The sequence below is a fragment of the Trachurus japonicus genome, chromosome 22, assembly GCF_045865225.1.
Source record: "Trachurus japonicus isolate A0001 chromosome 22, Traja_1.0".
Classification (NCBI taxonomy): Eukaryota; Metazoa; Chordata; class Actinopteri; order Carangiformes; family Carangidae; genus Trachurus; species Trachurus japonicus.
The window spans coordinates 25028528-25089475 of NC_140928.1; the positions used below are offsets into that span (position 1 = coordinate 25028528).

The 60948-nt window shown below is 41.9% G+C and overlaps 3 protein-coding genes and 1 pseudogene across 5 annotated transcripts; all 4 read left to right on the forward strand.

Moving 5' to 3' along the window:
- Positions 1-32233: 32233 nt before the first annotated feature.
- Positions 32234-35001, forward strand: LOC146964122 (GTPase IMAP family member 7-like). 2 transcript variants are annotated; one of them, XM_085767799.1, is made up of 2 exons: positions 32234-32300; positions 33797-35001. In XM_085767799.1, the coding sequence occupies exons 1-2, from the start codon at positions 32273-32275 to the stop codon at positions 34762-34764; spliced, it is 996 nt and encodes a 331-aa protein (XP_085623925.1). In that variant the 5' UTR covers positions 32234-32272; the 3' UTR covers positions 34765-35001. The 2 variants fall into 2 exon arrangements, with proteins under 2 accessions (XP_085623925.1, XP_085623926.1); XM_085767800.1 differs by having other exon boundaries at positions 32238-32292; positions 33795-35001.
- Positions 35002-36007: 1006 nt separating this feature from the next.
- Positions 36008-37125, forward strand: LOC146964123 (GTPase IMAP family member 9 pseudogene; annotated as a pseudogene).
- Positions 37126-38514: 1389 nt separating this feature from the next.
- Positions 38515-50845, forward strand: galcb (galactosylceramidase b). 2 transcript variants are annotated; one of them, XM_085766888.1, is made up of 17 exons: positions 38515-38700; positions 38812-38880; positions 38957-39020; positions 40148-40261; positions 41059-41198; positions 41640-41678; positions 41881-42008; positions 44645-44800; positions 45043-45167; positions 46909-47036; positions 47620-47709; positions 47826-47915; positions 48034-48178; positions 49313-49493; positions 49587-49747; positions 49890-49966; positions 50463-50845. In XM_085766888.1, exons 1-17 carry the CDS (start codon positions 38560-38562, stop codon positions 50604-50606), a joined length of 1992 nt encoding a protein of 663 aa, XP_085623014.1. In that variant the 5' UTR covers positions 38515-38559; the 3' UTR covers positions 50607-50845. The 2 variants fall into 2 exon arrangements, with proteins under 2 accessions (XP_085623014.1, XP_085623013.1); XM_085766887.1 differs by lacking the exon at positions 41881-42008 and adding an exon at positions 43622-43752.
- Positions 50846-51236: 391 nt separating this feature from the next.
- ak7b (adenylate kinase 7b) lies at positions 51237-59842 on the forward strand. Its single transcript, XM_085767798.1, has 18 exons — positions 51237-51378; positions 51526-51681; positions 51771-51879; positions 52369-52463; positions 52765-52875; positions 52970-53053; positions 53283-53371; positions 53537-53627; positions 53718-53795; positions 55111-55260; positions 55373-55501; positions 55606-55711; positions 56560-56688; positions 56793-56846; positions 57648-57845; positions 58452-58672; positions 59476-59634; positions 59727-59842. The coding sequence occupies exons 1-18, from the start codon at positions 51301-51303 to the stop codon at positions 59763-59765; spliced, it is 2076 nt and encodes a 691-aa protein (XP_085623924.1). The 5' UTR covers positions 51237-51300; the 3' UTR covers positions 59766-59842.
- The last annotated feature ends 1106 nt before the right edge of the window (positions 59843-60948 follow it).

Here is a 60948-nt window from a genome sequence, read left to right on the forward strand (position 1 = left end):
TCCCGCACTCTTCATCATCCAGCTGTATATGTGTATAATCATACCTCTGTCAGTAAATTTAAGTACAGCTCTCGCAAAAACCACCGCGCCTCATTTCCATCCATCATCTCGGTTGGCCAGCGAGACATGCAATCCTTAAACATCATTTTCATTTTTATGCGTCCCATCTCCCCCCCTGTTCCCCCCCGGCAGCTGGGTTGTTGCATCCACGCCGTGGCGGTCATATTGTCATATTTATCTCCACGCCAGAAAGGCAAGCGAGACAGTGAGCGTAATGAGAACAATCATTGGGATGATGTATGCTGGCCTTTTCCCCGTGCGCCGGAGGCACCAGCCTTTGACCTCGAAAGCAATTGAGATCTCTGGAGTCTCTCAGCTTGTACCCTTTCTCATCCTCTTTATACGCAGGCTCATCCCTGCCCTCCTGCCTCCACTTTTCTGCTTCATATCTCACCAGTTATAGAAAATTGCATCCTCAAGGATGACTGAGCTCTTAACTGTTTGACCACCTGCAGAGTCTTCTCACCACCTACTTTGAAGCACTTATGCAAAGTGCCCACAATTTAGGTCACAACTCACAAACAGGATGTGCCTATTTTTAGATTAAGCGAGGGTTAATGAAGTCCATTTTACACATATTCCTATTATAAAAATATGAGTGAACATGCATATTGATTTACATATTTCATGGCTGTCTCTAACTTTCTGGAACTTCACTAACGTTAAAAATAGTAACATCATCACTAACGTCGGGTATTTTTATATAGATATAATATACCCATAAAAAAATATTGCTCATCAAAGTATATTAAAATACAACAATACATGGCAAATTGAAGTACACTTCCTTAATTTTCCACTATACAATGTTTCACAAAATGAAAAAAAGGTATCATGGAGGACCCTATAAAAAAATGTCCAAAATTTGTGATTTTTTTTGTTTTTTTAACAAAAACTTCCTTAAAAAAAAAACTAATGGAGCTGGGACTTTGTCCTTCAGACCACCCATTTGTGGGATATTTGAGCCTTATTTGGTGGAGTTAAAAGAAAAAAGAAAAATTTTCAGCATCACGAAAACGGTCGCCAGATTTAGATACATAAACACTAACGTCGGGTGAAATCCACCCGAACATGTGCCTGCTGAAAAATCTAGGGATGGCAGCAGGGTAACATGCCTACCTTCAATGACGTCAGTGAGCAGTATGAAGCTACCCAGGGACCCATGAAACTCAGACAACAGCAACATAATGAAATTTATGAAACAATAATTTCATGGGTGAAAATCACCCGACGTTAGTGTTCTAGGGTTAAAAGACGTACTGTACTAATCTCTTTGAGGGAGAAGATGACTCCAGGGAGCCATGATCTGCTCAGCTCAGTACAATTTTAGCTAGCCAATTTAAAACAGCAAGTTTACCGCTGAACTTTTTTTTTTCTTTTTTCCCCAAGAGTGGGTGATGGATGTGACTTGATGAGAGCTTCAGCCATCATTATAAATTGGACAACACATGCTCAGGAAATAATCACAACATAAGGGTTACATCATGCTGTTTTTCTGACATCCCACCATTCCAACATACCGCGCTTCCGACATGCCATCGTCCCACCATTCCGACAAGGCTTTCAATATAAGGAGATGTGCGTAAATCAACAAGTGACTCTCTCCAACTTATCTGGACTCTCTCTATCTATCTGGCCTGTCTAGCCTCTACCTGGTCTTTTTACTAAACATAACCAACTCCTTTCATCATTGCCTTAGCCTAACCAGTGCAAAGTCTTGTGGGGAAAAAATATGCTATTAAAGGAATTGTTGGAAAGGCAGGATGTTTTAAAAAAGAAAAAAAATACTGTCATTCCGACCATTGGAGGCAAGAATTGTCGGAACGATGGGACATTTAATAGAAAATTAAGTGTTGCCATTTAGACAATTAGCGGCCTTCAGTATGTCAGACTGGTGGGATGTCGGAATGGCGGTTGCCCCCCAACACAAGATTAGTGTTAGAACAGATATTAACGCCTATAGCTCACTTGGTAGAGTGTATGTCATGAAGGTATCATTTTAACCACAACAGCCTGGGCTGGAGTCCAACCCAGTGCTTATCACCTACCCACCCCTTCCACACCCTCTCTCCCTCTCTCTCTGACTGTCACAAAAACACAGATTACCTGAGCGGGACTGTCTGAAACTTTTAGTTTGCTCTCATCCAGAGGAGATCAATGTTGATGTAAAGTTTCCATTCCGCCAAAAGTTTTGTCTTCTTCAAACTCCATAAGTCAAACTTGGGTTTTCATTCATTCATCTTCTGTTGTGCTTATCCTCACTAGGGAGGCGGGGGAGATGGAGTCTGTGTATCTCAGCTGACCTAGGGCGAGAGGTGGGGTACACCCTGGGCAGGTTGCCAGTCAATCACACAGCTAACAGACAACCATTCACACTCTCATTCACAACTGCGGGCAATTTAGGCTTACTTTGGACTTAAAGCCCCAGTATGTGACTTATTTGGCTTTTTATTAGCAAAAATCAAATATTGCTTTCATAAATACGTATTTCACTGAAGTCGAATCACACCCGCATACAAATGAAAGCTTTCTCGTACCTTAGAATGAGTTGTTACAAGTCATTACAAAATACATAAGTGGGCGACGCACCGAACCGAGGCGGCCATGTTGCATCGCCATTTTTTACGTTCAGTGGCAGCATGACTGTAGGTAACCACAGAAACTCACTGGAGCTGTCGGTTTTCGAGGTAGCGCCTGTTAAAACTGTCATCATTGTGTAGTGTGAGGAAGGACGGAGGCACTGATGTTGCATTCAGGTGCATTCAGGCACTAGGTTACATAGACGCTTGTTTATCCTGTTACATGCAGCGTCTGTTGTCTGTCTGACGTCCGCCCGATTTCACGTGAATGCAACGTCAAGAATATGTTCCGATATGCAACCTTATTATACCTTTAAAGGTTCAAGTGGCCCAATTCCAACACATGCGGGTTGTTTCGCGCAAAGAAAAGCAGGTTTAAATGCAGATATCACACGAATATAGGCAACAAATGGGCATCAAGGCCTGTAGTGTAGACAGCCTTTGAGTCACCAATTAACCTAACCTGCATGTATTTGGTCTGTGGGTAAAAGTGGGGTCTATAATTTCATATTCCATATTCCATTCTCCTGGAAACATTTCTGTTGTGAGTACCTAGTTGTGGCATGTGACGTTAAATGTTCAAAAGTCAAACACAGAAACGTTAGAAGGCACACTGCATGAAAGAAGCTAACACAACAACACCATGTGCTTTTTACTGTATTGACATACAGTATGCCCAACTGTCCCTCCAAGAAGTGCCAGTCAGCTCAGTCACCTAACAACACATGTGGACATCTGGTGTGTGATGGTGTCAGTAATAAGGATGAAAGAAAAGAAGGAAGTCCGGTGACATTCTTATAGAGCGACAAATTGTTCTCAGACAAATGGATTTTGGTTTCATCCGACCACAGAATGAGCTGCCAGCATTCATCAGGCCTCTTTCCAAAGATTAATCTACACTTTAGTGCAGCTCTGTGAGCAATGCTTTTCTCCCTGGACGCTGTCTGTGGAGGTTGACTTCATGCACGGCTGTGTGAATGGTGGACTGTGTGTGGCATCATTAGAAGTCCACTGATGCCCGTGTTCCCTCTGCACCTTTAACCAGTCTCACAGTTTTACAGTTATTCACTATGCTTCAACAGGGTTGAATAAGACATGTCCCAGGAAAGAATTTATTAGATGTTTTCAATTTTCCAACTTTCTTTTGGAAATCACTTTTGCTGCATTGAGTTGGTTCTGTGGGAGCTGTATTTTCAGTTTCATTGATCTAACCTGGTAGCCTTTAATTATACATGTACAGAATATCATACCCTACATCATGTATCAACATGGAGTGTCACGATATATGAAAACCTGAAATACTTTTTAAAGTATAAAGCAGATTTAACAGTCTGGGTGATAGATGTTCACAGGAATAGAGACAGAATTATAACCATATGGAAATTCCAACTTATATTCAGAACTTGGAAAAAAGTGTTTTATATGTACAGAACCGTGTAACAAGGGAATACAATATCAGTTTGACAAAAGAATTTCAAAATGTTGACACTCAGGGTTTCCACAATAAAAAATGATTTGGCAGTGGAGGAGGGAGGGGAAAACAGATGAGATGCAGAAACAAAATGAAGCTGAAGACAGCTGTGCTGTCATGGCAGCAGAGGAGGGAGAACCTACAAAGACAGACAATAATAGTGGCTTTAAATGCAGCCGCCACTCTATGATGTTTCTGATCCAGCAGGAGAAACACTACAGCCTAAAGTCCCTCCACTCTGATCAAGATCAATATCCCTAATTGTTTTCTGAGCTCCTGACCTGTCCTCTCACACTGAGGTCTGCTCTGTCCACTCTGAGCAGAACAACATGTCCAACCATGAGGTGGATGAACTACAACAGCAGAAGACCACATCAGGTCACCTATATATTGCTGACGTGGCTCCAGACCTCTACCCTGATGCAAAATACCTTGCTCCAGGAGAACTGGCCTCCAGAGAGTCAATAAGGCACAAACTAACTAAACTAACTTTAAGACATAATTATAATAAACAAGAGAGAACAAGAAATGTGAAGTGGCTGATTTAACTGCAATCATGATTATTTTGTAAACCTAAAAAAATGGTGTTTGCTTTGTTATATCTCACACAGGCTTCGCCCTCTACTGGACTCTATGGGTATATCTCTCCTCCAATCGCGTACGCGCGATGGCCCACTGAAATTTGCATGTACGTAGCCGGCCAGTATGGCGTGCCTACCTTTCCCGCCCTTAGTGGGCTATATAAGCAGATGCACCGCCAGCTGCCCTCATTCCTTTTTACTAGGAGCGTCGGCGAGTGCCCACTGTCACACTAGCTCCAAGGATGGAGTCGCCGCTTCAGGAACAACGCCTCTGCCGGCCTGCCCTAACGGCATCATCGCCCCGGCAGACCTACATCTTCTTTGCTTCGAGCGTCTCGGGAGGAAGCGCGCCACCGCCGGGCTGGAGCAGCGACGGCAGGAGGAGGACGCCGCTCCAGCGTACACCACCTCCACGCCGCCTGATGAAGCTTCGCCGCCCAGACCCGCCTCAGCCTCTGCTGCAGACTCGCTGCCGCTACGAGACGAGGAGGATGAACTCTCCCTCTCCGACGGCTCGACGGTGTTTGGCGCCGCTTCTATCAAGCTCAACTTCCCGTAAGTCATGACGACTGCAGCGGAGTGTGTCGGGCTTCCCCTGCCCCCCCCGCTGCCCCCGAAGCCGGTGAGCCGCCTCCGCCAGGGGTTCTACGGCCGGCTCAACCACCCCAGCCCGTGTTCGTCTCCCCAGCGCTTCCCGACATCTGGCTATGCGTGAAGGCGTCTTGGCAGGAGCCGCTGAGGACCAAGGCGACAGTCACGGGGATGGCGCCTTTCCTGCGTGTGCAGGGCGAGACGGAGACTGTTCCCCGGTGTGCCCCCGCTCGAAGACGCTCTGGCTGTGCTCATTATCCCACACTCAGCCGGCTGGTCAGGACACAGAAAGCCACTACCACCGCTGCTGCAGGATAAGGACACGCTGGAATATTTTGACAAGATATTCCAGCTGGGCGCGCAACTAGCAGCAGCAGCAGCAACAACCTCGGTGTGCTGGGTGTAGCAGCGGCGGCTTCACTCCCGCGCGACGCCCCCCCCCCCTTCCCCTGACACTATGGAGTATCTCGGCCGGACCATCGGTCAGATGAACAGGACAGGGAGTTGCTACTGCTGCCGGACGAGTGATGTCACTGTCGGGCGTCGGCTCTCGCCACGTCTGGCTAGGTCTCACCGCCCTCCCCAGAAGGGACCGAGAGGATCTTCTGGCTGCACCGGTCTGGTCTCTTTGGCTCCTCACTACGGTGACGCAGCGGCTAAAGAGGCTGGAGGAGGAAAAGGCGCAGCTGAGCCGTCATCTACCGCTCGCTGTCGCCGCCAAGCAGAAGGGAAAGGTCAAGCTGCCCGCCGCTACGCTACGGCGAGGCGGAGGGATCGCCGCCAGCGAAGAGGCTTCTCCGCGGCGGATCCCCCAGCTGACCCACAGCCGGCCCCAGCGGGCCCGCCGCAGCAGCGTCCCGTCCCGCGGCGGCTCGCAGCACGCCCAGGCCGAAGCTGTCCTGGGGCACACAGCGACCAAAGTTACAGTTAACGGGAGGGACGGCGCCGGCAGGCTGCCTCGCCGCCCTCCCTCATTGTTCATATGGTTCTGTATGTTCTGCTTGTGTTCACTGTTCTGTGGATGTGAAAAATGTTTTTATTAAAACATGTTACTCCACTAACAGAGCAAAATTTCCCCCTCCCACCTCCACCATGCTCCCCGCTTGCCGCGCAGCCCCGGCCGGTGTAGTCACCGCTACACCGTCGGTCAGGCTACCGGTGGCTTGTGTTACACCGTCACATCCCCGCAGCGGGCCCGGCAAGCAAGGCCCCCGGTCACGGTTTCACAAGCACACTCACACAACACACCCTCTACCGTCCCCGTTGTGGGAGACGCGGTAGAGCGGAGCACCGTTGTCAACCGAGTAAAAGCTACCGTTGTCCCTCTATATGAGCGCTACAACCGGCGAGGCTGCACAAGAAAACATCGCTCCCCACTGGTTGTAGCGACCACACAGTTAGCCCCGCGCGCTGCTAGCCGACACCGTGTCACTTCCACGGTGCGTCCGGCTCAGCGTGTTGACTGGCTGACGAGCGATGATTGTCACCGCCGAGCTAATGGCTACGGCGGTGACAATCATCATTCGCAGCAGCACGGCAGGGCTGTGTTTCCGGACAATGAGACGGCTGCCTCACGCTCGTTTAACCCGCCCCGCTCCAGTGAAGCGGCCGGGCTAACACGAACTGTCTCCCCGGTAAACAGCAGTGGAGCGGCCAACGTGTCTGACCGCTCTGGTCCTGTGGCTGTTATTTCCACGGGCGGATCTAACAGCAGCAGGGACGTCATGACGGCGAGGTGCCGGGCGGCGGTGGTGCGTTCAGGTGACACCACGCCGGCTCGGACAACAGAGATGCGTTCACGGACGGCCCCGCGAGCTCGGACAACGGGCCTGGTGCGTTCAGGGACGACTCAGCCCTTTCACAGAGGGCCCCCCATGGGCCAAACTCCCGTTTATGGCGGGTTTGGCGGCGGAGAGGGCCGAACTTGTGTACCACAGCTTTCTAGAAGCTGCTCCACAGCTGTCTGCGCGTCCTCTCACGTGTTTTTACAAAGCATGGCAGAGCAGCTGCGTACTGACAGACTGGCTGGACAGGACCCTCAGACTAGGATATTCTCTCCAGTTCTGCGGGCTCCCCCCAGCGTTCAGGGGAATACAAGAGATGAATCTATCCTCTCAACAAGAGATAGAGTTCCTCGAAGGGGAAATTCAGGACCTGCTATCAAAACAGGCCGTGTCAATTGTCCCTCTTCACGACAAGGAACGAGGTTTTTACTCCCCATACTTTTTGGTTCCCAAAAAGACAGGGGGCTACAGACCCATCCTGGACCTCCGTGCCCTGAACACACGTATCGATCGCAAAACGTTCCGCATGCTAACCACAAGGAGGCTGCTGGAACTCGTCCAACCAGGCGATTGGTTCTCAACCATCGACTTGAAGGACGCTTATTTTCACGTCGAGGTGGCACCAAAACACAGGAAGCTCCTGCGTTTTGCATTTCAGGGAACAGCCTACGAATACAACAGGCTGCCATTTGGCTATTCCCTGGCCCCTCGTACGTTCAGCAAATGTGTGGACGCAGCGCTACAACCGCTGCGCAGCCAGGGGATGAGGGTCTTCTTTTATCTGGACGACCTCATCGTGATGGCCAGGTCCAAACAATGGGCCATTTTTCACACAGTTCAGTTGATACTTCACCTGACCAAGTTGGGTTTTGCCATCAACTGGAAGAAGAGCAACCCCCAACCAAACCAGCGGGCCGAATACTTGGGGATTGTGCTCGAGTCTGTCAGCCTGAGAGCCACTCTGTCGGAGTCCAGACGGACAGCCCTACAGCAGGAGGTTCTCAAGCTGCAACAGGGTCCACGTGTCACAGCCTTGACCGTCATGCAAGCACTGGGGCACATGGCAGCAGCTCACCCGGTGGTTCCACTAGGACTGCTGCACATGCGTCGCCTGCAGAGATGGTTCGCCAGCCTACGCTTGGACCTCAAGAGGCAGAAGTTTCGGCTGCTGACGGTCCCCCCAACAGTGCGGGGCAACCTGCAGTACTGGGGGTCCCCACGACATTTGTTGACCGGGACACCACTAGGACGAGTGACCTCGTACACGTCGGTGTTCACGGACGCCTCCCTGATGGGGTGGGGAGGCACCTGCCTGGGGAGGGCGATAGGTGGTGTGTGGCCTCCGGGGGAGGACCGCCACATCAACCTCCTCGAGTTACAGGCAGTGTTCCTGGTTCTCCAACACTTCAGTCACCTGTTAAGGGGGAGACACGTGTTGGTGAGGACCGACAATCGCACCACAGTCGCTTACATCAACAGACAGGGCGGTGTACATTCCGCTGCCCTGTTAGCGATGGCGGAGAACCTGTGGTCATGGGCTTCAGAGCACCTACAATCTCTGAGAGCCCTCCACGTTCCAGGAATCGAGAACAGGGGGGCCGACCTCATGTCAAGGGGCGGCCCCCTGGAAGACGAGTGGAGACTGCAACCAGAAGTGGTACAGCAGATCTGGACACGATTCGGGAGGGCAACGGTGGACCTGTTTGCCAACAGGTCGAACACCCACTGCCCCCATTGGTTCTCCCTGAGCCCGCAAGACCATCCACCCTTGGGAGTGGACGCGTTTGCACACGCTCCATGGCCAAGAGGGCTACTTTATGCCTTCCCCCCCCTCCGTCTCATCCCCCAGCTACTGGAGAGAGTGAGAGTGGAGCGGCTGAGGGTCATTCTGGTGGCTCCCGACCGGCGGTCGGCTCCGTGGTACGCAGAGCTGACCACAATGATGGCGGCCCCACCATGGCCCATTCCCCAAATCCGGGGGGCGCTGTCACAGGAGGCAGGCGCGATACAGGCGCTGCCGATCCTGGGCCAGTCGCTTCAAGCCTGGGCCCTGAAAGGGACAGGTTAATGCGGACTGGGCTGACTGCGCAGGTGGTGAAAACCATCCAAGCGGCTAGGGCTGGATCCACCATTGCCTGTTACAGGGCTAAGTGGTTAGGTTTCCAGCATTGGTGCGAAGAGAGGGAAGTGGACCCACTGACATGCTCAGTGGGAGACACTCTTTCCTTTCTACAGCTTTTGGTTGATAGAGGGCTGTCTCACGCGACTGTTAAGGTTTACGCTGCAGCCATCTCATCATGCCATGAAGGGTTGGGCGGAGGTCCAGTCTTCGCCCACCCTCTGGTAAAACGGTTCCTGCAGGGGGTCAGAAGGCTACGACCAGTGGTACACACTTCTGTACCACAGAGGGAATTGCCACTGGTACTCGAGGCCCTCACAAGGGACCCCTATGAGCCTTTGGAACGCTCCTCCTTAAAGGTGTTGTCGTTCAAGACAGCGTTGCTTCTTGCTTTGACGTCAGCCAAGAGAGTGAGCGAATTGTGTGCCCTGTCAGTCCACCCGAGTTGTTTACTTCTTCACGGGGACCGCAGTGGTGCCATCCTTAAACCGAACCCCTCCTTTCTTCCTAAGAACATAAGGAGCTCATTTCGGTCCAGAATCATCCAGTTGGAGGCTTTTCACCCTCCCCCTCATGAGGATTCGAGGGAGGCGAAACTGCATCTCCTATGCCCTGTGCACGCGTTGACATACTATGTCGACCGAACAGCCACTGTCAGGAACACCGACCAGTTGTTTGTGTGTTATGGTGACGGGACGGCTGGCAGAGCCCTGTCCAAGAAACGCTTGGCGAGGTGGCTGTGTGAATGCATCCTCTCAGCCTACAGTCAAGCGGGTCGAGAACCGCCCACTGTGGTCCGGGCGCACTCCACAAGAAGTGTGGCGACGTCTACGGCCCTGTTCAGTGGTGCGAGTGTTGAGGACATATGTACGGTGGCATCGTGGTCTTCACCCTGCCCGTTCATAAGGTTCTATCTCTTGGATGTATCAGGCTCCTTCTCCAGGTCTGTGCTCACTGTAGGGTCACAGGACATGTGAGAGGAAGGATGTGTCAAGTGTTTTTTAATACTTGATCCCCACAGGGTGTCATGCACCTGCATTGGACTGTGCTCTGCTAGGACACTGTCAATGAGGTGCGCAGGAGGTCTAGGGTTGAGACCCCTGCGAGGTTAGACCACAACTTCACCCAGCCTAGTCAGGTGCTGCTAACTGGGATGAAGTTGGACCCGTTATCACTCCATACGGTGGTTAAGATTAATAAAGTGGTGACTGGGTCTTGGTACCTAACCGGTAGCTGGTGTGGTCAGTGGGCGGAGCCTCTCCCGCGGCAGGGAGTACATAAATCGGGGCTTCGCCTACTGTACCCATAGAGTCCAGTAGAGGGCGAAGCCTGTGTGAGATATAACGAAGGTTACGATATTGTAACCCTAGTTATATTAACACAGGCGGAGCCCTCTACTTAGGGCCCTGCCGCTCTTTCGCCTTACGCTGAAGTTTGGTGGAATGAGGGCAGCTGGCGGTGCATCTGCTTATATAGCCCGCTAAGGGCGGGAAAGGTAGGCACGCCATACTGGCCGGCTACGTACATGCAAATTTCAGTGGGCCATCGCGCGTACGCGATTGGAGGAGAGATATACCCATAGAGTCCAGTAGAGGGCTCCGCCTGTGTTAATATAACTAGGGTTACAATATCGTAACCTTCGTTTTTGTCCCTAAACCTAATCAAGCCAATCATAGTAACGTGTTTATTAACCGTAATCATAACAACCATGGTTTGGTATCATCCTCAACTCTGATCCAGGTCTTCTGTCATCCAGGACAGACTCTGGCAACTGCTGCTCACCCACTCCCACTCCTGTGACCACACATCATCCCATCTTCCACAAACTCCACTTCTAAAGATGTCGTGACGACACGCTCACTCTGTACAATGAATAAACATCTGGCATCCCAGGTGATCACAATAAGACAAATACATACAGATTACCAAAGACCACTTTGTGGGAAACTGAGTTAAAACCAGATTAACATGCAGCTACTACCGGCCCTGGAGAACCACACTGGGGATTTCACAGGCCTCCAGCAGCAGGAGGCTGTGACCGCTGGTTCACCTCCACAACTCTCTTTAAACCTACACGCTACTTCGCTCAGATGAAAGGAATATCCTCCAAGTCCCACATCACTGTTGTAGAGACGTAATCCAGGAGACAACTGTCATGTGTGCCTGAACACACATCCACTCACTGCTGCTGTAAAACAGTCCTCTCCTCTTTTTCCCACAACTCTTCAGATATACGTCATAATTCAGTAATAAACTGATGTGTTTCGATGTGCTTATTTATGTTATTACATGCAATACACCATTTACAATTGTCTGTAATGGAGTCATATAAGAGTTCATTTGCAAAAGCAGATAACTCTTTTTTTTTTAAATCTAGAATCTTCATTTTTTATTTTTTATTTTTTATTTACATAAGGTGATATCAGTCAAACCAAAGTTGAGTGACTTTGAGATGTAACAAAACAGACATAGCCTATCTCCTTATCTAAAATAAAGTTTTCTTGAAAACAACACTATGCAAAGAATAATTACAAACCTCTGCTATTTTTTTTTCAAAATGGCACTTATCTGCTTTTGCAAATGAACTCTTACACTACTCACAAAAAGCTAGGGACATTCAGCTTTTGGATGACATTTCTTAATACACCAAAAAAGCACTATTACCATTTGAACTTAGTTTGACCTAAAAAGGACATGTCCTTACTGTCCAATGCGTCAGTCCTTATGCTGTTCTCTAACAAGGTGATTAACAGCAAAAATTACAACAGGTGTCTGATCCATTAGTCCACCACTAAATCTTCTGATTCAATGACAGTTTGTATTGAAACAGTCATCTTCATGTTGACATCATGAGATCAAGACGACACCGAACAGTCCATCAACAGCAACTGGACATGTTGAGGCTTCAGACGATGGGATGTTGTCAAGTGTCGACTGAGCTCAGAGTGTCATCAGCAGGTTGAACAGAGAGACAGGAAGAGTCACAGGCAAGTGGACGTCCTTTGACCACATGACAACTTTTTGAGACATTTTTTTGTGGTGGTATACCCACCACTGTTGTTAACTTTTGTTTCAGTAAATTGTTTGAGATGAAGAAATCTCCATTTCATACTTCTACCTAAAGGGAAACTATGTCCAGTCACTTTTTTTTCTGTGTGTGTGTGTTTTCACTGTTGTAAAAACTCACACTCAAACTTTTTAACAAAGCCGGCGAGAAGGCAATCTGTGGAGTGATGGGAGGTGGGTAACGTTAAAAAGAGATTATGGATTAGTGGGTGTGTTTGTATCGTAGTGCTGTAAAGTAGTTCATGTTTCTTGCAAGACGAGAGCTGGGACACCGGGTGGGAGGCACTGATCTTTCAAGGTTGGTTATCGTCCAGGAGAGGCAGAGAGCCTCCATTCTCCCCATAATAAGTCATTTAACCATCACAATTACACAGAAGCTGTTTAATTAAGGTTCAAATGTTGCATAATAATTTTGAACTGTCCTTCGTTCATGATATAATATCAGTGTTGCATGAACCTTTTACATTTCCCCCTATATTTCACCTGAAAGTCGAACATCCGCAACTTTTTTGTGAGTAGTCTATATATCAACAGAACAGCAGCTGCCATTGGCCTCATGGTGAATTTACAACTTCCTGAAAGAGCCAACTCCTCCGGGCCTCCCACAGTCTGACCTTACCCTTTGTCTGGGCACCGCCATTACTTCAATGTATTACTTAAGATTAGCTGCAAACTAAATAAATTTAATTTTTAATTACAGAAGTTCAGGCAATTTCCACAAACCAAGGCTCTGACATTATAAATAATGAACATTAAGGGCTCAATAAAAACAATTTATGTTATATCCGAAAGAAGCCCTTAGCTAATTAGTGAAGAGAACACACAATGACCTCTGATACAAATCTAATCATCTACCACACTGTTATTAAAGATTAAGCAGCCACACAACACAATTCCTTTACACTATGGGACTTGTGAGGTATGAGAAGTGATAAAGAGGTGAAATCATTCACACATTGACTGATGATGTGTTGAAAAATTATAAAATCATTCTGGTGGCTTTAACAGTGAGAAGTCTGATGTACTTTAAAAGAGCTGTACATGAATTTTGAAGTGTTTCAGACCTGTATAGACTGACTTTCCAAGGCTGCTGTATGTGACCCTGCGGTGGAGCAGAATAACTGCACTGTTCACTGACATGTCGTGTCAGTTCACACTGTGAGAGGCAGCACTGAGCCCAGTCTGTGTGGTGACATCTACAACACACAACCTGGAGCTACTCTACAGATTCTTCATGGTTATGAATTGATGGATAATTTTAAAAATGGAGCCAATGAGGCTGAAGTATTTGCAGTTACTGTAGATGCTAAATTTAACTGATTGAAGGAACGACTCCAGCTCAGTTTCATGTTGTTTCTGTGAAGCGCTGCTCCTCTCAGCAGCAGTCTGATGTGCTCTTACACTCTTCATCTGTGCTGAATCTGCAGGTGCTGCACTCTCTTTCTCTCACGCAGCAAAGCAGCTATTTAGTTTGCATTTCAAATGAGGAAAGGGGTAAGTGTTATAAATAGCTTGTGCCAAAAGTCCACAAACCTCTGGCAAAATGATTAGTTCTTAAATCTGGAGGATTTGATTAGGGCTGAGTAGCCGACACTAACAGGCCAAACCAAGAAGAAATGAGTTCCTGATAAACGATAGATGATAGATGGTCTCTGAATTGTTAATGAGGAAATAGACAAATGCCTTGTATCATGCATTAGCCGGTTCGCTCATCATATTTTTCATTACTTACTCATCATTGAATTAAATATTCGGTAACCCTTTCTTTTACAGTCCCCTAATTACTGTGTATTTACTGTGTAATTACAAGGTAATAGAAAGAAATTACAAGGTAACTAACACTGGTAAAATGATGTAACTACAGAGTAAATACTAAGTAATTGCCTTGAAATATCTCAACTATTACTAAAGAACAACACTGCATTAATGGGTAATTACTACCGTCATTATGAAGGTAACTACAGTAAAATAATAACGCAATTACAATGTAAAAGGAGAGAAATTACATCCCATTTACCTGGTAGTATAATCCAATATCTCACCTGTCCATCGTGTTACTAAGTTATTGAGCTGTTTTGGCTGGTAATAACTTTGCTCATTCATTTATCATGCCTGATTTTATTTAGTACTTACCTGGCAAATATGCCATCAGAGTCGTCTTGTTAATTAAACCTTCTGTAGTGTTACCAGGTAAAACCTGTATATTTACCAAGCAAATAAGATGAAAGTGTGCTGTAAAAGAAAGCGTGGCTTCTTTCCACAGTATTACCAGTTTATTACTATGTAATTAAGCCAAGACTGTTCAGTTTTACACATTTTCGTTTCTCAACATTACCATGTATTTTCTGTAGCATTACTAGGTAAAACACATCTATTTACCAAGTAAATAAGATGAAAGTGTGCTGTAAAAGAAAGCGTGGCTTCTTACCAGTTTATTACTATGTAATTAAACCAAGATTGTGCAGTTTTACACATTTTCGTTTCACAACATTACCATGTATTTTCTATAGTGTTACCAGGTAAAACACATCTATTTACCAAGCAAATAAGATGAAAGTGTGCTGTAAAAGAAAGCGTGGCTTCTTTCCACAGTATTACCAGTTTATTACTATGTAATTAAACCAAGACTGTTCAGTTTTACATATTTTTGTTTCTCAACTTTACCATGCATTTTCTGTAGCATTACTAGGTAAAACACATCTATTTACAAGTAAATAAGATGAAACTGTGCTGTAAAAGAAAGTGTGGCCTCTTTCCACAGTATTACCAGTTTCTTACTATGTAATTAAACCAGTACTGTTCAGTTTTACATATTTTCCATTCTCAACATTACCATGTATTTTCTGTAGTGTTACCAGGTAAAACATGACTATTTTCCAAGTAAATAAGATGAAACTGTGCTGTAAAAGAAAGCGTGGCTTCTTTCCACAGTATTACCAGTTTATTACTATGTAATTAAACCAAGACTGTTCAGTTTTACATATTTTCGTTTCTCAACATTACCATTTATTTTCTGTAGTGATACCAGGTAAAACATGTCTATTTACCAAGTAAGTAAGATGAAAGTGTGCTGTAAAAGAAAGTGTGGCCTCTTTCCACAGTATTACCAGTTTCTTACTGTGTAATTGAACCAAGACTCTTCAGTTTTACACATTTTCCATCCTCAACATTACCATGTATTTTCTATAGTGTTACCAGGTAAAACATGACTATTTTCCAAGTAAATAAGATGAAACTGTGCTGTAAAAGAAAGTGTGGCTTCTTTCCATAGTATTACCAGTTTCTTACTGTGTAATTGAACCAAGACTCTTCAATTTTACACATTTTCCATCCTCAACATTACCATGTATTTTCTATAGTGTTACCAGGTAAAACATGACTATTTTCCAAGTAAATAAGATGAAACTGTGCTGTAAAAGAAAGTGTGGCTTCTTTCCACAGTATTACCAGTTTCTTACTGTGTAATTAAACCAAGACTTTTCAGTAACAATACACAAAAATCACAGTTCGATACGTACCTCGGTTTTGAGGTCTCGGTTCGGTTAATTTTCGGTACAGTAAGATAACCAAATGCAAATTTGATTGTTGTTTATTAGGAATTTTTCTCAACCAAATGTACAGGTTTTGGTCAAATGTAATTATTTTACTCACCGACTAATGTTATGTTGTACATTGTCCCTGATACAAATAAACTTATTAAACCATTATACAAAATATAAAAAAAGAGAAAAGAATAGGCCTAAAGTGCTGCCTAATAAGTCAAATAAATTATTCTCAAATTAACAAAATACGGTATAAATAAGCCTTACAATGAATAAAATATTCACAAATAAACAAAATATATAAAACATGATTAAAAAAAAAATTCTCACACAACTTTTGCAACACAGCCAGAGAGAGAGAGAGAGAGAGAGAGAGACGGACAGACAGACAAAGGGACAGGCAGACTGTGCCTACAAGCAGGGGGGTCCTCAAGCCTCTGTTTTCTTGCTAGCGGTAGCATTAGCCACGACGCAAACGGGCTGCACATGTAGCTGCAGTCGGACTGTAAACACACACAACTTCTCACCCGTGCTCAGCGTTGTACCGAACCGAACGCCCCGTACCGAAACAGTTCAATACAAATACATGTAGTGGCGTCGCCTGGCCTGGGCATTCCTGGCTCTAGCCCCGAACATTTCTTATTCAGCCCCGGATGTTTTCTCAGACGGAGTTAAACAGAAGTGAGATGGTAGTTTTGTAATTTCCCAGTCACAGTGAATGCAACACAGGCACGACGCCACGACCAATCAGAGAGAAGTGTTGTGGAAGCGGAGACTCCTCCTCCGTGTTTTATTGGCTAACAGCCAGGTAACCAAGGTAACTATTTGAATTGTAGCGACGACATCAGGCGTTTTTTTTTTTCTCGGCACGAACCAGCGCGTCTGGTCGGATTGGGCCGTCCATGTTCGCTTGAGCCCAAAAGAACAACCAGGCAGCAGAGTACAAAAACAGAGGAACAGAGACAGCACAGCAACAGGTGTGTGTGTGTGTGTGTGTGTGTGTGTGTGTGTGTGTGTGTGTGTGTGTGTGTGTGTGTGTGTGTGTGTGTGTGTGTGTGTGTGTGTGTGTGTGTGCATGTGCGTGCATGTGCGTGCATGTGCGTGTGCGTTACCTGCTGCAAAAGGTAGGCTAATAATATTATATATATATATATATTGGCTGAAAATCTTAGGACATGTGTAAAGCTCAAGCATGTGTTCTTGCCATTACAATGATAGGAACCATTCTCAGTCAATAATAAATCTGTTTTATTTTATCTAAAGCAATGTTGTCCTTTATTTTCTCCTCAGAGTAGTCTACACCAGCATGCCTTCCTGCTTAGGAGGGGTGGGGGCGGGGGCGGTGGCTCCTCTCTCTGTGTTTGTCTGTCTGCCTGTCCCTCTGTCTGTCCGTCTCTCTCTCTTTCTCTCTCTCGCACGGGCTCCAGCACCTGTGGATCTGCTGCAAATGTGCCAAGAGCATCGTCAGGCAGCCGTTGTGGCATTTGCCCACATTGCCCTATGGTCGGTCCGTCAAAAGTTGTGTGAGAAGTTTTTTTTTTAAATCATGTTTTATATATTTTGTTTATTTGTGAATATTTAATTCATTGTAAGGCTTATTTTATATACCGTATTTTGTTAATTTGAGAATAATTTATTTAACTTATTTGGCAGCACTTTAGAACAGTAGGCCTAGGCCTATTCTTTTCTCTCTTCTTTAATATGTTGTATAATGGTTTAGTTTTGTTTAATACGTTTATTTGTATCAGGGACAATGTACAACATAACATTAGTAGGTGAGTAAAATAATTACATTTGACTAAAACATGTACATTTGGTTTAGAAAAATTCCTAATAAACAATCAAATTTATGTTTTGCATTTGGTTCTCTTACTGTACCGAAAATGATCCGAACTGACATGGTAATGTTGAGAACGCAAAATATGTAAAACTGAACAGTCTTGGTTTAATTAAATAGTAATAAACTGGTAATACTGTGGAAAGAAGCCACGCTTTCTTTTACAGCACACTTTCATCTTATTTACTTGGTAAATAGATGTGTTTTTCCTAGTAATACTACAGAAAATACATGGTAATGTTGAGAAACGAAAATGTGTAAAACTGAACAGTCTTGGTTTAATTACATAGTAATAAACTGGTAATACTGTGGAAAGAAGCCACGCTTTCTTTTACAGCACAGTTTCATCTTATTTACTTGGTAAATAGATGTGTTTTACCTAGTAATGCTACAGAAAATACATGGTAAAGTTGAGAAACAAAAATATGTAAAACTGAACAGTCTTGGTTTAATTACATAGTAATAAACTGGTAAGAAGCCACGCTTTCTTTTACAGCACACTTTCATCTTATTTACTTGGTAAATAGATGTGTTTTACCTAGTAATGCTACAGAAAATACATGGTAATGTTGAGAAACGAAAATATGTAAAACTGAACAGTCTTGGTTTAATTACATAGTAATAAACTGGTAATACTGTGGAAAGAAGCCACGCTTTCTTTTACAGCACAGTTTCATCTTATTTGCTTGGTAAATAGATGTGTTTTACCTGGTAACACTATAGAAAATACATGGTAAAGTTGTGAAACGAAAATGTGTAAAACTGAACAGTCTTGGTTTAATTACATAGTAATAAACTGGTAAGAAGCCACGCTTTCTTTTACAGCACACTTTCATCTTATTTGCTTGGTAAATAGATGTGTTTTACCTGGTAACACTATAGAAAATACATGGTAATGTTGTGAAACGAAAATGTGTAAAACTGAACAGTCTTGGTTTAATTACATAGTAATAAACTGGTAAGAAGCCACGCTTTCTTTTACAGCACACTTTCATCTTATTTGCTTGGTAAATAGATGTGTTTTACCTGGTAACACTATAGAAAATACATGGTAAAGTTGAGAAACAAAAATATGTAAAACTGAACAGTCTTGGTTTAATTACATAGTAATAAACTGGTAAGAAGCCACGCTTTCTTTTACAGCACACTTTCATCTTATTTACTTGGTAAATAGATGTGTTTTACCTAGTAATGCTACAGAAAATACATGGTAATGTTGAGAAACGAAAATGTGTAAAACTGAACAGTCTTGGCTTAATTACATAGTAATAAACTGGTAATACTGTGGAAAGAAGCCACGCTTTCTTTTACAGCACACTTTCATCTTATTTGCTTGGTAAATATACAGGTTTTACCTGGTAACACTACAGAAGGTTTAATTAACAAGACGACTCTGATGGCATATTTGCCAGGTAAGTACTAAATAAAATCAGGCATGATAAATGAATGAGCAAAGTTATTACCAGCCAAAACAGCTCAATAACTTAGTAACACGATGGACAGGTGAGATATTGGATTATACTACCAGGTAAATGGGATGTAATTTCTCTCCTTTTACATTGTAATTGCGTTATTATTTTACTGTAGTTACCTTCATAATGACGGTAGTAATTACCCATTAATGCAGTGTTGTTCTTTAGTAATAGTTGAGATATTTCAAGGCAATTACTTAGTATTTACTCTGTAGTTACCATCATTTTTACCAGTGTTAGTTACCTTGTAATTTCTTTCTATTACCTTGTAATTACACAGTAAATACACAGTAATTAGGGGACTGTAAAAGAAAGGGTTACCAAATATTCTTGTAGGTTCTTAATTTAATTCCTATCCCCTTGTTAGTCGTGGCTTCTCTACAGGCTTTGTTCACCTGGATTTGAGCGGTTTATCCCATTCTCGCTGTCAGATCCTCTCAGGCTCTGTCACACAGGATAAAGATTTAAACGTCTAAACGGTCCACCAAGCTGTCCGCTCACAGTCCTACAGTCAGTGTTCACCTACTTCACTTTCTGCTCATGACATTTATCATTTATGCTGAGCAGAAGATCAGCCCTGCAGCACCACCCTCTGGACAAATACTCTATTTGACATTATGCACTATTGATTTAATGGCAAATTGCTATGAAATTAGCATTGCACATTCATGCTCATACTATATTATATTATATTATATTATATTATATTATATTATATTATATTATATTATATTATATTATATTATATTATATTATATTTATTTTTGTATCTTGAGTTATTATACGGTAATACATTTATTTGTATGTGTGTTTTTATGATTTTCTGTTTTAAACCTTCAGGCTGTTAATGGTGGAGAAGGATCAAATCAAACTTGGTGTAACACACTGAAAAAAATTACTTTGGTTGGTTTAATGTATAATTAGTACAATAGGGCTCAGCATGATGCACTGACCTGGAATAGCTATCAAGAGAGCCCAGCAGTGATATTGTTATCCTGCATAGTGCTGCTGAGCTCAGCAGTGAGGCACTAAAAATAATAATGGACACTTTTTCATTCATGCAATTCATTTTTCATAATTGCAGCCAACTTTTAATCATTTTAAGAATAATAAACATTTTCAGCAATCCTTTTCTTTTTTTATTTCAAATGATTGGAACAATCTTCAACTTTAAGCATATAGGCTAGACTTCATTCACTGTTACTTACTTACTATGATTCAGGTTATCGATATCTTCAGCAGTAACTGATTTATGACAGTTTTAAATGCATTCACATTTTTGACCTTTTTGTTTTTATAATGTTTGTGTATTGCACAGGATGTTCAGGCCACAAGGGTCCATGGTGGCACAGTGTTTCTGATTATCATTTTATAATAATAGGTTTAACACTGACACAGGCCTCATGACAGGCAGACATCACGTCCTCCACTCTTGTTGTCAGCCGACACGATCTAAAGACATGAGTGAGGACATCTATACTGTCCTGTACCTGAGTGTAGGTGTGTCTGGTATGAGACCTTTACGATTAAGAGAAACTTGAAACAGATCTGCTCCCCCACACTGAGCAGGTCTGTTCCAAGTTTCAATTAGTTATAGGTCACGTATCCTACACACCAACACTCCTTAACAGAACAGTATAGATGTCCTCACTAATGTCAGCTGATAGCAAGTAGAACACCCTTTACCAGCCTGGATTTAGACAACAACAAAGAGCATCTGAAGTCTCCTTAACTGTGATCTCAATACCCATGTGTATAGAAACTAAGAGTGGAACAATGTACTTGTGCTAACCTTAACTTTATTTTAGCTAAGATGGTAACTAATTTCTAGATTTTAGATATTTACATTTTTCAATTTACACTATAACTAACAGCAAAACTGTGAACGATGTCTCCCCCATGCTTAATTAGTGATTCAATATGATTGTGTCAAAAGGATTATGCAACACGGGTTCTCTCGGCTTGCCTTAACAGCTTGTCAATCATCCTGGATCAAGAATGTCAATCACCCTGGCTGGCATGACCACAAATAGTCCAGAGTGTCAGAATTGAGTTAGTATTGACTGACTGCAGAAGTTTAACAATAAAGTTCACTGGTGGAGAAATGCACTTATTCTTTTTTTTTTTTTTTTTACATTGAAGTTCAGAAACATTGAGTGGAGCCAGACTGCATCCTTGACTTTTTTTAAAATATATAATTAAATCTTTATCTTAATTCCAAACACAGAAACATCAGAGATCAGTGGGCGGATACTCAAATGGATGAACCTCACAGGTCCAATTAATACCATCAGAGTTCAGAGTAGCTGTTAACTGAGATTTTTTAAGTGAGATGAAAATGTTTTTGTATTCAACTTTGTCAGCAGTCTTTTAATGTTACAAGCAATTTCCATCATCAGAGGAAAATAAAGTAGGAACTGGGGTGTAGTTTGCTTTTTATTCAGTTCACTTTTACTTGTATTAGGATTTTGCTATTTCACTTGAGCAGTTTATAATTCATCTGTTGGTCTGAATAAAACGCTTGGCTGCTCTTGGAATGATGCTTTAGCAATGAAAGTGAAAGGTGTGGGATAATAGATTCAAACATTTGTTGTATTTATTTCATCATATAAAAAAAGTTACAATAGAATAAATGAACTTTCTCCACAATAAACACAACAACAACAAAAACAGCAAATGTTTGATATGAAGGGTAGAAAATGTAGCTATTGCAACCAGACAGAAAACTCCTTTGTGCAAGAAGCTACAACACAGAGATAACAAAAACGTGTTGAGTATTCACGCTCCAGTGGTGAAGTTTGTCTCTCTGTCTGTGGCTTTGTAGCACTTAGTCATCTGCATGCAACATATTTTTTAAGAGAAAGCCAGTAAATGTCACTTGTGAAATATGTTATTTCCAGAGTCGAGTCAGTATCGCTGCATATTCTTTATATCACACTGATGTACAGCTCCACAGAAAACAAAAATGGAAAGGATGAAAAAGTGACTTTCTGGTGATGAAGAAACATCCTCCGGTAGGAAATGAGAACAGTGCTGTAATAAAAAAAAGCTCATTTGAATGTATTGTACTTCCCTGGCTCTGCCCCTGATTCTGACAAATGAGTCTGTCCCTTTACTTTGGGTTTGGATCTCATTGTCGAGCCAAAAATCATAGTTACTTCTATCAAATGGTCCGTCATGGTGGCTTCTGAACATATTTGAATAGTCATTATCAGGCCAGTGACATCAAATTGTGAGTTAAATTTAGTATGATTAGATGACATCTGTTCTAATGAGGCAAAGATCATCAAGTACATGAGTCTCTGTTGTATTTATAGCGCTGATGGTTGGATTCATTGATTTGCCTCGAGGCTGATTTATGCATCTCCTCACCATCGTTCAGTACTTTTTTTTTTTTGCCTTGGATATTAACTGGGAATATTAGATGGGTTTCCTCAGGTAAAAGCCACCTGTAGCATCCTTATCTCCTAATTATATCATTTCTTAAAAGCCAGACATAATAAAGTGACATATCATTCAGGAATATCATCATTATTTAGAAGTTACAAAGTTAAAAAAAAAACCTGATATAAAACTTTATCAGTGTTACATACTGCTCAGACTCAAAGATCATCAGAAAAGTCCATTTACCGCTTCCTCCCCCACACGCAGGGCTTTTTATAAGTCATCCATTATCAGTTTTTGTTCAGTTTCTCCTGGAGTTTGACATTCACTAACTTCAGCTGGATTTACGTCAGTGTGCATGAGATGAAAGAAACCTGGGTCACATTAAGATTCAGCATCAAGGCAGAGAAGAATCATGAGAGCCAAACAAGAATTAGAGCCCCTCTGAGGCGGCCCGACGATTTTAAGGAGAGGGAAGATAGAAGCCCTGAGCTGCGGCTCAGCAAATGGATTCACAACAACCCAGCTCATTTAGACAGCCAGCCCCGTGGCTGCAACTCCACCATCCATCCATCTGCTGCTGCATATGTACGCCTGTGCTCTCATTTAGGGAGAGAAATCCCATCATTGTACTCTGTTTATGTAACTTCTTTGTGTCTCACAAAGCGTTTCTCATACTGTAGGTAGCACTGTTATTATCATTTGAGGACATAAACACCATGTCTCTTCGTTAGAAATACCCCATTCAAAGAGTAAAGTACTTTTTTCTCTGACTCATATGTGCTCAGAATGAAAGAGTTACAGCAGGACTACTGTATATGGACATATTGTTTTTTTTATTTTTTTTTACAAAAAGAGCTGTTGCTGCTATTTCACATCTGGTGGAAAAAGGACTTCCAGCAGTGGCCATGCAGTTCTAAGATATACAGTAGGCTATGGGTAACACTTTATTTGATGCCTACCTCTATAATGCATTACATTATAGAGCATTATAACTCTATTACTTGATCTTGTAAGCCACTATAAAATGCTCTATGATGTGTCATGCTTATTATTATAAAGTCTTATGTTAACTTATAAGTAAGGGATAATGCCCGACGAGGTGTCCATTATCAGAAATTAATGGACGACGCGGAGGCGTGAACCGTCCGACGCGATGCATTGTCGATGTGGGCATTGTCAGCGAGTTAGTAACATAATTATAGCGGATTATAATATCTGACTTAAGTCATGATAAAATGCTTTATAGTGTGTTATGATTATTGCTATGAAGCATTACAATCATTTATGAGTGTTTATAACTATACAGTGCTATAACTGCATTATAACTCATTATAAGTATGGTTATAATGCGTTATAGAGATAGGCGTCAAATAAAGTGTTACCTTTAGGCTACATGTTTTAAATACATAAATCTTTAGTTTAAAAGCCACATGATGATGGGTCCAGCTGTGACAACTGCACCTTGAATGATGTATGATCTTTCCCTAAAGTGAAAACAACACTGCGTGCCTGTGCACAGATAGAACACAACAGTCTGGTGACAACATGCTTGAGTCTGATAGAGCAGTAACAGATCCATGGCTGAAACTGGAGCATCAACATGGCGACGCAGTGGGAAGAGTTAAAAGGAGAGAGAGACAAGAGACATGTCTCCCCTGTTCTCCTATTGTCATGGTGTTGGATGTGCACTGCCAACATTTTGAAGTTTCCTAGTGGGCCATGAGTTGGGAAGGATTGGATAGTGTGTTGTGATTAGAACTCTCATTTTGTGTGTGTTTCAGACTCTCTTCTGTTGTTGCTGCCAAGTTTGACACATTAAAGCTTCCAGAGAAAATCCATATTCCCCGGTTATATTTACCACTCGGTGAACTACATTTGCAAGTCAAAAATGGTAATTAGGTGAACGACTGTCCTTGCTGTCCATCTGTGTGTCCTGGCTGGATAGCTTCAGTTAGCGGAAGGCACTCAGCGTCTCATCAGACTCCATAACTCAGACTTTACATCAGCAGCAGAGGCTCTGAGTGTCTCATCCTGTGCAGAAGGAAAAACAACACTCCACAGGGGCTGTCCACACCCCTTACATCCTCTCAGGGTGAACAGTGGAGCGACAGACCCCACCCCCCAACACCTCTCCACCTTCCCAAACACACAAACAAAAAGAGAGAGAGGCAGCTCTCCCCCGGCCCCTGGAGTGTGGCAGAGCTGCTAATCTGTCATTCGTCTCCACAGGACTTCTACCTTGTTATGGCTTAGACTATTTCAAGAATACAGTCATCATCTAAGGGACTCACCTTGCAGGTGAAGTGACTCATTCCCACACAGCAGCGTCAGTCACTAACTGGCTCCTCATCCACACATCCACATTTCACACAGTCAAAATGTGAAGCAGAATCAATGGTTCATATGAAACAAAGGCGATATCCAACCATTCACAAAGACTCAGATGATCATAAAGGTTCTCATGTTGTAACGTAACTTTAACGACCACATGGTATGTGCTGGTGTTTGATTAAATAGAGTGATATAGTGACAGGTTGGGATAGTTCAACATTTTGACAACCTTTAAATGTCGGTGCAAGCTATTTTTGGAACGGCAGAGCAGAGCCGCAAGCTGCTCAGAGGCTCATGGGATTTCTTGATCTCCTCATCAAACTCATCCAGTACACAATCCAACAACTCCAATATGTGGACAAGGTGTGACCTGCACAATCACCACTATATGAGATAATAACGGAAAGTTACGAGACAGAGTTGTTTTCGAGGCAAATGCAGAGACTGCTTGCCGAAAAACTGCCCCTGACGGTACCGCGTAAGCGGTTGCGCATGAATTTACCTAAAAAACAACTCCTGTCTCATAACGTTCCATTATTATCTCATAGCGTGATGGATGTGCAGGTCACAACTTGTCCATGAGAGTGTTTTAGAGTTGTTGGATTGTGTATTTGACGAGTTTGATGAGGGAAACCAAGAAATCCCCATAGCCTCCATAGCGAAGCTCTGAGCAGTTCGCGGCTCTGCTCCGCCGTTCTAAAAATAGCTTGCACTGACAATTAAGGTAACAAACCTACTGCTATGACTATAGGGATTGTGGCAATGGGCCAGTTTGCCAAAATGTTGAACTATCCCTTTAAAGGTCTTAGCCATTAAAAGCTCTACTTTACCGATCCAAAGCTCAAGCGCCTGGAACAAGTGTATTCAGAATGTGCCCATGTCTTGAACCTTGGTGTATTTGTATCACAGTGACTCACAGTATCAGAGATGTCATTCATGTTCAACACAGGCCGCAGCTCTTTGTGTCTGACAGGCAAAGATGGACTGAGTGAATCAACACACTGTTCACAGCTCTACACTGAGCTTTACACCGGCTAGAAAGATACAGCCCCAAAGTCTTCTCTGATTAAAAAGCAGGTCTGTGAAAGTATCAAAGCCCCAGTCCACAGAGGAATGCCTGTATTCAGACACTGAGGCTGGAAACAGTCAGCACTTCCTGTAACTTTGTGATGTCAGAACAAAGTAGTTCAAGCTTCAAGCCCAGCCCACCTGGACCCACCGTCCGAAGCTGCAGTAAGTGTTTTTTTCCCTGAAATCACTATTTGATTTGATTTTATTGCTCAGAAAACAATCTGCCAATCGGAAGAGAGGTGCAGAGCCTCCTCTCTTTTGATTGGCTGACACCGACCTGTTGGGCTCCAGAAGGAGGCCTGAGGGAGGAGATGGGAAACTTCACTGAGATGGTTTTTAGCTCTTAGAATCACAAACATGTCTTCTCAGATCAACACTTCAGATCTTCACACACAGGAGAAATGAGAAGTGTGGGAGTTTAAAAACTGACAAAACTTGAGTCAAACATAAAATTCAGATCGTGTAATCATGGGGAATGAAGTTCACATTTTTCTAATGAACTTTCAAGTTCCAAAACATCAAGATTCAAGTGCCATCTCCTCACTTCCTGTGTGGGCATCTTCCTCATTATTCTTATATCATATAACTGATTGGAACAAGCAATTCACCACTGTAAGTATATTTATAAGATCTCTTTTGCATCAATATTTCCATCAGCTTTCACCATATTATGTTCATGTCCCATCACTGTCTGTGTCATATAAGGTCAGATCTCTGTGTAAAACAAAACAAAACAACCAAGTAGCTCACCTCATTAATTGTATACAACATGCACAGGTAATCAGAATGGTAATGTAATGGCTGGAGCTGACAAACAGTAATAAGCAGCAGAAACAACAGTGTGATGGAGACAAAGGCACAGCCAGCATGAGCCTCTAAAAGTACAACAACTGTGCGTCACAGTGAAGGGGTGACTCGCTCTGAAGTGAAATGTCACAGTATGTAAAGATAATGGACCCGGGAGCTGCACGCATTACATTTGTTTCAAGAGGCTGCCATTCTTAGGGCGTGCACAATATTCACAGCCACTGAGTAAATAATTCAGCAATCACTGAGTCTGAAAATTAATTTAAGATCCAGTGGGTGAGACTTGTTGACACAGAGAGCGGCTGGAGAGCCAATCAGTCTCACAAAAAGACAATTACCAAATGTAAATACTGGACACTTGACATGTGAATACACTGTTGCGTCTATGTGTGTCTAGTGTGTGTGTGTGTGTGTGTGTGTGTGTGTGTGTGTGTGTGTGTGTGTGTGTGTGTGTGTTTTTAAGAAGCACAGTCAATCCTCAGACTACACTGACCTCAAATGGCCACATTGGGAATTTCACCATGTAGGAGCTGAGAGTCAGTGCAGGAGTTGTTTTGGGCTTTGAACAGCAGCATGTTGTCAGTGAGAGGAAACTGACCTGAGAACAACTCTTTGCTGTACTGTAGGTTAAGGGTAAGCCCGATGCAAATATGTATTCAGAAAGGCAACGATAATGAGATAGATCCAAATATTTTTCAGATTTGTTCATTCTTGTAATGATCCATAAACCCATATTTATGTGATGCACTTCCTTGTTGCAGCGACTGCAAGCATCTTCTAGAGACACATTATAGTTCAGTGTAATTAAAGTTAATGTATTGATACTGTGACCTCCTCTCTGCACTGGGACAGCTGTTTGTTGCAGTCAGTTGGCAGTTTGTCTTGAATTTCATGTCTCATCTACCACTGTCTCTCATTGGTGAAGGAGCCTAATGGCTAATTTATAACAGTGAAAGGAGTTTTTTTTTTTTTTACCCCCATAAACTATACAGTGAGTGAAATTAAGTTTAGAAATATAGCCTGCTGAAATGAGAAGTACAATATGAGAAGGTACTAGTATATTTCAATGTGATACTATGAAGATATCCAAGCATTAATTCAGCATTGCCAGAATTAGATCTGTTCTCATTAAGAGACAATTACTGAAAAATTAATGAATGAAAATACATTTCCGGTTTAAACTGTAATACAGATACAGATAAAGATATTTTTTTTAGTTAAACAGACACAATGCGAGCATCCCTGTGCACTTCTGCTGTTAGTATCAGCTTCCTGCTGAAGTGCACCATGTTGACCTCTCATACAGTTCATACCGCTCATATTTGTGAGGCCACTTTTAAAACCCAGTGCAAACAAAGGCAGCAGGTATGTCACTGAGTTCCCACACTGATAATGGATGTTGTTTTAATGTTTATTTGTTCAGTGTGAGCAGAGGAGAAGGAAAACTCTCCGTGCTCCAAGCCGTCTGCCTCCAGTGGTTGTGGTGACAGGACAGAAATGTAGAGGAGGAGGAGGAGGAGGAGGGGCGGGAGGTTCATCTTCAATCACTTCACGGTCTGAAGTCGTTCAACAAGTTTGGCTGCACGCTTTCTTAAGTTTTCCATTTACTTCCTCTGCAAGTCACTGAAAAACACAGATGTGAGCTGATACCATGGTTACTTTGTTCAGCTGTGGAGAGTAGTCTCATGCAGATCAATGTATGTGGACACCTGCACCTTTCAACAGAGTTCGCAATTCACTAGAATTAACTTTCTGGATGGAACTGAAAAAAAAAGAAAACTAAATTAAAGGTCAAAATATTTACCTACAACTATGATCATGAAAATTCCACATGCTGCTAGACTTTTAAAAGTTAATTGTCACAACTGTGGCTTAGGTTTTTTTCAGCATTGAATAATTGAGTTGTTTCTTGTTCAATTTGACATTCTCAAATGCCTACAGACACAAAACAGACCATATCTAGTTTACTTTTGCCCGCAGTAAGTTGACAGTTACAACATTCTCTATTCAGACCATAATCCTTTAACCTTCTTGAACTCACTGCAATATAATCATAATGTTATTCTGTTGGCCTTGTTTCTCCAGTCATACTCATTGGAAATGCATGACATAAAATGAAAAGACTAATGTGGAATAACACAGTAACTCTACTGTAATTGTATAAGTATAGTATGTATTGCACAGACTTTATGAATGATGTGCTGATTAGAATATTATAACAGTCACTCAGTACATTTCCTTGGAGTGTGTGTTAATGCAGACTTTGTCCATTGTCCTATCTATCACATCAGTGCTGTGTTTGTACCTGTCATTTTGTTTTAGTATCACAGCTCTGTCTCTTAAGCTCTCACGGTCATCTTTTCTCATCTCTTTCCCTCTAATACAGTTCTATTTCCCTGCATCTTCCATCTTGTCTGAAGCCTCAGACATATGATGTGTAAGTACTCTCACTGCAGCCGGTTCTAGTTCGCTGGCAGCTGTGACATATTCTGCAAATGTCTTTTGGCCATTAGAATGATTTACAGGTCATTTTGGAGGATAGAACTGAAACAACTCACATTTTATTCCTTAATAAATTAAGTGTTGCATCATTTGTTCCTCTTCATGAAGGAGGCTGTGCTTCAGCTGAAGAATGTAACGCAGAAGTTGGTTTTTCAATCTGACCTGGATAATTCAACTTTTGGTGTTTACAAGCAGGGGTTAGGTTTTCAACACTGGTACATTATACTTTAGCATAATGTCAGTTTCGATTCTCCTTCGTAGGACCTCAACAAAAAACACATGGTATCCTATACACAGCAGAATAGATGCACCTTGAAAATATGTTTTTTAGTAACTTACGCTGTAAATATGAATATTATTTCAATACTGATATCCAGGCAGCATGGACAGTGAAGGGCCTTAGTACCTGTCCTATGAGAGGGTTATGGTGTTCTTCATACCTCATTCCTCAGGCTTTAAACCAATCCCACGTCAACGTAGCAGCACCAAGCCACAACACTGCTGGCAGGCTGAATTGAAACCGGTTAGGTTGGAAAATCAGTGTGCAACCTTGGAAAATATTTTAAGCAGCTGGAGCTGCTGATTATCTATCACGTCTAAACTTCTTAGTCAAAAAACAATGGGTAAGGTCTGAGATAAAACTTGACATGAGAAGTTGAAAATGTTATCAGCCCATTCCTACGAAGTCTCAAATACAACAAAAGCCCCAAAATAGTAATAGTCACATGGAGGTGAACAATGTGACTGAGTTAGACGGGAGGTGGGTGATAATCCAGGTTTCATACCCTATTGCTGTTACAGTTTGGTTAAAGTTATAGTACAATAGTATAGTAGATAGAAACATAATGCCTTAGAGTCAGAGATGGAGGTGGGAATAGAAACAATGGAAAATAACAAACCAGTCCATACTTCAACCACAGTACTGTTTAAATTAAAGGTTGACGTAAGAAAACCGTAAAACAAAACAATTAATTAGGTCCTGACTCCTGACATGTGTTTGTTTCCTCATATTTTTACTTAAGACACTCCTTGATGCTTTTTTTTTTTCTCCAGTTAGCTGTCAACGGTCTGCCAACTCATCGCCTCACCACTTACTGTATCTGTGTCCATCCTCCAAAGTTCCACAATGTTATTATAAACATAGCTGACAACATGTGCAACATTTATATTATATTATATTATATCATGTTATATTATTTTGCCTTAGGTGGGTTGTGTCGCACTCCCACATCCCTATTACTCTGCATTTATGATTAAACACTTCCACAAACTGCTGCATTGTGGGAGTTCAGTGGTATGTTGTCAAGATATTAGGACCAAGAACACCTAACTGACACTCTTATTGATCACTTCCAAAACCAAATCAATGTATACTAATTCAAAATAAAGTGTTCTTTGCATAGCGTTGTTATGCTAATCCCTGTTAGGTTGTTTAATTTTACCAAATGGAGGGGGTGATGCCTGCTTTGTTAAATTCCTCCAGCTGTAGGTTCTCTGCAGCTGACAGGTGCAACAACCTGTTGACACGATGGGTTGTAGGCCACACAGTGCAGGTGACAGTAGTTTGTTAAATCTTGACTTCAGTGTCAACAGCATGAACAAATTAATCTGTAGGGTCAAACGAAGCCCCACAGTGACATTCAAGCTAGTTGGACAGTGCCAGTGGACAGTGGTATCAGTATCAGTGAAACGTGAGAGGCAGTTTTACACACAGCAGCAGGACCATATCATAATCATCACTGACACATGTCAGTGGTGATAACTGGCAGTTGGATGTGAGTGACATACAGTACAGTAGTGTTTATACGTAACAGCAGCCGCATACCAGAAATCAACCGTGACAATCCGTCAACACACTTACATGAAACCTCCTTCTGATGTACACCGCTGCTCTGTAACACACCGATTATGAAACTGACAGTGGTATCAACACACACTCTTCTCTTTGAAAGAGGTGTACCAGGAGGTATACATGCTGGTTTTCAGCATGGCTAGCCCATGGGCCAGGCAGCAGAGCAGTAGAGAAGTAGTGTGGGCTGTAACTGAGGCAACAGCTCACTACAATTTCATTTTGAAACATGCTTTAACTTTATCAGAAGCCATCTGTGGCCATAAAATGCATACATACCTTAGCATACTACTTGGCATGATTACATTTCTGTTACAAATATATTTATACCGATGTCCTCTTCCATTGGGGTTGTCTAAGTAAAACTATAGTTGAATGTGTAAGTCTATGAAAAGTCTGAATTCAAATTAAAATTAAAGTTGACAACAGGAAGTAGGATGGAATAAATAGATGCGATCATGTGAGAAATCTAACTATTTTAGACTTGCCATGATGACAAAGCACTTGCTTCTCGAACCTGCTAGAACTGGACTTTCTTGTTAACATGTGTCAACAACATAGTTTCAGTTTTTAAATTGAAGGCTGAGGAGTTGGTGAATGACCAAAAGTGTAATGTTTTCTTCTTAAGCTATGCTCAACAATAGTGGAGCTCATTTCTCTACACCCCATATACAGACGTAATAGCCTATATGGATATATCACATTTCCTTACTAAAAACATACATGTATGTGTGAAAACAATATTTAATACCTGTTACAAATTGGATATATATTCTGTATAACTATTATTAGGTATGTGTGAAATTAATTATAGGAAAAGAAATAGTCTGTAATCTTTGAATTTATATTTAGAGTTATACAGCATGTTTTAGTAAACTTGCAAAGATCCATTGTTAACAAATATGGTTGCAAACACCATAGGCCTTTAGATAATTTCATGAACGTTACAAAGGAAATTTCCTAATAGCTTATACAAGTGTGATAATAGCATACCCCATCTACATTAAAGGGCAGTATATAAATGTGTCATTACACATGGAAATCAGAGTCTAGTGAAAAAAGAAAATGTGGGACACTTCCTTTTGCTCAGAAATTGCATCACAGAGAGGAAGAGGGAACGCCCCGAGGAGGGAAAAAAAGGTTCAAGTAATGACAAGTGACAGCAAGGAAAACAATCATTACCAACAAGACACACAGTGGCAGGTTCATCTCGAGTCTTCAACATGAGCAAAGGATTTGGAAGCTATCAAGGTAAGAGTCAGCTGTGTTTTCAGTGTGATTATTGAAAGTTGGGTTGAGTTGTGTAATGTTAATGTATTTTCAATTTATAATTCACTAACACTACACTCACCAATGGTCTGAGACTTAAAATGCCCCTGAGTAAGGAGCCTTGTCAGATATAACAAATTACTTTGGTTGGGACATTCACAGTGACTGTCTGACTGCCTGGTTGCATGAGCATTCAAATTCACTTCAATACTTAGGTGTAAATGAAAACATGTTAGTATTCAAACAGACTGACTCTCCAGTTGTGATTGTCTTCAGTTCAGCACTACATGTAGAGACAAGACTCAAAAAATAGGAAACCTGTGGGGCCTTAATTCTGACACTCTACTCATCCAGAGCTCTGAGGCACCCGGGGGCGTTCTACCTTAAATTTAACCTATTTGCTCTGTCAGTGTTAGCATAGTTTTCCTTAAGGTGCCAGATTTGGTCACATCTCCGGTGCTGATGGTAGTGATTGTTATGAATGATCCAGTGCTGAGATATTTACTGTACGGCCATACACAGATTGGTAGAGGAAATGAAATGATGACTGAACAAGCATGTAGGTGTGTATGTTTGCAACGTGCTTAAGAAACTGATGAATGGTTATTAAAGGCATCTCAGGAAGGTTTGAGTTTGAGTTTATTTTGATCAGCAGTACATCAAAAAAGAAATAGAACCACAAAAAAAAAACAGTAATACATCCCTCTAAAAGCAGGGCTGCATGGCTGATTGAAAGGGTCAGGTATACAGGCTTATAGATGCCCTAACCTTTAAACCATACATGTAAATATATACAGTATCTATAGGCTACATAAACAAACAAGAATACATGCCATCTACATACATATACACACACCTACATGTACATACTCAGTGGGCATAAAACGGGCATAAAATCATTCTGTCTACTTGGCTGTGCGTTTTTTGTCTTGAATCAAGAATTTCAAACTTACAATTAAATACATCGGACTGCGGGATTCTGTGCGGAATAATACATAAAAAGTATTTGTCTTGGTATACAAAGACCTTTGACCCCCCCCCCCAAAAAAAAAAACAAAAAACAAAAAACAAAAAAAACAAATAAAAACATGGAAACAAGGCAAAAGTGTGACATTAAGTACATCTAAAACTTTGTGATTTGGTCTGATAATTGTGGACATTAGACTTAAGTGCAGCTTAAAATTATTTAAATTCACACAGTCAAACAGTTTTATGACTTGGAAAAAAAAAAAAAAAGTCTTTACAAACCTGTTGGATAAAATCAAAAATGCACTGTCATCAACCCAAACAAAGGTTGTTTATCAGTGTGTTATCGATGGCTCGGAGCATGAATACACTGATGTTGCCTCGTGACCGATGACTCATTCATTCTCAAAAATGTAGTCAGCGGACAGGTTTTTTTTTTTTTAGTTCTGGGGAATGCAACAGGGCCTCTAACACCGCTGCACTGTATGATGCGATGTATCTCTGTCTGACAGGATTCGGAGGTGGCATAGATTCAAATGAAAGGAGGATCGTTCTGGTCGGGAAGACCGGAGTGGGGAAGAGCGCGGCGGCAAACACCATCCTGGGGAGGGAAGCGTTTGAGTCGGAGCTATCTCCGTCTTCCCTGACGGCCGAATGCCAGAAAGCCAAGGGGGATGTTGATGGTCGAAGGGTGGCGGTTATCGACACCCCGGGACTGTTTGACACGAATTTCACCCAAGAGGAAGTGCTAAGGAGGATCAAGATGTGCATCTCTCTGTCTGCACCTGGTCCTCATGCCTTCGTGGTGGTTCTCCAGCTGGGCAGGTTCACGCAGGAGGAGAGGGAAACCATTAAGATGATTCAGACCACTTTTGGTGAAAATGCTGCCCAGTACACGATGGTATTGTTCACTCATGGAGACCAGCTGAAGAAACAAACCATTGAGGGCTATATTTCAGAAAATGCCGACCTGAAAGCCCTGATTTGGACTTGCAATAATCGATACCATGTCTTCAACAACGAAATCAAAGATCCACATCAGACCAGTAAACTCCTGGACATAATCGACAAGATGGCTATGGCTAACGGTGGAAGCTACTACACCAACGAAATGTTCATGAAAGCGGAGGAAGCTATCGAGAAGGAGACGCTGCGGCTGCTGAAGGAGATGGAAGAGCAGAAGCAGAAAGAGCTGGATCAACTCAGAGCCAAATGCAGTCGACGGGTGTACCACAGGGAGGAGACACGGGTCCACATGAGATACCAGTGTGAAGCCCGGGAACGAGCTGAAAAATCGAATCAGTTTGTTGGAGCTCCAGTTATAGCCATAGCAACAGCCTGCGGTGCTGCTGTCGGAGGTGTGCTTGGAATTGCAGCAGGTCCCATTGGTTTGGTAATTGGAGCCGCAGCCGGAGCAGCGGTTGGAGCTGGCATTGGTGCTATATCAGTGTCAGTCTCAAACCGTTGTCATGTGCAGTAAGAGCGTGCAGTAGAAGAATGTACAGTTGATCTGCAATTTACTAAATTTACTAAACTTACTCTTAATGAACTCTGCACAATAAATGTGATGCTCGTTATTGCTATTTTCTCATAAGTGAAATTATTTTAGCTTCAGCATATCAAAATAATCAGCCTGTAACAAGCTACATCTCTGACAACAGGTTTAAACTGTACACTTGTGTAATATAATGAATGAGTCATGTAATTTATGTCACTGTAAATATACTGTATGTAGGCTAACTCACCATGATGGATTATGATTGGAAATAAAATTATGTTTAACTGTAAATGTGTTTTTGTGCAGTCATTTCTTAAACCCATGCACTGATACTATAGGCAGAAGGAAGTGACACAGATCAGTAAGATCCCAAAACCAGCAGGAACAGGTTTGGAAAATGTACACGTATGAAATAGTAAACAATCCTGCAGGAAATGAATGAAGTGCTTTGGAACTAATGAAGTGAAGCCTGGGAGCAAGTTTAGGCAGAAAACACAAGCTGGGAACAGGTAAAAAGGTCAGTGTGAGGAAACCAGCTAATTGTGTAAAGTGGGATTGACTGAGAATGAAAGTGGATTCTGAATATACAATTGTGTCATAAACACATTGTTATCAGTAATTTCTTACCACTCTATTAATCGTCATTGCAAAGAGAGATGTCAGACTCTCCTTTGATTATAAAGCTGGTCTAGTTTCAATTATTACTGTGACAGTATCAAAGCCTCAGTCCACAGAGAAATACACACAGCTTGTATTCAGGAAACTGAGCCTTGAAACCTAAAACCAGCCCTCAGGACTTCCTGTCACTCTGTGATGTCACAACTAAACAGTCACCACTGCGCCCAAAGCTCCACCGATCCAGAACCATCATCCAACACTTGCAGGATTTAGTGTATCTGGTTTCACCTGAAATCTGCTCCACTTTCATTTAGTCCCTCAGCCATCGGAAGAGAGGAGGCTCTGAGCCTCTCCTGTGATTGGCTGACTAACCAGGACTAACTGACCTCTTGTTGCTACGACTGCAGAGAAAAGCCTGAGAGAGAAGATTGTCATGGGGTCTTAATATCAGAAATCTCCTTATGGACACAAAGGGACCTTTAAAGGATAAGTCCTCTTTATTGTGTTGCTTTATTCTATTCTTATGGTCAAACACATGCACTACACTTACTGACCTTGCTACCTTGACTTTGTCTCCAGTCCAAACCTCAGTATGTTTCTTATCAAGATGTCCAGCAACAAGAGGTAATGATAATGAAATAATTGTTGACTATCAGTGATAGATTTATCAACATTTGGTGGTCTAGTGAGAATTTTGAGTCTAAGTCAAAATAAATTACCTATAGTGCCAGTGCAAAGGAACAAAAAGCTAAAGTACATATTGTGTTTTATCTCAACAGTGTCCCAGAAGCAGAAGAGCAGTGATGAACTCCGCATCATTCTGGTTGGGAAGACGGGAGCAGGAAAGAGTGCAGCAGGAAACACGATATTGGGAAAAGAAGTGTTTCAGTCGGAGCTCTCTTCTTCTTCTTGGACGTTTCAATGCATGAGAGCTGAGGGAGCGGTTGGAGGTAGAAGGGTGGTTGTTGTTGACACCCCAGGGCTGTTTGATACTAATTTCACCCATGAAGAAGTGTTGAAGAGGATTGAGACATGTATCGCTGCATCTGCTCCTGGTCCTCATGTCTTCTTGGTGGTTCTAAGGCTGGGGAGGTTCACCAAGGAGGAGCAAGACACCATGAAGATGATTCAAAGCACCTTTGGTGAGGAGGCGGTTAGACACTCGCTGGTATTGTTCACACATGGAGACAAACTGAAGCAACAAACCATTGAAAGCTTCATCTCCAAGAGTGCAGAGCTGGAAGAGTTCATTCAGGTTTGCCACGGGCGATATCACGTCTTCAACAACCAGGTGAACGACCAGGAGCAGACCAGCCAGCTCCTGGAGAAGATTATGAGAATGTATGTTGAGAATGAAGGTAAGCACTACACGGAAAAGCTGCTCAGAAAGGCGAAAAAGGCCTCAAAGAAGGAGAAACAAAGACTTTCAAAGGAGCTGAAGAAAGCAGAGAAGCAGAGGAAGAACGCCCTGAGGGCTCAGGTTGAGAGGGAAATGAATTTAACAGGAGAGCCAATGAAACACAATTGTGTTCTGCAGTAGGAAATGGAAGCATTCAGACAAACTCTTTGCATGCGCCTGAATAGTGAGTAGATGGTGAATACTATATTTGTGGCTGCATTTTACGACTCAAGGTCTCTTCATCCACAGAGTTCCTGCAAACCTGCATTTAGCCATCCATGGTTTTATCCAACCAAGTCTTCCCAGGATTCCACTGTGGTCGTGAGTTGAGAGATTGTGAATTCTGTTAATGAGTAGTAGCCTATGTTTAATAACATGTTTGGTAATTTTCCTGTGTGCACACTACATACAAGGCCAAAAGAATGTGGTCACCTGAGCACACAGTGAACAACAGTGGAGTTGTGAAATGAAACCAGTTTTACTATAGGGTGTCAAACCATTGCCTAATGTAGGCTACTGTATAGACGTATTTTATTATCAGTGCTCTTAGTCTGGTCTGGCCTCTTGTATATAGCCTATGTATACATTCATGTACAATGTATTCATGTATTGTATGAATTCTCAGGTATAAAATATGGAATCATGTTGACCTTAATTATGGGATGTTGTGTCATTTTCTTGTGTTTAAATCATAAAAGAGTAATTTCATTGCCTAATTTAATACATTACATTATTATAAGTGTTTGTGTTAGCTGATGAAGGTAGAGATAGTGTTATAGCCCTATTGTGTAAATGTACATGTTTTTTTTTATTGTGTTAGGAAATTTGTTCATTATCAGATTTTCTTGAAGTGAAGTGATAAAATGGGAAGAACAAGCTATTTAATGTGTGTAAGCCACCTGCTTCCCCTCTCATGCAGTGCATGCTGCAATACAACCCATTCCCTTGTGGCCCAGAGTAGGATCTGCAGGTGGATGAACTGCATTAGGTAAACTGAATAGTAAGAAGTGGTTAAAGCAGACAAAATTAGAGTTAGGTTGTTACTCCAACTGAACCCAAACATTGTTTATGTGGACAGTGACACGTAGTGGCCAAGTCCTTTACTGCAGTTCATGGAAACAAGCACTGATATAGATTTGTAAATTTGAAATAATAAATGCATTGTTTGTGTTAAGTGTCTATTATTATTATTATTATTATTATTATTATTATTATTATTATTATTATTATTATTTTGATGGTTTTAAAATCAGGGTTGAACACTCAGACTGAAAGGTGGGTCTTTTTTTGGACCATTAAGGTCTGATGGAAAATAGAAATTAAATCAGCAGATCTATTCTATTATGAACTATATTTATTTACTCACTTTTATTTCATTCTTCTTCATGAGATATCTTTTTATTACACTTTCTTTTTACATGTTGTTAGAACCAGAACTGTAGTTCTACTGCTTTTATTTTTTTTGAAAATGTAATAAAGATATAATGACCAAAAAGAAAAAAATAAAGTACCAACAATTGTATTATTATTATTTGTATGGAAGTTAGTTTCGAGGTGAAAAAATACTTAAATACATACATACTGGGTTAGTGATACTAGTGATACTTTTACTTCGAAGAGTTTACAAAGAAAAACTTTTAGAGTCGTTTTGCGATCATGTGACTGTTGTCATGTGACGTACAGAAGGCGTGAACGTGAACGCAGCTGTCGCGCGCCGCGCAGCTTTCAGAGTGGTCCCGTGTTGTTGTCGGTGCCAGAGGATGGAGCGGGCCGTTGTGGCGGTGACGGTCGTGTTGGTGGCTCGGTGCCTGGGTCTGTGCTCCTCTCAGACCTACGTCCTGGACGACGCAGCGGGGCTGGGGAGAGTGTTTGACGGGATTGGAGGTCTGAGCGGCGGAGGGGTGAGTTCAGTTCAGCAGCCTGCCCGTCTACTTCCTGGTTGTGTTGTTACTGTAGCGGCTCTCTGTTGTTGTTCACCGCTGTTAACAACATCTGACCTCCGGCTGTTGTAGGCGACCTCTCGGTTACTGGTGAATTACGAGGAGCCGTACCGCAGCCAGATCCTGGACTACCTGTTCAAAGTAAGACCCGGTCCAGCTCATTCATACCAGTTCAGCGTAGATGCAAACCTCACTGCTGTGTCTCTGCTCTCTCCAGCCAAACTTTGGAGCCTCGCTGCACATACTGAAGGTGGAGATCGGTGGAGATGCTCAGACTACTGGTACGTGACATTTAGTAACACGGCAACTGAGTTTTTAAAGAAGTTGTTTAATTCCATCTGCTAATTATTAAAATCATTTCAACAGTCCCTAACCCTGACACAGACAGTGGAGACAGATGGTGTTCTGCTTGACAACACACTGAAACTAATAAGTGATGGGTAGTTCTCATTAGTTCATTAATGGCTGCACCATAGCCTATGTAGTGAAATTATCAATCTGTTCCCAGATCTGACGAAATGTGCTGTATACACTAGCAATTAAAAGGAATAATAAATGATGCATTTAAAAGACTTATTAGATGTCTCAAACATTAACATAGTAGTGATAGTGCAATAAGGTTTTGCAACTGAATCTAAACATTTTCAGGTCACAAAAGTACCAATCTGTTTTCAGATCTGACAAAATGTGCTGAAAAGTAGCAATCAAAAAACAAACACAAAGGCATTTAAAAGACCTACTCTATTAGATATAAAAGGTATCAAACGTTAAAACAATAGTCGTAGAACAATAATGTTTTTGTAATAAAGTAGGCTACTTGGAATGGAATCTAAACACTTTCAGGTCACATTGTCAACATGCTGCCAATATAATTCATATCGTCATCATATAGTAAGATTATTTACTCATACAGCTAAACAGTAGGCAGACCTTTGTTGTGCTATTTTAGTTATCCTCAGTTTAAGCATATTCTCCTCCACAGCTGATTTCCCTAGTGCTGACTAGTCTGCAGATTTACAGATCATTTCTAGTTGTGAATAGCACATCACGGCAGGTGAAAGAAATCAGCTTTGCCCTGTCACAAGAAAGGACACGAGGAGCATGAATGGGGCAGTGAAGGCAAACAGACCTCCCCTGCAAAGGAACCATGAGCTCTTGACAGCCACAGCCACCCTGAGTTGACCTCAGCCACCCTGACTTCCTCCCAAGCGGCTTTGTGTAGCTGTTTGCCTTCTGAAAGCCACAGCAGACTGTACCATTTGTTGTTCTATTCCAAGAGCCTTATCGATCACATGCTGATATTTGACTTTCTTCAGCTGGTGTCAGATGTCTGTCCTGTCCTCTCAGGGTTGATATTAGAACAGATGTCTTTTATTTTGACAGTACATTGGACTACTCTTCTTTTCAGATGGAACAGAGCCGTCTCACATGCACTATGAGAACGATGAGAACTACTTCCGGGGCTACGAGTGGTGGCTCATGAAAGAAGCCAAAAAGAGGAACCCGAACATCACGCTCATAGGTGAGAGAGAGTCCACTGTCAGTCACACCCCACTGTGGTCAAACAAAAACCTGGTGAAGCAGAAGTCTAAAATACAGAGAAGGACAGTGTTCTTCATTCAGCTATAGTCAGATAAACTGTACATGCACACTTCAGTTTTTATTTATTGCGCATATCATTGCTGCAATATTGGTCAGAGTTATCACACACTGCTGAATTTCCTCAGGCATGACTACTAAAAAAAATAATCTAAAATGTCAGCAACAAAGTCAGATAATGTCAGAGGTACAAAGTGATACTTGTATTATTGCAACTTTTTTCTTGTGATCACTTTAATCTTGTAGCCAGCGTTCCTACGATAGTATGGAAAAGTATGTCTGGAAAAGTATGGAAACTATTCTATGGAAATATATTTATCTTAATACCTCTCTGTGTTAGGTCTTGCTTGAAGTTATTTGGGAAATTCATTTTGTATGCGCTATTGTACCTAACTATAATCTCGTGGAAATTTGGCATACAAATTCAGAATAATGAAAAAAACGATTAATTGCATAATTTATTAAATGTCACAAATTATTTGCATTTCTTTTACAGAGAAGTCTGGAAATTAGGGTCTGGAAAAAGTATGGAATTTTGAAATGTCAAATGTGTAGGGATCCTGTGTAGTATTATGACGTTACCAACCATTAATTTCTTCTATTGTATCTATTGGATGGGAAATGTGGTCTAAAGATTGATAACAGCTGTTGGCATTGGTGTGATGTTGACACAAAGCATTTTCAACCTTGCCTGTGTTTTGTTTTTGTGTCTCCATGCAGGTTTGCCCTGGGCCTTCCCTGGTTGGGTGGGCCATGGTAAGAACTGGCCCTATGACTTCCCAGACATCACTGCAGCGTACGTGGTGAAGTGGATCATTGGTGCCAAGCAGTACCATGACCTGGACATTCAGTATATTGGGGTATGTACTCAACTTACTGTTGAGTCCAGTAGAGTGGAACTGGCACTTTGACTGGCACAACATGCTTTTTCAGTAGTGTGACAGATCTGAATCTGCATTGAATTTATGCATGTGTTATTGCAAACTTACAATCACAGGAGGAAAATATATAACCTCAGTACACGCGCACTTTATCTGTCACAGACACAAACACACACTGAGTGTCCAACTGGGATGTTGTTGTTTTCCCAGATCAGAGAAATGAATTTGGCCAAACCTGTTGAAATACATTGGGCATGTATATAACTGCAACCAACTGTCACTGGTAGACGTTGGCTTAAGAACAAATCAGCCCTGAGTTGATTTGCACGTAAACGTTTGACATGAAAATGTTGAATCTAGAACTGGACTGAGTTTGAACCGAGTTTGTCATTTTAACTAAAATTCACTTATATCACTTAGATCTGGAACGAGCGAAACTACGACGCCAAGTACATCAAGGTAACTGCAGCCTCTTATCTTCCAAAATGTCCTTTTACCGCTTTGACTGACAAATGTTGGCGCATTATGGGTAAACTTGGTCTAAACTGTGAAGAGAAAAACAGCCACTGACATTGAGCCGTGTTGCACGTCAGACCCGGTTTGATTCTGAGGTGATGAGGTGGTTGTAAGGTTCCTCTGAGAGCATGTCTTTGTTGCCAAGGTGCTCCGGGACACGCTGGATAAGGTGGGTCTAACTGGTGTTGGCATCATCGCAGCAGACGGTGATTGGAGCATCGCTAAGTCTATGATCGTTGACCCGCGCCTTAGTGACTCTGTTAAGGTGATTGGGTAAGTACAGTCGGCTTTAAGTCACATTCAGAGGTGGGGGTTAGCTGGTTAGCTGGTTAGCTGGTTAGCTGGTTAGCTGGTTAGCTGGTCGTTCAACCCAATGGTAGGGCAATCACAGTGATCGCTATGAGTCAGGTCACTGATGGACAGTTTGATTCCTGACAACTGATTGGCTAAACACAAGATGCACAGATGGTGAAGCACTGGTTTGGGTGTTAGTTCACTTTTTATTTTTAAAGTATTTTTGGGGGCTTTTAAAGGGATAGTTCAACATTTTGGCAAATTGGCCATACTCCCTATAGTTTTAGCAGTAGGTTTGTTACCTTTAATTGTCGGTGCAAGCTATTTTTAGAACGGCGGAGCAGAGCCGCGAGCTGCTCAGAGCTACACTACGGAGGCTAATGGAATTTATTGGTTTCCCTCATCAAACTCATCAAATACGCAATCTCCAAAACGCTCTCGTGGACAAGTTGTGACCTGCACATTCACCACGCTATGAGATAATGACGGAACGTTACGAGACAGAGTTGTTTTAGAGGCAAATGCAGAGACAGCTTGCCGAAAAACTCCCCCGGCAACGGGAACGTGCATCAGCATGAATTTACCTCGTCAACCGAGGGAATCGACCTATAGCATCTGTATATTGGGCGCCTGCTCAACCAAGTGAGCTACAGTATACGACGCCCCGGGTGTTTCTCCACTTCAACAACTTGGACAGTCCTTCTTTAAATGAGCTGAGAATCATCTGACTGTGAGCTGAATGTCTGTGGCTGTTTTTCTATTGGGCACTTCAGTCAAACACTAACTGGATGCTCTGTAGTAGTAGTCTACATGCATGGCAACACAAAGCATGACATGTCTAGAGTCAGATCACCCATCGTCATGTTGCCAACTCTACAGTGTGCTGCTGCTGTCATGTAAAAGAAGGAAATGCTGCTTTGCATTTCTTGTGAAATGACTGACACCACCCAACATTCTTAGCTTAGCAGAAAATCAGTATCTACTAAAGTGTCTGAAAGAAAACCCTAATGTTCCAACTAATAATCACCAACTCTGCCGTAGATCTGCAGCTTACAGTTAAATAAACATTTGGTCAATAAGTCGACCATTTTGTCATCTTTTCTGAGAGCTACCAAACAAAATTTAATGGTACAACTACAACTTCAATTAAGTTATATCTTATTTAACATATGTTTTGTCTATAGAATATCAAATAAATTGCTTGTAATAATTTCCCACTGTCCAGGTGAGGTGTAGCTATCTCGTTTTTTCAGTTTTGTGTGATGTATGACATAGAACTGCCTCAAATCGTCACATTATAGAAGCTGGAAGCAACGGTTTTGCTTAATAAATCATTAAAATGATTTGATTGAACAGAGGAAATAGTCACTGGAAGCCACTAAGAGTCAACTCTTAGTGGCACACAGTCCCCCTTTATTTCCTGAGCTGGTGGAGACCAAACACAGCTAAAAGAGAGCGAACGCTGTTCGCCAACCACCTGATTTACATGACGGCAGCAAATACTGTGAGAGACAACCCTAACTACAACTGGACAGAGCTGTGAATCAACATCTTCTCTGCTCTCCGTCTCCCTCTGTGACTGGCTGCACCAGCTGCTGCGGTACACTCTGGATAAAAGCGGTCTGGACGGGGTCAGGATCATAGCCAGTGACAACCTGTGGGAGCCCATTGCCCTGTCTCTGCTCCTAGACTCTGAGCTGAGTGCAGCTGTAGACGTGATAGGGTAGGACCCCCCTCTCTGAGCGTGACGACTACTCAGGCTTGTGCCTTTAAAAGACTGTGCTGTTAACATCTGCTAGGCTTTGACAATGTCTTTGACTGCAAGATCCACCAATGACACTAATATGTTTGATAACAGCATGTGTTGATTTGTGTGCATGAGAATCTTGCCCTCTTTTATATGCTGTCTTTTTTTGTAATTTGTTAGAAAAGCAACGATTCTAATTACTAATGTGACTAACCCTGAACTCCAAGCTGATTAACCCTGAGTTGGAGCGAGTAATAGAGCCTTCAGTTTATATTTATAGACTCCTCCATTCCATTCATACAATCCTCCAAAGATCTTGCTCAACATTTGGTTGTAATTAAACTGTGTTAGACAGTTGTTTATTCAGCTGATGATGGTCGAGGGTGTTGTATGTGGAGCTCAAGAGTTGATGCACTCATTCTGACACAGACATTGATTTTAATTAATACTGAACATCAGAAGAATTTCAGTCAGAACCTGACAGCTGCATTAAAGGGATAGTTAAACATTTTGGCACATTGGCCCCTTGCCATAATCCCTATAGTCTTAGGAGTAGGTTCATTACCTTTTGTCGGTGCAAGCTATTTTTAGAACGGCAGAGCAGAGCCGCGAGCTGCTCAGAGCTACGCTACGGAGGCTTATGGAATTTCACTGAATCACTGAACTGTTCCTCCCTGTATGTTTTATCCACCATCTGATTACATGTTACAGTAATTAACATCTTAGTCCCTCTGATATTAACTTGTGTTGTCAAGTTTTTGACCAGTTCTAACTAAGCACAGATGTTGCTTAAACCTATCTGTGTATATAGGGCGCTGGAATTTATCTCTACTACCTTTTACCTTGTGTTTGTGTGTGTGGCGTTCAGGGCCCACTACCCAGGCACCACTACAGTGTCGGACGCGCTGAAGACACAGAAGACTCTGTGGTCGTCGGAGGATTACAGCACCTTCAACGATGAGGTGGGGGGAGGCTGCTGGGCTCGCATCCTCAACCAGAACTACGTCAACGGGCAGATGACTGCGTAAGAAAATAATCAGCAAATCAGACCAAATGCAGTTGTTTACATAAAAGACAGGTTCTTCAAATGCTACAGAAGAACCTGTGCTTTAAAGCATTTGAAGAAAAGTAAAAAAAAACTTGATGTTGTTCCAGTTTGATATGGGACTATTTATTTCATGTTTTAACTGTGAAAAGGGAGTGGCTGTTACTGTGAAGAGAACGCCTGTGTGTAGATCTCTCTGCTGATGGTGAATCTTCTTCCAGCACCATCTCCTGGAACCTGGTGGCCAGCTACTACGAAGAGCTGCCGTTCGGCCGAGATGGGCTGATGACAGCTGACCAGCCCTGGAGCGGCAACTATGTGGTGGAGTCTCCCATCTGGATCACAGGTCTGCATCACATCCCGCACACAAAGACTGCTAGATACTGTGCTGATGTGGGCACGGCGAGCGTCGGATAGGACACTGCACTTTAAAAGTTCCTGTTGGAAACAGTACAGCCTCTTATGTAGGAGCTCCAACTACCTTGGTTAACATAACACAGAGAGACACATTGATGTGAAAAATCAAAATCTATTCATGTTAAAGATAGAGTTAGTTGCAGAGGTCAGTTGTTAGAGAGTGACCACTGGTTATGAAAAAACCTTTGGGTTGAGCTTATTACAGCTAGAAAAGGGAATTACTGCGCTGAACAGATTGTATAGAAGGACATTAAAAACAGTGCTGTGTATTGCAATGGAGATAACCCAGATCATTCTGTTCAGTAGCCAGGGTTTATTTTAGCCTTATCAAACAGGAAAATGAAGTTCAGAGATAGTGTGTGAAGGTTAGTCCATGTATAATGTGGTTTGATCTAGATGGTACAAGGAAGGAAGACAGATCTGTCCTCTGTTCAGTAATACTTAATATTAAATCATTAAAAATGGATGGACTTATTGTTAATTAGCATCATTATTTATCATCATTATTATCATTAAACTATTAGGCTAAATTAGATTTTTAGAATATAAAGCCAGAATCCATCATTGGACATAAAACCTTCTGTGCTTCAGTCACTGGCTCAGTCTACTTATGTTTTTGTTTGTTCTTCATGGTCATCTGTCTTATTTTAAACTTTCTGCAGAAACCACCACCTGTTTTTGAAATGAAATGGTCCCTGAAGGTTCCAGGGCTAAGGAAGTAAACAAACAATTTACCATTGCTAAAGCTAAAGACAAACACAGGTTTCTTCAGGGAAAATGCAAAAGTCTGTCTGTGCTTGGTTAAACCTGGAATCTGAACCAAACCATCTGCCTTTGAGTTTACTGTGGAGCCGCAGTCGTTAGTGTGTGACATTGAAGGAGAGGAGCAGAGGAGGAATTTCCTGTGATGCGAGTGTGTGTGTGTGTGTGTGTGTGTGTGTGTGTGTGTGTGTGTGTGTGTGTGTGTGTGTGTGTGTGTGTGTGTGTGTGTGTGTGTGTGTGTGTGTGTGTGTGTGTGTGTGTGTGTGTGTGATGCTGTCAGATAGTTTTGGTGAAATGTTTTGTGCACTCTGAGCCTCTGCTGTTGGTTCGTTCAGGTCTTTTGCTTTAGAATAGTGAAAGTGATAACAAACTCAGTGGAGGTGATGCTCTGGTCACAGGAAACACTGTCATACAAATATATGTTCAATAGATCTGGGTGTGATAACTGTAGACAAGTGTGACATTAACATGTGAAGCTTGAAGCCTTTATATTCTAGGACTCCACTCTAGGAAGGGTGGTAAATACTAATAATTATTGTTATTATTTACATTTAACCCATGTGTCATGCCCTTCTGTGTTCTACTATGAAGCGTCCTACAGTATTTGCTGTAATCAAACTGTCCTTGTAGTAGAGTTTGCTCTCAGTGACCATCCCTGTTGACAAAAGTTTTAATATCAAAAAGGCTAATTTTGACATTTTATCAATTAAACTGATAGGAAAAGCTATCCAGTGGAGCTGTAGGATGATTTAGCCTGATATTGGACAGTTATAGTTATATAGGACGTCTCTGATTATTGTTACTCTTGAAGAATATACTTTTACATGTAGCGTGCACAGAAGAAATGTCAAACAAGTGAGTTTTGTAAAAATGTGATTTTCAGAAATGGTTATTTGTTCTTCCTGTAGCCCACACCACACAGTTCACGCAGCCAGGATGGACCTACCTGCAGACTGTTGGACATCTGGCACAAGGGGGCAGTTACGTCGCCCTGACTGATGGGAAGGGAAACCTAACTATTGTCATAGAAACCATGGCAAGTTGTCTTTCCATACTTTTGCTTATATGGTTTTCAATAATTACTTAAAACACGTATTAAAGTTGCAGCAAATGATCCAGCTTCAGTTTTTGTTTGGATAAATAACAGCTGTCAGGCTTCCAATTGCTGTTAAAGGTCCAGTGTGTAAAATCAGGGGAAAACAGTCACATCTAGCACTCCGATTTTATTGTTTATCTATTAAGTAATTCTATTGTTTATTTATGTACGTGAAACTCTTGAAACGTGCTCTCTGGTTGGCTGGATTTTCCATTCCGTACAAACATGGTGGCGCAAGATGGCAACACTCTGAAATCAAGACCCATGCTATATGTATATATAAAAGAAGAATTATAAGGCTACGAAAACCAAACATATTTTATTTTATAGTGATTATACACTTATACAAATGTATTCATTGGTAGTATATATTCAGATTTTGCCAATAAACCTTGACAGATATTACACACTGGACCTTTAAGCCACATTTATGACCTTTTATGTAAATGATAAAACTGCCTTGTATGCAGCAAAGACTCTAAAGCTACTGCTAAGACACAGGTTTGCTTGTTTTTCTTCACAGACTCATGATCATTCAGTCTGCATCAGACCTCCACTCCCTCCATTCAATGTGACATCACAGAATGCAACTTTCCAGCTGAAGGGATCCTTTGTAAGTTCATCTCAGATTTCCATCAAACTACTAAAAGTTAGTGAATGATCCCTCTTATCAGAATCAGAATCAGCCTTTATGTTACTCAAGTTTTTTGTTGTTGTTGTTGTTTGCAGGCATCCATCAAGGAACTCCAAGTGTGGAGGTCCCAGTTTAACTTTAAGACCAAAAAGCCCTCTTTCTTTGAGAAACTCACCCCACTGACGGTAAACAAGACAGTTTTATTGAAGAGCTTCCCTCAGCAAAATGTGTGTCACACTGAGCTGAGGCTTTAACATGGTCTGGTCTAATCTAAACTGTCCTTGACATGTTTTGTGATTTTAGCAATTGAATGGATCATTCACTTTAAACCTGGCTGAGGACGAGGTTTACACTGTCACCACGATTACAACAGGACAGAGGGGCAGTTACCCAGACCCACCTCCCTCAACTCGGTTCCCTAAAGTCTACAAGGATGACTTCAACATTCGTAAGTGTCACATGCGCACAACACAAAGGATGGGTCATGGGTTAGTCTAATACCTCATGCTGGAGTATTTCAGACCTGATTTGGAAAAATGACTTGACTAAAGCTCAGAGTTAGTTATGTAAAGCCATTATGTGTCACAAACCAGCTGAAGACTGGACAAGGGAGGGAAGCCAATTAAAAGTGTAATGGACACAACTAAGACAGACAAAACACGACAAAACCAAATATAGGATCGAAGTCAGGGGGGAAAGAGACTGACTGACTTCCACCAACTTCTATACTGCGGTCAGACCAGGTGAGCTAATCTCCTCGACAACCAGATGCCATCCATCATGCAGCAGGAAGCCTCCGTCCTCACAGTTGACAATGTACGCAGATCAGAAACTACCTTTTTGTCCTATAGCAGGGTTTCCATGTGTCCTGGAAAATGGTAAATTAAAGAATTAGTGTCCATAAATTTGACAAATTGAACAGCTGCTAGCTAGGAACTCTGCAGAGTTATGGTTTCTCTGGGTCATGTTCAGGAAAGCTCTAAACATCACTGCACAGACAAGTGCACTTTAATGAACCCTAATGATGAAGTCTGTCCTGTTCCTGAATAAAAACACAATATTTAGATGAACTATCTATTGAAATGTAGCCACTAGCCAGTCGATAAGAAGTGTAAATGAGCTTAATCTTAAATGCAAATACTAGTTACCACAGGGGAAGGGCGGTCAAAGCCCTGCCCAACTCCAACATCTGGGTCTGGTGCTTGAGAACACCAACACTGCTCGTCATAGACTATGTTTACCCGGCGCAACCGGGTTATTGCTAATATTCCGGTTATGAAATGATTATTGACTGAATATAAACGTAGTCGCTGTAAAATGTCTACTGGGCCTTTTTACATCTTGGGGGAGAAGTTTCTAGACCAGGTGAGGTCAGAGGGGATGTGAACCTCCAGAAACCTGAAACACCACCCCAGCCTCTCTACCTCCTCACCTTATAACCTACAGAAGCCAGAGTGCTCAAAATGCCATGATGACCTTCTTTTTTTGATTGTGGTGTTGAAGTGAAGTTACCATTTACAGTGATACTTAAAAATGAATGCAAATAAATAATGGCTGTCATCACCCTCCCTCCTCTGTGCAGGAAACCCTCCCTTCTCTGAAGCTCCAAACTTTGCTGACCAGACGGGCGTGTTCGAGTACTACATCAACCTGACTGACCCTGGACCTCACACCTCCACCTTCCGACAGGTTGTGACTCAGAGACCCATCACATGGGCGACGGACGCAGACCAGACCATCAGTGTCGTAGGAGACTTTCAGTGGTGAGATGATGTGTGACTGTGTAGACCTTAGCTGATATGACACCATCTTAACATCTAGGACTCAGCCAGTTGCCTGTCTTTGTTGTGTTGCAGGCAGAACCTGACAGTCTCCTGTGACGTCTTCATGGAGAGTGCTAAGACTGGTGTTTTCATAGCAGCCAGGGTGGATAAAGGAGGCCAGTCTGTCCGCAGCGCTAAAGGAGTCTTCTTCTGGGTGTTTGCAGACGGCACCTACAAAGTCACCAATGATCTGGGTCAGTAGCGTCTCTTCTGGCTCCATTACACTTTTCACAGTTGACTAAAAACAAAGGCAGGACTTCCAGGCTGTTGGTATCAAATCCATTTTTAAACATCCAACATGATTTATCTTCTTCTGTTCTCTTCTGCTGTCAACAGCTGGTCTGACTGTACTTGCAGAGGGTCAGTCTGGCACCCGAGCATATGGTTGGCACACCTTATCACTCACTGTGAAAGTAAGTGAAGATTTCTTGTTGTATGTATTCTGTGTCTGTACTATCTAGTGCAGATTTTTGAACAGAAGTATTGTTTTTGACGATTCTGTGCTTGTCCTATTCTTGTGGACACGATGTCTCAGAAACGCCTTGATGACCGAAATGGAATATAAGTAATGGAAAAATAAAAAGTGTAAGGCTCTTGTCCTGTTTGTGCCCCCAAAAAACAAAGAGAGCAGCCTAAAGCTTCAGGGCACAGTTAACATCAGGTGGACGTTCTTGAAGACTCACGCTATTTTTGCGGCTGTTTATTTATTTCACTCACCTATATTTATATTTTATTAGGCTATATTTTATTCTACACTAATTACCTACTTTGGTTTCACATTCAGTCTTGCTCCATGACCATTCGATTGTTAGTGTACAGGCACATAGAGTCTGTAAAGTACAAAATTACACCTAATAAAGGAAAGAGGTGTAGGTTTGTAAAGTTTTCCACTGCAACTCTACCCTGCAGGGCCAGCTTGCGTCAGGGCTGCTGAATGGATACCCGCTGTGGAAGAACGCCGTGGTGGTGAACCCAAACAACGGCTGGGCTGCCATAGGAACACACTCATTCGAACTGGCACAGTTTGATAACTTTGCTGTGGTGGCAGAGTAATGATTTAACTGTGAACTGGTGATTAACGCTGTGATGTCCGTATTTTGATTTTTTTATTGACTGATTAATGCATTGAATTAATGCTAAATGTTGACATTTCTTTTATTTCTTCATAAAGATTTAAAAGGTTTTATACAAGATCGAATTAAGGGAACAAGAACAAATGTAACACTGCACCCTGCTGTTTGACATGAATGTGATGCACTGATGTTTTTATTTTATTTAAATGAAATAAAAAAGATTTTATTATAAGCTGCCTTTTTAATGGTTGAAAGCATTTGTGTAGTAAGAGACAAAATGTGCCTGCTTCACTGAAGATGAAGGTAATGGTATTATGAATAGGCTACCTGTGAAAAGCATGCGGAGTGATACAGTCGCTGCACAGGAACACTGCGGTTTCAAAGTAAAAGTGGAGGTTTTCAAAATAAAGTGACACTTGAACTGAGAAAAATAAACAAACACTGGAAACCACCTGCTGAATAAACTTTTTCTTTTGGCTTCAACCTTTAAGACATTAAATTCAGATAATAACAATACATTAAATGATGAATGATAATGAATGAACATTTACACATTTTTTGTTGGAGGAGAAAAAATAAAAGTCTCCTCGCGCATCGAGCGACGCGCGTTTCTATGGCAACACGGCCCAAACAACATTGCTAACAGCTGACAAGCTAACAGTACGCAGCCAAGGATGGAGAGAGTCAAGCAGTCACACAAAAGGGTTTTTATCAACAACACAGACTCGTACTCATCCAAACACATCGCCAAGGTAAATATATATCAACAAGTGCAGTGTGAGAATGGAGCTGGTAGCTGCTGGTTTCTGTTAGTTTCACCACTTCGGGAAGTCTAGACTTTTCGTTGTGGTCAGTAACTTAACGTCAACGACAGCGAGCTAACGTTTCCATCTTTGCAGTTTTTGTCTGAATGTGTCGTCGGAGGATCTGTTGATCCTGACGGAGAGGAGGAGGCTGAAGAGGAGGAGACGAAGCACGGAGCAGCAGCTTTTCAGGTGGTAGGAAGTGTATCTGAGAAATCTGACGAGGACCGACCGCATGTGCTGCAGTATTTAGTAAGTAACGTTACTTCAGTTCAAGTCGTAACTTCTATACATTGAGACACTTCCTGGTTCATTTGGAGTTTGTACTGTTTGTGTGAAAGCGGCCGGACAGGGATGAACTTCTTCTCACGCTGATGAGCTGTGATGTAGTGATCTACAACATCAGCCAGCACAGTGACCAGGTGGAGGAGGCACTATGGGCTGTCTCAGGTGAGCAGTGCTCTGTTGGGTGGTGGACAGGTTGTGTTGGATTTACAGCACATAGTATGAAGGGAGCATTTTGTCAGGGGCAGGGATCGATCTGCACCTAAACATGAAAATGATGTAGTAAAAAAAACAAAACAAGTTAGGCTACTATTTGCCTTCATGGGTCTGAAGTTGATTTGTTTTCTTTCTGTCTGTTATTATGAACTATTTTTGATCAATTCAAACATAATGTCAATTTCCACTTTCCCAGGGTCTATTAACAAAATGCAATCAAATACATTAAATACACAAAATAGAAACTTCAGATGAAATACAGTATAGCGAAAACAGATATACAAACATATAATAGGATAACAAGGTAATGATCTTGTGGGAACAAGTTATTATATTGTCCTCAAAAGATAATCAAAAAAAGCATCACAATGTGGAACTTTAAGGGCTAATGTTCAGATAATCAATCAGTGAATGACTGGCTGTGTGTTGCACTTTCAGCTCTTCACAATGAAATGGGGAATTTTCCTGGACCAAAGATGTTCATCCTCATCTCCACGGTGATGACCTGGGCTTGCAGCAAGCCTATAGACCCTGTGAGTGGACACACATAATACAGCTGGCTAGCCTAACCTGTTATTTGTGTTATAACAGTCATGTTACAGAGGAGAAGGGATGTAGCACACTCGTAGCCTTAGATGAAAAAACTATTTTATGTGTAAACAAAACCAAGTTTTCACTTAACATTACCATTAAGAATCACAGTACATCTACTTTGATTCAGCGTTTCATCAGTGCTTTGTGGCAGGTTTGTTTACACATCAGTTGTGTATTATATGTATGTGTACTGTGTACTATGTAAGTAGCATTCCTGGTGTTACCTGCGTTGTCTAACAGGACGACACGGAGCTTCCTTTCACTGATGAGATTTTCTGGAGAAGGCGAGCGCATCCCAACTTCAAACAACACATCGACCTGGAGAAGAAGGTGGTCAAACTGGGCAAAACTGTAAGTTTCAAATTCCTGACTCGTTACTTTTTGCCTCACTGGAGACATGTGATTGAGACATATCACCCTGGCGTGGTGTCGTTCTTTCATGTAGGACAGAACAATGTTCTCGACGTACGTGGTGGCGTCGGGGCTCCAGTACGGGATGGGAGAGCAGATCTTCCACTTCTTCTTCAAGGTGAGATTTGACAACTGATGTTGATCGTTGCTTTGATCATCAGCAAGATTCACACAGGTTCAATCCATCACAGTTCAGACAGAACTTCTACCAACATGTTATCTGAATTCTATTCGTGATAAATCTCCAAGTTGTAATTTTTGAAGACATGTGATGGACCAACACTTACACCCACCCATTATGTATCACTTCACATGCGTAACTAATAGAGATAATCTTTTTTTATTAGACGTCATGGCTGGGAAAAGAACCTGTGATACCTGTCTTTGGAGACGGCAAGAATATTGTTCCCACGATTCACATCAATGACCTGGCAAGGTTTGACACACACATACTTACACACACATCAACAAAGCATGTATCTATGTGAGATCAGGCAGTATCTCGCTCCGAGCCCTGCTCTGCATCTGTATGTACTTAACATTGGAGACACAGGAGTTTGCTATAAACTTAACACAGTGTGATTTCCTTGTGTAAATTCAGTGCGGTTCAGAACGTGATTGAACAACGGCCCACGCCGTACTACCTGCTGGCGGTGGACTCCTCCAAGAGTACCATGGTGGACATCGTGAAGGTGTGTTTCAGTACGTATGTGACTGTGTGTGAATGTGAATGTGAATGTGCATGGGCTTGAACTAAATTGAAACATCTCTTTCTCCAACAGAAAGTCGCCTCTGTGCTTGGACCAGGGAAGATCCAGAATAAGCCATTTGAAGAGGCCTTCCTGATAAAGGAGCTGAGTGTATGTTATGCTTGTTTGTATATGGAATGACAATTTTTCCATGTTGTCACCATAGTGACCAACAGAAAAACAACATATTGCAACATGAAAGCTACTTTTAAAGCAACAATTATTATTAATAATGAATGTGTTTGTCCTCTCGAAAGGGGATTTAAAGGGATACTTCACCCAAAATCAGTAATTTACCAATTTTCTACTAACCGTCATGCCAAGAAAGGGTTTGGAGAACTTTCAGAATCCGGCTGGCAACAGATTTTCATATAATGGCGGCGGATAGAGCTCAGTTTTGTATCGTCGAAAACACACACTATGAAACATCAAAATTCCTCCATACAGTCTGTACTGACTAGGGGTGTCACGATTTTGATTTTTTATCGAAATCGATCGAAATTACGTCACGATCTCGAGCATCGAAGTCAAAGAGAGGATCGACAGATATAAATATATTTGTTTCAAAACCTTGGGGGCAATTTTGGCCCCTGGATCATGATTTTTGGGGGCATGTTACCTTTATATTGTAAAGAAATTATTTAAATGTGACCATTAGTGCCTAATATGATACATTATGGAAATTGCATCACTTATATGTATCCCAATCTTTTTTAGATTTACTGTACAAAATTTGATGAATAAAACCAATGATCGTAGACTAGACTAGTCTGAAAATAGCATAGGCGTCTGTGCTGTAAGAAAAAGAAAAAAAAATCGAGAATCGAATCGAATCGTGACCCTAAAATCGAAAATCAAATCGAATCGAGGATTTGGAGAATCGTCACACCCCTAGTACTGACCCAAGTGTCCTCAAGCCACAACATAAAAAAGTTGTTGGAAAAACAATTATTTGATCTCTGTTTTTAGCCTTGTTGTAGTAGTAGTTCCCAGTGGCTGCACAGGATTTGCTGCGAGATGTTCTTCCGTGTTTACATCATACTACATCCAATGGTTTACAACAATGAACAAACATCTTGCAGCAAATCTCGTGCAGAGATAAAATTATTTTTTTCCGAACAACTTTTTCATGTTGCGGCTTCAGGACACTTTGGTCAGTACGGATGAGCAGTATGGAGGTACAGTATTTGGATGTTTCATAGTGTTTTGGACAATTCAAAAGTGAACTCTATCCGCCGCCATTATATGAAAATCCATTGCCAGTTGGACCCCCCCCTGGAACTCAAAAAGTGTTTTGATAACTCCAAAAGTGCTCCAAACCCTTCCTTGGCATGATAGTGTCATTGGTGAATTATTGATTTTGGGTGAAGTATCCCTTTAAAACACAGGGACAAAAAGCAGTATTTTGCATACATCTTTTCAACAGTCAATGGAAATCGATTCCATGATGGTCAACCTTCGTATGGAGGGTGTCTACCTCAGGGATCTGTTCACCATCAACTGGGTGTGTGAATCTGGATTGGTGGAGAACATAAAACAGGTGGTGGAGGAGTACCGTCAGAACAGAGGACTGCTGGTAGGAATGTGTCTCCATAAATTGTAAAGTTATGTATCATACAGTGTACTTACATTTGTCTTAACTTTCATTTAGCTGTGCTAATGCCATCCATGCCGTGTGCTCTCTCCAGCCCATCCGTCTGTGTGTACTGGGTCCTCCTGCAGTGGGGAAAAGTACGGTGTCGAAACAGATCAGTGAACGCTACAACCTCCATCACATCACAGTGAAGGAGGCCATCTCTGAAACCATAGCAGAGCTAGTGAGCTCTCACGCGACACATTCATATGATCCATGGTTATTGATGAAGCAGCTGTAGACTGCCATACAAACATCCTTACAAATTATTTATATCCTCAAATTTAGGAAGATACTTCAAAAAGAGTATCTTCAGATGAAGAGAACACAGATCCAGCAGAAGAGGCCCAGGTGATGCTCAACAAGCTGAAGGACAGTATGGAGCAGAATGGGGGTATGGACTTTTAGGAAACATTAGTTTCAAGTGATGTGGTCTGTTTGTTTGGTGGGACCCAAAGGACTCTTATCAGCTGTCATTCAAAATCTCCTGAAGTCCTTAAAGGGATAGTTCAACATTTTGGCACATTGGCTCATTGCCATAATCCCTATAGATGTATAGTTTGTTTTTGAGGTAAATTCATACAAAACCGCCGATGCCGTTCCCGTTGGGGGCAGTTTTTTGGCAAGCAGTCTCTGCATTTGCCTCGAAAACAACTCCATCTTGTAACATTCCGTTATTATCTCATAGCGTGGTGAATGTGCAGGTCACAACTTGTCCACCAGAGCGTTTTGGAGCTGTTGGATTGTGTATTTGATGAGTTTGATGAGGGAAACCAAGAAATTCCATTAGCCTCCGTAGCTCTGAGCAGCTCGCGGCTCTGCTCCGCCGTTCTAAAAATAGCTTGCACTGACAATTAAAGGTGACAAACCTACTCCTAAGACTATAGGGATCATGGCAATGGGCCAATTTGCCAAAATGTTAAACTATCCCTTTAGGGATGGTTTACTAACTAATCCTAATTCAACACTCTTATTTAACTGAAACTATACTACTAAGTTATGATGACAACATTTCACATGAATGGGTAATATACAACTGGATAAATTGGGATGAAATCTGAAACTGCTCTGGAGTGGCTTTGTTATTTTTTTCATATGGATCCAAATTGTTATGTTAAAACTGCAACTCATGAAAGAAGAAGTCAAAATAAAAATCAGACGTTGAAGTATTAATACTACATCAATGGACTCTCCCTTGAAGATGATTCACCGCACTGTTCCATCACCTCCTTTGCCCCTCAGGACTTGTGGATGACCAGCTGCTGGTGAAGCTGTTGAGGGATAAGCTGACGTCTAACCCGTGCAGAAACCAGGGTTTCATTCTTGACGCTCTCCCCAAGACATATGAACAAGCTACAGAGCTCTTCAATGGTGAGACACTAAGTCACAACTTTAACTGCAGTAGTTTGACAATCACATGTACTGGCTTCATGTCACTGTACTTGCATGACCAAATATACATTTACTTTCTTTAGCTGAAGAAGATGAATCCGAAGATGGAATGTCACAAAGCAACAAGATTATGCCAGGTATAGTGCATCACAAAGATTAAACCATGCATAGTCCTCATAGTATTCATATCTACTAGGGCCGGGACTCGATTAAAAAAATTAATCAAATTAATTAGAGGCGTAATTAATTAATCGCAATTAATCGCAGTGAGAAGCATTTTTTTTTTCACATGGATTTTAGTATACCATTGAATGACTGAATACATAAGCCTAAGCATTCAAGGTGGTACTACAAATTATCGATTAATTCATTAATCGATATTTGATACATACAGATTAATGGTCTTTCCTTCCAATACACTATGATGATTACTGTAGTATTTAACTAGGCTACTTAAATCACAGTAGCATAAACTGATTTGTTGAACTCAGCCTGATGTAAACATTAATAAAACTCAGTAACCAATCACACAGCAGCTCCATGTTGTCCCTGTGTGATGTTCAGGGACAGGTCAGGACAGTCTGAAGACAGACAGCTCTGAGGGTGAAGTCCTATCATAATGAGATGAGCTGCACCTGTGACAGTGACAGGTCATAGATATAGCACTGCAGCTGAGCAATTAGCGCTATATAGCGCATTTAGCCTCTCAAACTGCCGCTTCTCTCGCGTGCGGGCGCACCGCACGTAGACACACGTGAGAAAAAAAAAAAAAAATCAAATTTTTTTTTAATAAGTGCGATTAAAATGCGTTAATTTTTTTAACGCGTTAATGTTTGTGTAATTAATTAATCGTAATTAATGCGTTAAAGTCCCGGCCCTAATATCTACAATATCTCTGTATGTGTATCATAATGATTGCTTCCATGTGTGTGTTTCAGAGTTTCTGTTGAGCCTGGATGCGACAGACGACTTCCTGAAGGAGCGGGTGATGAACCTGCCTGAGAAGCTGGTACAAGAGCATAATTACGAGCAGGAACACTTCTTGCAGCGCCTCGCCAAATACAGAGAAAACAACACCAAGGATGAAACTGTCATCGGCTACTTCGATGAGCAGGACATCCTCCCTCTGTGCCTCGGTAATTCTTAGCACGCCGTCAGTACAACCTGACCAGACAAACTTGTTTTAAGGGCTGTCGTCCTTATGATTTAAGTAATAGGTATTTGCCGGTATGGTTTACAGTTTCTCTCAATTGTTCACACACATTTTCTGAAAGCATGCCTCATACTCCCAGAACTCTACACACACAATGGGCAAAACCCTGTAATTCTCCTGCAAAATGAAACTTTACCACCAAAACAATGTTATTTCTTCTCAAAATTGTATTTTGTTTTCAAATGACACACTATGTGAATAGACATTATATGAGCAGACATTTACGTATAAGAACCAGTTGAACACTGATGTGCTCAATGTAAAACACTATGATGAATGGAAAACACTTCTTCTCCATTCATCATAATGACTTAGGCCTTTTCTTTGTTCAGTGTTACACGACAGTACATACATAAGTGTCTTGTAAAATATTTTAGAATATTGTTTTTATACTCAGAACACACAAATGCTAACAAATAAATTTTATTTTTCCCACATATACAATGTAGAGTGTAAATCCCAACCAACAAGTTGCACATACAGTGGTCTACATACAAAACAATCAATGACATTGTGTTCCTCTCTCCAGAGATCACCAGCAGTGATGAACCAGACTGCCTGCTGCTGATGCAGAAGATCTACAACACACTGGGCAAACCCAGAAACTACGGCCCCAGTATCCAAGAGGTGGAGGAGGAGGAGCGGAGGACGGCTGAAGAGAAGCTGACGAGAGAAGCTCTGGAGAAGGCACAGGAGGAGCTGAGGGAGGTGGAGGAGGCCGGACGCAGGGCTGCATGCTGGGAGGAGTGGGTAGGTACCGAGAGGAGAGCTGGAGCTTGGATAAAGACGAAGATATGACACATGTGCACAAAAAATATTTAAGTAAACAAGTGTGATGTGTCATTTGCAACACCAGGTACAACACCTGGTGTTGCAAATGACACATCACACTTGTTTACTTAAATATTTTTTGTGCACATGTGTCAACCAGCGATGGAGAAACTATCTCTTTCTATCATCATGGGCAATGTGAGATCATTTGACAACTAAATGGTTGAGGTGTCCACTCTAGAGAGGAACTACATCCTGTGTCTGGGATGTAGTTCCGGCTACGCATCTGCCTCAAAAACAACTCTGTCTTGTAACGTTCCATTATTATCTTATAGCGTGGTGAATGTGCAGGTCACAACTTGTCCACAAAAGTATTTTGGAGTTATTTGATTGTGTATTTGATGAGTTTGATGAGGGAAAGCAGGAAATACCATTAGCCTCTGTAGCATTAGCTGAGCATCTTGTATCTCTGCCCCACCGATCGAAAAACAGCTTGCACCTACAATTAAAGGTAACAAACCTACTGCTATGACTATAGGGATTATTACAATGGGTGAATTTGCCAAAATGTTGAACTATCCCTTTAAGGATATTAAAGGGCTATCCAGTCAGAACTGTCTATCACAGTACTTAAAGGTAGAGGATGGTGTTGGGGAGCAGGAAGGGAAAGGGAAGGCTGGAGCAGACTGACATCAGGGTGGTATGGTGGTTCATGTGATTTTGGGGTGTGTGTGTGTGTGTGTGTGTGTGTGTGTGTGTGTGTGTGTGTGTGTGTGTGTCAGACCAAGCGTTTGGATGATGTGAAGCAGCAGCAGCAGGAGCTCATGGAGGTCCAGTCAGTCCCTATGAGGAACTACCTGCAGGAGCACGTCATGCCCACTCTCACCCAGGGTCTGATCGAATGCTGCCGAGCACGGCCACACGACCCAGTGGACTTCCTGGTACGACACTCACAACCTGTTATTACCTGATTCTAAGATTTAAAGGTCAGTAGGTTTGATTTGATCGTGTGTTTTGGTTTGTCTCGTTCCAGGCAGAGTACCTCTTTAAGAACAACCCCAGGGCCTTCTAAAGGTACAAGTCCTTTTCATGGTTGCAAACAGAACATCAAAAAAACAAACAAAAGCTGTAATAAAATATTTTTCTCCACTCCTAATTTTCCTGTGCTCTTTAGGTTATTAAATATTGGAGTCAAATACGTTAACGGTAACATTTTTTATTAGAGGAAAACCTCCTGCAGTCTTTTAAACATGCCAAGTGTCCCTCGGTTCATGCTGGGATTTTGATTAGGTCTGATTTGTAAGTGGCCAAATCCCCTGCCCCTGATGTATTTACACACAGCTTTGTTTTGGGCTCTTGTGCGCCGGCCATTATTTAAAAAGCACCCTAAAAAAGAGGATGAAAGTTTGCATGAAGCCAAAAGCTAATTAGGAAGTTAATTTGCGTAATGAACTTGGTAAACTCCAAAGTAGACACGCTCGGGTCATAATTGCTTTGATTTGGCTTCCGATTTCCAGGAAGGATAAATGTTACAAATGGCAGCTAATTTGTGTCTCTCTCATGTCGCCACTCGCGACTCCAAAGTGTACATAATTGGTTGCAACAGAACACCAAATTATTTCATTGTACATACTTAATCACCACATGGGGAAATTAGTTGAGTTTATTTGGGAAACATTGTGACGCAAGCTGCTGCAATTTGACTGCGCCATCTGTGAGTCCTAGGTACAAACATAACACGGAGAGTTTCCTGAAGGTGAAATACAGACATTTAAGTAAACATGGTGATACAATCTTCTCATGCCCTCATTGTGATAGTCTCATGTGATGTGAAGCATGCGACAAATATTTTATTATGTGTCTGTGAACAGTCTGAAGCTCTGACAGCGACATTTTATTCTAATTAAATAATGATAGCATTAATGATTTCTATTTATAGGTGTCTTTCACAGTAAGAAATAAAATAGGGAATACAAGGAATACAATACAAAATGGATTTGAATATATTTTCATGCCTAAAATAAATATGATTTCACTGAACGCAAGTGATGGAATTTATTAAATGTAAAAAGAAAAAAAAAAAAAAAATGCAACCAGACTACAGTACAAGTAATCTCTCGCTAAACTAGTGTACACACAGTACAGTAAACCTAGTCTTTATTTTAAATGATACTATACAAATACATACGTATTACATATATCATTAAGTTAACCACTCCTAATGTGTTTATTTATTCTCTCTGATGTCAACTCTA

Excerpts from the sequence above, each read along its gene's own strand:
- ak7b (XM_085767798.1), top strand. The coding sequence starts at position 51,301 with ATGGAGAGAGTCAAGCAGTCACACAAAAGGGTTTTTATCAACAACACA. Across the intron at positions 55,502-55,605 it reads CTGAAACCATAGCAGAGCTA|GAAGATACTTCAAAAAGAGT; the intron begins GTGAGCTCTCAC and ends CCTCAAATTTAG. Across the intron at positions 57,846-58,451 it reads CATCCTCCCTCTGTGCCTCG|AGATCACCAGCAGTGATGAA; the intron begins GTAATTCTTAGC and ends TCCTCTCTCCAG.
- LOC146964122 (XM_085767799.1), top strand. The coding sequence starts at position 32,273 with ATGAGCAAAGGATTTGGAAGCTATCAAG. Across the intron at positions 32,301-33,796 it reads AGGATTTGGAAGCTATCAAG|GATTCGGAGGTGGCATAGAT; the intron begins GTAAGAGTCAGC and ends TCTGTCTGACAG.
- galcb (XM_085766887.1), top strand. The coding sequence starts at position 38,560 with ATGGAGCGGGCCGTTGTGGCGGTGACGGTCGTGTTGGTGGCTCGGTGC. Across the intron at positions 40,262-41,058 it reads CCCGAACATCACGCTCATAG|GTTTGCCCTGGGCCTTCCCT; the intron begins GTGAGAGAGAGT and ends GTCTCCATGCAG. Across the intron at positions 41,199-41,639 it reads TGGACATTCAGTATATTGGG|ATCTGGAACGAGCGAAACTA; the intron begins GTATGTACTCAA and ends TATATCACTTAG.